Source organism: Tachyglossus aculeatus, chromosome Y4, assembly GCF_015852505.1.
Source record: "Tachyglossus aculeatus isolate mTacAcu1 chromosome Y4, mTacAcu1.pri, whole genome shotgun sequence".
Lineage (NCBI taxonomy): Eukaryota > Metazoa > Chordata > Mammalia > Monotremata > Tachyglossidae > Tachyglossus > Tachyglossus aculeatus.
Window position 1 is genome coordinate 13,771,204 of NC_052096.1, and position 53,485 is coordinate 13,824,688.

Genomic DNA, 53,485 nt, shown 5'->3' on the forward strand with positions numbered 1-53,485 from the left:
CAGTGGGCTCACAACTCATCCCCTCCTCCAGGCCGGGTCAGCCCCCGTGGAAGTCCTTCCTCCTTTCCACCCTCCGTGTCCCCCCCCCAAGCTCCAGCGGGGCGACCCCGGTCCCGCAGGTGCCTGGAGGCGGGGCGATCGGCCCCCCATCCCCCGACCCCCGGTGCAGTTGGGGACAATTAGGGTGGGGACAGATGGACGGAGCCGGGGCGGGAGGCCGCGACGGACTTGGGGGGTCTCCGATAGGGGAGGGGGCGGGAAGGGGGTCTCCAGGCGGCGGGCCACGCTCCTCTGTCCCCCGCAGGCCGCTAACGAGGAGCAAGGAGCGGCCCCGGGGGCTCGCACCTCCCTCCACCTCCCCCTGCAGCGTCCCGCGCCCGGGGATGCACGAAGCAGCAGGGATCGACGCCCCCCGGGCCGGGCCGGGCCCTCCCGGGGTCCCCCCTGTCCCACCCAGCGCCTTGAGAAGATCCTCGAAGTTTTCCGAACGGACAATTTTCCAGGAGCCGGAGAAATTGGGCATGGCGGGGGCGGGGGCGGGGGGCTCCTCGACGGGGACCGGCGGGAGAGAGAGACGGGCGGCGGGGCTGGCTCCGGTTCTCCCGGCTCCTCCGGCTCGGACTCCGTGCGGCTGTCCCGGCTCCTCCGGCTCCGCTGGCTGCGGCTCCCCCGGGCCCCGCGGCCTTTATTCCCCCCGGCCGGCTCGGGGGAGGGGCCGCCCCTCTCCGCCTCCCCCCACCTCCCGCCCTGGACCGCGGGGTCCCGGCCCCTCCCCCGCTCGGCTTTGGGTTTCAAGTCGGCTTAACCGGCGGAGGGGAAGGGGTCGGCGGGGGGAGGAGGAGGAGGAGGAGGAGGAGGGAGAGAAAAGGGGAGGGCCGGGGGTGGGGGGGCTCCTGGGGCCCGGCTGGAGGGGTCTTCTGGACTCCGGGACCGTCCTCGACGGTCAAACGGGGGGAGGGGGCGGAGGCGACGCCTTGGATTTCCCGATTAAAGAAGGGGCGGCGGATTTGAAGTCATTTTCGGGGCCCCCCTCCCCGATCCGGGCCCTTGGAGGGGCTGACCGACCCGTTGGGGGGCCGGTGACGGAGAGAGATGGAGAGGCGGCCCCCCCCCGCCCCGATCCAGGCCCTTTTAGAGGCGCCGACCGACCCGTTGGGGGGCCGGTGACCGAGTGGAGACAGAGAGACGGAGGCTGCGGACTAGCCGGGCCCCTCCATCGGCCCCCCTGGGGTCGGGGGGTGGGGGGCCGCCGGTTGGGCCCGCTGAGGGCGGAGCCGGTGACTCACGGTGACTGGGGCGACCGCACATCGGCGCGGGATTCCCGCCCCCCCCCTGCGCATCTGGACGGGACCCCCCCCCCCCCCCTTCCCCTCCCTCGGACCGTCCTGAGCAACCCTCTGCCTCCGGCCCCGGCCCGACCTCCCTCCACCTGTTCCCACTTAACCCGCCCCCCGGCCCCTGCCCCCTGGAGGGCGAAGGTCACGACCCCCTCCCCCCATTCCCTGTGCGCCGGGGCCTCTCGGGGGCGGGGACCACCTGGATTCAATAAAGGGAGGGGGCGGCGAGTGGGATTTGCTTTGCCCGCGGTAAAATGACCCCCAGATCCCCCCCTGCCCGGCCCCTCGGGAAGGAGTTCTGGGGGTGGGTCACTGGGTCACCGGCTGCCCAGCGCCCCGGACCGAGCCGTTCAAGGTGCCAGAATCAATCAATCAATCAATCGTATTTATTGAGCGCTTACTTTGTGCAGAGCACTGTACTAAGCGCTTAAGCCAGAACGGGGGGAGAGGCGTCCTCCGCCTGGGCCTGGGTCTCCGGGCCTTTCTCCTTCCTAACCCTCCCGCCCCCCACGCCGCAGAGCCGGGAAGTTGGGCGGCAGGGCCAGGGGCAGCGATGGGGTGAACTAAAGATGTGGGGAGGGGGCGGGCCCGGGGCAGGATCAATCAATCAATCAATCGTATTTATTGAGCGCTTACTGTACTGTACTAAGCGCTTGGGAAGTCCAAGTTGGCAACATATAGAGACAGTCCCTGCCCAACAGGATGGAAAGGTGGGAAGGTCTGAGGCCTGTGCCCACATCGCACTCTATTCCCTAGCCCAGACCTGGGCCTCGGGAGGCTCGGGAAAGGGGCTGAACAATCAATCAATCAGTAGTATTTATTGAGCGCTTACTGAGTGCAAAGCACTGTACTGAGCGCTTGGGAGCGGAGTTCAAATCCCTGCTCTGCCATCTGTCAGCTGTGTGACCTTGGGCAAGTCACTTAGCTTCTCTGTGCCTCAGTTACCTCATCTGTAAAATGAGAATTAAGACTGGGAGCCCCACACAGGACAATCTGATCACCTTGTATCCTCCCCAGCGTTTAGAACGGTGCTTTGCACGTAGTAAGTGCTTAACGAATCAATCAATCAATCTTATTTATTGAGCGCTTACTGTGTGCAAAGCACTGTACTAAGCACTTGGGAAGTACAAGTTGGCAACATATAGAGACAGTCTCTACCCAACAGTGGGCTCACAGTCTAAAAGGGGGAGACAGAGAACAATGCCATCATAATTATTATTATTATTATTGGGAGAGTCCAGGACAACAGTAGAGAGGCTCAGTGGAAAGAGCCCGGGCTTTGGAGTCAGAGGTCATGGGTTCTTATCCCGGCTCCACCAATTGTCAGCTGTGTGACTTTGGGCAAGTCACTTCACTTCTCTGTGCCTCAGTTACCTCATTGTCTCTGTATGTTGCAAACTTGTACTTCCCAAGCGCTTAGTACAGTGCTCTGCACACAGTAAGTGCTCAATAAATACGATTGATTGATTGATTAAAATGGGGATTAAGACTGTGAGCCCCCCCCCGCCTATGGGACAACCTGATCACCTTGTAACCTCCTCAGCGCTTTGCACGTAGTAAGCGCTTAACAAATGCCATCATTATTGTTATTATGATCCTTGGAGTCGGGTGGGGTAGTTCTCTCCTTGGCTGCCTCAGTCTCTCCTCTCTCCCCTGTCTGCCCTGCAGCGGGAGAGAACCCAGGAGTTCTGGAGAGAGGAGGGAAGGATGGATGCATGGATGGATGGATGGATCGCGGCCGGAGGGGGAGGAGGCAGGTCCGGGGCCCCTCCCCACCGCGGCCCACCGAGAATGGCGTGCGAGTTTTGGGCCCCCTGCCCCAAGTTGAACTCCGGCTTGGGTCAGGGGTCCTGGGGCCCTGCGGAGCCGAGCTGAGGATCGGGTTCCCCGTGGTCCATCCTCAGAGCCCCCCCCTCCTCAACTCTCGGCCTAACCCTGCTTACCCGGCCGGAGCCGGGCTTGGGGGGGGGGGGGGGGGGGTGTGTGTGTGTGTGTGTGTGTGTGTGTGTGTGTGTGTGTGTGTGTGTGTGTGTGTGTGTGTGTGTGTGTGTGTGTGTGTGAGTGAAGGGGGCAGGGACCACAGCCTCGAGAGGAGAGGGGGCGGGGGTCGGGACCCCAGGACCAGCTCTGTTGAGAGAGGCCGGCAGCCCCGAGGGGACAGAGGAGAGAGAGATCAAAGCGGCCGGGGAGTTTATTGATTTCGGGAAAGATGAATCGCAGCCCCCGCCCCCTCCTTGCCCCCCACCCCGTTTCCCCCGTGGGGGGGCTTTGGGGGGAGGGGGCGACGCCTCTCGTCCTTCGGGCGTCGCAACCTCTAAGGGAGGCCTCCTTCGGTGGGGGGGGGGGGGATTAGCCACCGCCCCGCCCCCTCCGCCCTGAACTGGGGGAAAAGGGGCAGGGGAGGGAGAGGAACCCGGGCTCGACCCCATCCGGGTGACCGTTCACTCATTCATTCGATCGTATTTATTGAGCGCTTACAGTGCCCAGAGCACTGCACTGAGCGCTTGGGAAGTACAAGCTGGCAACATCTAGAGACGGTCCCGACCCAACAGCGGGCAATGAATACGATTGAATGGCCCCTAGCAAGTTTGCGGGGAGGCCCGTGGGGGAAGGGGAGCGTTTCGGGGGCCCGCCCGCCTCCCCCCAGCCGAAACGGGCTGGGGAGTGGTCGCGGTCGGGACCCCGCGGGACCATTTCCCGGCCCACCTCCAAAGCAGCCCTTTTCCCGGGGTCATCATCATCATCAATCGTATTTATTGAGCACTTACTGTGTGCAGAGCACTGGACTAAGCGCTTGGGAAGTCCAAGTTGGCAACATATAGAGACAGTCCCTACCCAACAGTGGGGTCACAGTCTAAAAGAACCAACACCAGTGGACCCCCAGCGCTTAGAACAGTGCTTTGCACACAGTAAGCGCTCAATAAATACGATTGATTGATTGGGGGCTCATCATCATCATCATCAATCGTATTTATTGAGCACTTACTGTGTGCAGAGCACTGGACTAAGCGCTTGGGAAGTACAAGTTGGCAACATATAGAGACGGTCCCTACCCAATAGTGGGCTCACAGTCTAAAAGGGGGAGACAGAGAACAAAACCAAACATACTAACAAAATAAAATAAATAGAATAGATATGTACAAGTACATACAAGTACATGTACGCTGCCACTGGTCACTCCCCTGAGGACAGCGGCTGGTCGGGAAGAGCCACTGGGCCGGCGGTGTGGCCCTGTCGAATTGGCTCCAGGTTTGGGGGGTCGCCCCCTCCCTCCCCTCCCCGGCCCGAGACTGGCAGCCCCCCGCGGGCAAGGGGCACCCTGTGCGGTGCAGTCATCCGCAGACCCCGCCGCCCCCCGTCCCAGCCCCTTCTTCTCGAAGCAGCGTGGCTCGGTGGAAAGAGCCCGGGCTTTGGAGCCAGTGGTCGTGGGTTCGAATCCCGACTCCGCCAATTGTCAGCTGTGTGACCTTGGGCAAGTCACTTCATCATCACCGTCAATCGTATTTATTGAGCGCTTACTATGTGCAGAGCACTGTACTAAGCGCTTGGGAAGTACAAATTGGCAACGTATAGAGACAGTCCCTACCCAACAGTGGGCTCACAGTCCACTTCTCTGGGCCTCAGTTACCTCATCTGGAAAATGGGGGTTGACTGTGAGCCCCCCCGTGGGACAACCTGATCACCTTGTATCCCCCCAGCGCTTAGAACGGTGCTTTGCACATAGCAAGCGCTTCATAAATGCCATCATATTTCTTCTCAGGAGAGAGGTCTCCCGTCCCCTCCCCTTCTTCCTTCTCCCCTTCTTCCTTCTCCCCCTTCCTTCCTTCTCCCCTCCAGGGCCGGCCGGCCCGGGATCCCGGCCAAACGAGTCCCTTTGTTCCCGTTAATCCCACACCTGGCAGAGAGGAACTGCCCGGGGCCTCGGCTGGGCTCCAGCCCCGCCGGCTCCTCCCCTCCTCTCCTCCCCGCGCCCAGGCCCGCCTGGGCCCCGCCGACTAGCCGGGGCGGGGGTCAGGGGTTGGAGGGTTGGGGAGGGGGCCGGCGAGCGGGAGCCAAGGCCAGCGGTCCCTCCCCCATCACCCCCCAACCAAAAAAAGCTTGCCATTCACGTGCTCCCTCCCGCCCTCCCGTCTCCAACCGCTGTAACTCTCTGACTCCTCCCTGACTTCCAACACGGGCCAGGGACACCTCTCCTTCCGAGCGTTTTTGATTATTGTTTATTATTGCTCATTCATTCAATCGTATTTATTGAGCGTTTACTGTGTGCGGAGCACTGGATTAAGCGCTTGGGAAGTACAAATTGGTTGTTGTGATCCCTTTACCTTTCGCCCCGCCTCACTCCTTCCCTTCTTGTTCAAACTCCTCAAAGGGGTTGCATAAAGCCACTTCCCCCACCAACTCGTTCATTCATTCCTCCAGTCAATCGTATTTGTTGAGCGCTTACTGTGTGCGGAGCACTGGGCTAAGCGCTTGGGAAGTACAAGTTGGTTGTTGTGATCCCTTTACCTTTCGCCCCGCCTCACTCCTTTCCTTCTTGTTCAAACTCCTCATAGGGGTTGCATAAAGCCACTTCCCCCACCAACTCGTTCATTCATTCCTCCATTCAATCGTATTTGTTGTGCGCTTACTGTGTGCGGAGCACTGGACTAAGCGCTTGGGAAGTACAAGTTGGTTGTTGGGCAAGTCACTTAACTTCTCTGAGCCTCAGGTCCCTCATCTGTAAAATGGGGATTAAGACTGTGAGCCCCACGTGGGACAACTTGATCACCTTGTATCCCCCCCAGCGCTTAGAACAGTGCCCTGCACATAGTAAGCGCTTAACAAATGCCATTATTATTATTATTCTTATTATTATTGTTGTGATCCCTTTACCTTTCGCTCCGCCTCACTCCTTTCCTTCTTGTTCAAACTCCTCAAAAGGGTTGCATAAAGCCACTTCCCCCACCAACTCGTTCATTCATTCCTCCATTCAATCGTGTTTGTTGAGCGCTTACTGTGTGCGGAGCACTGGGCTAAGCGCTTGGGAAGTACAAGTTGGTTGTTGTGATCCCTTTACCTTTCGCTCCGCCTCACTCCTTTCCTTCTTGTTCAAACTCCTCAAAAGGGTTGCATAAAGCCACTTCCCCCGCCAACTCATTCATTCATTCATTCAATCGTATTTATTGAGCGCTTACTGTGTGCAGAGCACTGGACTAAGTGCTTGGGAAGTACAAGTTGGCAACATATAGAGACGGTCCCTACCCAACAATCAATCAATCAATCAATCAATCGTATTTATTGAGCGCTTACTGTGTGCAGAGCACTGTACTAAGCGCTTGGGAAGTCCAAGTCGGCAACATATAGAGACGGTCCCTACCCGACAGCGGGCTCACCGTCTAGAAGGGGGAGAGAACTCCCCTCTTGACCCACGAGGGTCAGGCTTTGGCCCCCCACGACCCTCCGCCAAGGTAGGTTCATTCATTCAATCGTATGTCTTGAGCGCTTACTGAGCGCTGCGTAGAGAAGCAGCGTGGCTCAGTGGAAAGAGCCCGGGCTTTGGACTCAGAGGTCACGGGTTCTAATCCCGGCTCCACCAATTGTCAGCTGTGTGACTTTGGGCAAGTCATTTGACTTCTCTGGACCTCAGTTTCCTCATCTGTAAAGTGGGGATTAAGACTGTGAGCCTCCCATGCGACAAACCGATCACCTGGTAACCTCCCCAGCGCTTAGAACGGCGCTTTGCACATAGTAAGCGCTTAATAAATGCTGCTATTATTATTATTATTATTACTGTGTGCAGAGTACTGTACCAATACTTGGGAAGTACAAGTCGGCAACGTATAGAGACGGTCCCTCCCCAAAAATGGGTTCACAGTCTAGAAGGGGGAGGCAGCCTAGAAGGGGGAGGTGCCCTCCGGGCCTCTTCCTGGCCAGCGCCATTCCCCCTTGACCTCTCAGCCGCCTTCAAGAGAAGCAGCGTGGCTCAGTGGAAAGAGCCCGGGCTTTGGAGTCAGAGGTCATGGGTTCCAATCCCGGCTCCGCCAATTGTCAGCTGTGTGACTTTGGGCGAGTCACTTCGCTTCTCTGGGCCTCAGTTACCTCATCTGTAAAATGGGGACTGAGACCGTGAGCCCCCCTGAGGGACAACCTGATGACCTTGTAACCTCCCCAGCGCTTAGAACAGTGCTTTGCACATAGTAAGCGCTTAATAAATGCCATTAAAAAACAACAACACCGTGGACCCCATCCCCACCCTCACTCCTTGGAACGCTTTCAGACTTGGCTTTCACGGACCCGGTTCCCCACCCTCACTCCTTGGAACGCTTTCAGACTCGGCTTTCACAGACCCAGTTCTAACGCGATTCTCCTCCGACCTCAGTTTCCTGGACTTGCACTCGCTTGCTCCCCTTCCGCCTCTCCCTCACTAACAAACAGCGGGCCTCCCGAAAGGCTCTGTGTTGGACCTCCTTCTCTCCTTGCTCTGCCCCATACATGTCTCTCTCCAGTACAGATTTATTACTCTATTTATTTATTTATTTATTTTACTTGTACATATCTATCCTATTTATTTTATTTTGTTGGTATGTTTGGTTTTGTTCTCCGTCTCCCCCTTTTAGACTGTGAGCCCACTGTTGGGTAGGGACTGTCTCTATGCATTGCCAATTTGTACTTCCCAAGCGCTTAGTACAGTGCTCTGCACATAGTAAGCGCTCAATAAATACGATTGATGATGATGATGATGATGATGCCCCGTCTAGGAGAAGCAGCGTGGCTCAGTGTAAAGAGCCCGGGCTTTGGAGTCAGAGGGCATGGGTTCAAATCCCGGCTCCGCCAACTGTCAGCTGTGTGACTTTGGGCAAGTCACTTCACTTCTCTGGGCCTCAGTTACCTCATCTGGAAAATGGGGATGAAGACTGTGAGCCCCCAGTGGGACAACCTGATCACTTTGTAACCTCCCCAGTGCTTAGAACAGTGCTTTGCACATAGTAAGCGCTTAACAAATACCATCATCATTATTATTATTATTAGACTGTGAGGTCTTTGTGGGTGGGGAATGAGTCTGTTATACTGTTGTATTGTCCTCTCCCGAGCGCTTAGTACAGTGCTCTGCACACAGTAATAATAATGATGGTATTTGTTAAGCGCTTACTACGTGCAAAAAGCTGTTCTAACAGCGCTCAATACATACAGTTGAATGACTCTTGGGAAGCCCAATCACTCATGTGGCCAACTTGTACTTCCCAAGCGCTTAGTGCAGTTCTCTGCACACAGTAAGCGCTCAGTAAATATGAATGAATGAATGTGGCTTCAGCTACCACCTCCAGGTGACTTCCAAAATCCAGCCGTCCACATTTCGTCTTGCTTCCAAGACATCTCCAATTAGTATCCCGCAGCACCTCAAACTGGATGTCTCTCCTTTAATCGTCACCGTCCGACTGTTGCCAAACCCCTTGGGCCTTTCCCGCCCGGGCTCGACCTCTCAAGTACCTTGGCTGGGGTACACCGTACCGGCTTTTACACCGGGTTCCCCAAGCCCTCGGCATCTAGTATTATCACGTTCCGTCGAGCCGTTTCCGATTCGTGGTGACGCTATGGATCTGTTTTCTCCAGAACATCCTGCTTTCTGCCATAGCGGCGTGGCCCAGTGGAAGGAAGAACGGGCTTGGGAGTCGGGGGTCATGGGTTTTAATCGCGGCCCTGCCACTTGTCATTCATTCGTTAATAATAATAATAATAATAATGGCATTTGTTAAGCGCTTACTATGTGCAAAACACTGTTCAAAGCGCTGGGGGGATACAAAGTGATCAGGTTGTCCCACGTGGGGCTCACAGTCTTAATCCCCATTTTACAGATGAGGTAACTGAGGCTCAGAGAAGTGACTTGCCCAAGGTCACACAGCAGACATATCGTGGTGCCAGGATTCGAACCCATGACCTCTGACTCCAAAGCCCGTGCTCTTTCCACTGAGCCACGCTGCTTCTCTTCATTCATTCATTCATTCATTCAATCGTTTTTATTAAGCGCTCACTGTGTGCAGAGCACTGTACTGAGCGTCAGCTGTGTGATTTTGGGCAAGTCACTTAACTTCTCTGTGCCTCAGTTCCCTCATCTGTAAAATGGGGATGAAGACTGTGAGCCCCACGTGGGACAACCCGATTACCTTGTATCCCCCCCAGCGCTTAGAACAGTGCTTGGCACGTAGTCAGCACTTAACGAACACCGTCATTATTATAATCCGTAACTTTACTAATGGTTCTTCCGTTATCGTTATGGTCTTTATCCGCCTAGCTGCTGGCCTGCCATCCAGGTATGGCCAAGAGTGGCGTTCATGTTTGTATGTGGCTTCCTTCACCCCTCTAATGTACATATTTATTACTCTATTTATTTATTTATTTATTTATTTTATTTGTACATGTCTATTCTATTTATTTTATTTTGTTAGTATGTTTGGTTTTGTTCTCTGTCTCCCCCTTTTAGACTGTGAGCCCACTGTTGGGTAGGGACTGTCTCTATATGTTGCCAACTTGTACTTCCCAAGCGCTTAGTACAGTGCTCTGCACACAGTAAGCGCTCAATAAATACGATTGATTGATTGATTAATGTATTCCCAGGAAGCAGCTTGGCCTAGTGGTAAGAGCCCAGGCCTGCGACTCAGGAGACATGGATTCTAAACCTGGCTCCACCACATGCCTGCTGTGGAACCTTGGGCAAGTCACTTAGATTCTCTGGGCCTCAGTTACTTCATCGGTAAAATGGGGATTGAGACTCTGAGCCCCACGTGGGCAGCGACTATGTCCCACCTGACTACCTCGTATCTACCCCAGCATTTAAAACAGTGCCTGGCGCCTAGTAAGCACTTAAAAAATGCCAGTTATTATTCCTTGATGAGTACGGGGCCTAAGGCTTTGTTCCGCTAAGGCTTTGAGAAGCAGCGTGGCTCAGTGGAAAGAGCACGGGCTTTGGAGTCAGAGGTCATGGGTTCGAATCCTGGCTCTACCACATGTCTGCTGTGTGACCTTGGGCAAGTCACTTAACTTCTCTGAGCCTCAGTTACCTCATCTGTAAAATGGGGATTAAGACTGTGAGCCCCACGTGGGACAACCTGATCACTTTGTATCCCCCCAAGCACTTAGAACAGTGCTTTGCACACAGTAAGCGCTTAACAAATTCCAACATTATTATCAGCGCTTAGAACAGTGCTTTGCACATAGTAAGCGCTTAATAAATGCCATTATTATTATTATTATTATTCCGCTCTGTTCTCCCAAGTGCCCAAGGTAGACTTCTCCCCGCTGAGAGAGAAGCGGTGTGGCCTAGTGGAAAGGGCACACACCCTGGAGTCGAGAGACCTGGATCCTACATCCTACATCCGTGTGCTTGGTACTTAGTACTCAATCTATAGCACAACGCATTACTTTATGGAGTGGAAGCTCCATGTGGGCCCGAAGGACGGTGTCTCTTTTTTTGCCATGAATATTCCTAAGTGCTTAGTACAGTGGAAGCCTCAGTACTTCCTCTTGCCTTCAGTCTCTGTGAGCCCACTGTTGGGTAGGGACTGTCTCTATATGTTGCCAACTTGTACTTTCCAAGCGCTTAGTACAGTGCTCTGCACACAGTAAGCGCTCAATAAATACGATTGATTGATTGATTAACTTCACAGACCATACCTCTCCCTCGCCACAACCTTTGGGGACAGTCAATCCACTAATCTGTAGTACTTATTGAGAGCTTACTGTGTGCAGAGCACGCCACTGAGCGCTTGGGAGAGTACCACTTTCCTCTGCATCCCCTAACAGTTGGCTTCAAGGCCCTCCCCATTTCACACCTGTCCCTCCCCAGCTCTTGACAGTGCTTGTGAGCACTGTGAGCACTTCTAGACTGTGAGCCCACTGTTGGGTAGGGACTGTCTCTATAAGTTGCCAACTTGTACTTCCCAAGCGCTTAGTGCAGTGCTCTGCACACAGTAAGCGCTCAATAAATACGATTGATGATGATGATGATGACAGTGCTTGTGAGCACTGCGAGCACTTCTAGACTGTGAGCCCACTGTTGGGTAGGGACTGTCTCTATATGTTGCCAACTTGTACTTCCCAAGCGCTTAGTACAGTGCTCTGCACACAGTAAGCGCTCAGTAAATATGATTGATTGATTGTGAGCCCCACGTTCATCCTCCTGCCTCCAACCTCTCGGTCACACCAGTGCCCTTGCTTGGAACTACCCTCCCCCTGACTCAGCCTCTTTCTTCTTTCTCTTAGTGGGTAGGGCTCCAGGCCTCGGAGTTGGATCATCGGTTCTAATCCTGACTCCGCCTCTTGTCTGCTGTGTGACCTAGGGCTGGTCACTTCACTTCTCTAAGCCTCAGTTCCCTCACCTGTAAAATGGGGATTAAGACTGTGAGCCCCAGGTGGGACAGGGACTGTGTCCAACCCGATAAACTTGTATCTCTACGCTTAGTACAGTGCCTGGCGCATAGACATCGCTTAATAAGTACCCCAAGTATTACTATTATTATTTGGTCTTCTCTTGGCTGGCACCTGAACCCCGCAAGTCATCAGGGCGGGGACGGCGGCTCCTCTACGCTCCACCCCGTCCCCACCCCCGGGTACACCAGCTGAGTTTTGCGGGCCCATGGCCGGGGAACAGAGCAGTGGGTGCACAGGGCTGAGCCTGACCAGGGGACATGATGTCGCGGGTCAAGATGAGGGCAGGCTCCTGGTCCATGGCGGGTGGCGGTCAGGTGGCTCTGAGTTGCCACAAAGTCAGTCAGGTCCACTGTACAGCCCAAAGTGTTAACAGCCCCCAGGGCTGGCCAGGCTCTGCTGCTGCACCAGCGGACAGGCTGGGGTGGACAGGGTGGCACGGCCCAGGCCCGGCACTTGAGGGGAGGCCGAGGTGGCCGTGGCCCATAACCTTGGTGTCGTGCTTGACTCGAACGCATATTCAATCCATCACTAAAATCCTCCCTCTCCATCCAAACTGCTACCATGTTAATGCAAGCACTTATTCTATCCCACCTTGATTACTGTTATCAGCCTCCTCCCTGACTTCCTGTCTCTCCCCACTCCAGTCCATGCTTCCCAGGTCATTTTTTCTACAAAAACCGTGTTTTCTACAGTCCGTGTTTCCCCACTCCATAACCTCTAGTGGTTGCCCATCCACCTCCCCATTCACCACTAGCTTTTAAGCACTCGATTACCTCGCCCCCTGCTACCTCACTCGCTACTGGACTACAACCCAGCTCGCACACTTCGCTTCTCTAACGCTAACATTCTCACTGTACCTGGATCTGGCCTATCTCATCGCCATCCTCTGGCCCACGTCCTACCTCTGGCCTGGAATGCCCTCCCTCATATCTGACAATGACTCTTCCCACCCTGCCAAAGCCTTAGTGAAGGCACATCTCCTCCAAGAGGCCTTCCATGACCAAGTCCTCCTTTCCTCTCCTCCCACTCCCTTCTGCGTCGCCCCGACCTGCTCCGTTCATTCATTCCCCCATCCCAGCCCCACGGGACTTATGTCTATAGCTGACATTTACTTACTTCAATTAATATCTGTCTCCCCCTCTAGACAGTAAGCTCGTTGTGGGCACGAAATGTGTCTGCTTACTGTTCTAGTGTACTCTCCCAAGCGCTTTGAACAGTGCTCTGCACACAGTAAGCACTCAATGTGATTGACTGACAGGGTGTCCTGGCCCGGCCCAGGTCCCCGGGGGAGGACACACAGTCTTTGGGTCACTCCAAGGGATCGGAGCGGTTTCTGCTGAGGGACAGAGACGGTGAAGGCCCTGCCATCTGGGAGCAGCAGGGTGGGGTTTCCAGAGTCAGGAACTGCTGCTCCCAAACCCCATGAGAGGGAAGACCCACCCACCCCACCCTCCCTCCTGCGCTGAGTGGAATGGGGGTGGTGGGAAGAGGGGGGCGGGGGGAGGGAATCCGTGGACGAGGCTCGGTGCCAGGTCTCGGGGAAGAGGATCCTGGGGGCTGAGTAGGCTGTGCTGGCTCATTTGGGGAGAGTCCAGGACCTCATGTTGAAGATTTGGGTCTTGGGCCTGGTTGGGGCCATTGTGGGGCTCACCTGGGGTTAAAGGGAGGAGCAGCAGGCTGGGAATGAAAGACTATGGGGTTTGGGTTGGGGGAGGCATTCCGTTACTTTGATTTCATTCACACAAATTATCATCCCTAGCTGTGAGCTCTAAGTGGGGGCAGGGACTGTGTCCAACCTAATGGCCTTGTCTCTACCCGAGGGCCTGGCAGGACGGTAAGCGCTTAACAAACACCGCTGTCGTTGTAGATATCCAAAGACACAGCCAGCTCCGGTGGGATCCGTCCTCGGGATCAGAGGGGCTGTCAGTCCCGGCCCAGCCCGTCCACCCCCTGCGGCCCCCCAAGACGCAGAAGAAGCGAAGGCCCAGACCGTGTCCCATTGAAGATTCTCTTCTGGTGGGGTGTGGGCCTTGTTCTGTCGGCTCCTCTCCCCGCTCCCGCCCCCACCCCACCACTCCCTGCGGGGGCGGCCCCCTCATCTCGTCTCCTCTCGTCTCCGCGGTTAGTTGGTCTGGGGCGTCCGGCGCAGCACCTCTTCCCACTCGTCTTCTACCACCTTGTACAGCTCCATGGTCGCTCGGGCGTCCTCGACTGACGAGTGCCCCTGGGACCCGGTCTGGGGGGGAGAATGCGCAGTTGCGGGTGAGGATGTGGTGGGGGGGTGAGGGACAGAGGGACGGGACCACGGGGTGGCCAAGGGAAGGACTTGGCGGGGGGTGGGATATGGGTACCTGGATGTCCTGATGCAGCAGCTTCTTGGTCAGGCGCTTGAGGGAGATGGCCTCGCACTCGGGGAAGCCGGCGCGGCGGTTGAGGAGGGGGATGCGGGAGGTGTCGCGCGTCAGGCTGCGCGGGTGGGAGTAATGCAGGGCCTTGAAGTCGTTGTGCACGGCGTGACCGATCACCACCTTGCCCGCCAGCAGCTTCAGGATCTGGAGGGGGGACGGATGGACAGGTGGTCAGGTCATCCCCCAGCCTTGGCGACGGGTGGGGAGCGGGGGACCAGGTCCCTTAACTGGACAGTGGCACGGACAGTACTCGTCCCCTGGCCTCCCAGCTCCGCAGCAATTAAGCACATGCCTGTAATTTTATTTATTTATTTTAACATTTGCCTCCCCTCTAGACTATAAACTCGTTGCGAGCAGGGAATGTGTCTGTTCTACCGTACTCTCCTGAGCACTTAGTAACAGTGCTCTGCACACGGTAAGTGCTCAAATACAACTGACTGTCTGACTCACAGTATCGACGTCTCCCCAGACACCGAGTGGAGAGGGGCCAGGCGGACCCTGCAGAGGCGATTCCTCCCCTCCCTCACCTCTGAGCACACGGACCGTCCCCCCTCCCCCCTGGGGGTCCCCCACCTCCTTGCGGGCAGCCTGGAAGGGGACGGCGATGGCCATGTGCCGTTTGCGGATCCCGCTCCAGCGGGTGCGGTAGTTGACGATGGGGCAGGGCGGCCGCACGTAGCGGTCGTAGAGCACGTCGCCGTGATAGCTGACGATGCTGCAGCGGGCCAGGGAGCTGCAGTGGCCGCGGGGCCCCGTCCCCACCATCTCGCAGTCCACGGCCACCACCTTGGTGGGGTCCCCGGCCGGCGAGGCCTCGTTGGCGGCGGCGAACTCGTTCAGCAGCTCTTCCGCGGACGGGAGGGGCCGGGCTGCCGCGCCCTTCCCCCGGGAAGCCGGGGTGACCCAGGCCACGGCGCCCGTCTGCGCCGGGGGGGCTGGGGGGGCACAGGGCTGCTCTTGAGACTCCCGTGGGGGGGGCGGGGGGCTTGTCCTTCCCGGGGGCGGCGCTACGGGGTGGCAGCTGCTTGTCTTTCAGGAGTCTCCGGCGCTCTAGCAAGCGCCGGCGCTTCAAGAAGCGCTGGTGCCGAGAGGCCGACGGGCACTGCGGAGGGGCGGCGGGGCCCGGCGGCGCATCCAAGGACATATTGAGAAGCAGAGTGGACATGGCTGGGGTCGCAGGGTGGGCACGGCGGGGTCACGCCCTGGTCATCCTGCTGCACACAGATCCCTGGAAGGACAATCGGCCGATTTATCGATCGACAGCGGCTACTGAGCACGGAATACGCGCAGGGTACCGTTCTGATCCTGTCAGGGAGAGTAATAATAACTGAATAATAACTGTGGTATTTGTTAAGGCCTTACTATGTGCCGGGCACTGTTCTAAGCGTTGGGGTAGGTTTCCTTGTATCCACCCTGGCGCTTAGTACAGTGCCTGACACATAGTATGTGCTTAACAAATACCATAATTATTATACAAATTAATCACATGGGACACAGTCCTTGTCCCACATGGGGCTCATAGTCTTATCCTCATTTTACATGTGATGCAACTGGGGCACAGAGGGGATAAGCGACTTGCCCAAGGTCCCACAGCAGACACATGGCGGAGCGGCACTAGAACCCAGGCCCATACTCTATCCACTAACCCACGCTGCTTATCCCAAATAGAAACAATGCTCATTCATTCATTCATTCATTCAATCGTATTTATTGAGCACTTACTGTGTGCAGAGTACTGTACTAAGCGCTTGGGAAGTACAAGTTGGTGACATATAGAGACAGTCCCTACCCAACAGCGGGCTCACAGTTTAGAAGGGGGAGACAGACAACAAAACATATAAACCAAATAAAATAAAGAGAATAAATATGTACAAATAAAATAAATAAATAGAGTAATAAAGAGGTACAAACATATATACATATATACAGGTGCTGTGGGGAGGGGAAGGAGGCAAGGCGGGGGGATGGGGAGGAGGAGAGGGAAAAGGGGGCTCGACTGGGAAGGCCTCCTGGAGGAGGTGAGCTCTTTGTAGGGTTGTGAAGGGAGGAAGAGTGCGGAGGGAGGCCCTACTGAGAGCTCACCTCCTCCAGGAGGCCTTCCCAGACTGAGCCCCTTCCTTCCTCTCCCCCTCGTCCCCCTCTCCATCCCCCCATCTCACCTCCTTCCCTTCCCCACAGCACCTGTATATATGTATACGTTTGTACAGATTTATTACTCTATTTATTTATTTATTTATTTTACTTGTACAAATCTATTCTATTTATTTTATTTTGTTAGTATGTTTGGTTTTGTTCTCTGTCTCCCCCTTTTAGACTGTGAGCCCACTGCTGGGTAGGGACTGTCTCGATATGTTACCAACTTGTACTTCCCAAGCGCTTAGTACAGTGCTCTGCACACAGTAAGCACTCAGTAAATACGATTGATGATGATGATGATGATTCCAGGCCCGGGGGAGGACGTGGGCCAGGGGTCGATGGTGGGACAGGCGAGAACGAGGCCTAACGGTGAGGAGATTAGCGGCAGAGGAGCGGAGGGTGCGGGCTGGGCTGGAGAAGGACAGAAGGGAGGGGAGGTAGGAGGGGGCCAGGGGATGGATGGACAGCCTGGAAGCCCAGGGTGAGGAGTTTCTGCCTGATGCGCAAATTGATTGGTAGCCACTGGAGAGTTTTGAGGAGGGGAGTAACATGCCCAGAGCGTTTCTGCACAAAGACGATCCGGGCAGCGGTGTGAAGTATGGATTGAGGTGGGGAGAGACACGAGGATGGGAGATCGGAGAGGAGGCTGATGTTCTCTGCACACAGTAAGCACTCAAACAGCATCATTGATTCATTGATTATTATTATTATTAATGGCATTTATTAAGCGCTTACTATGTGCAAAGCACTGTTCTAAGCCCTAGGGAGGTTACAAGGCGATCAGGTTGTCCCACAGGGGGCTCACAGTCTTCATCCCCATCGTACAGATGAGGGAACTGAGGCATGGAGAAGTCAAGTGACTTGCCCAAAGTCACACAGCAGAGCCAGGATTCGAACCCATGACCTGCTAGACTGTGAGCCCATTGTTGGGTAGGGACCGTCTCTATACGTTGCCAACTTGTACTTCCCAAGCGCTTAGTCCAGTGCTCTGCACACCGTAAGCGCTCAATAAATACAATCGAATGAATGAAGGACCTCTGACTCCAAAGCCCGTGCTCCTTCCACTGAGCCATGAACGAATATGGAACCCCGCATGGGCATGGACAAAGACGTTGCGGGTGGGTGGCTGGGAGGCCCTCGGGCCGAGCCGGGGATGGCGAGGCATTCCTCCCCCTGACCGGGGTGGACGCACGTGGCCCTTCCCAGGCTGATTCATTTATTCAATCGTATTTATTGAGCGGTTACTGTGTGCACAGCACTGGCCTAGGCGCTTGGGAAGTCCAAGTTGGCAACAGATAGAGACGGTCCCTACCCAACAACGGGCTCACGGTCTAGTCGGGGGAGACAGACAACAAAGCAAAACACGTGGACAGGTGTCAAAATCGTCAGAACAAATAGAACTATAGCTCTACGCACATCATTAACAAAATAAATAGTAAATATGTACAAGTAAAACAGAGTAATAGATCTGTACAAATATAGATCTGTACAAATCTCCCCCTTCTAGACTGTGAGCCCGCTATTGGGTAGAGACCATCGCTATATGTTACCAACTTGGACTTCCCAAGCGCTTAGTACAGTGCTCTGCACACAGTAAGCGCTCAATAAATACGATTGAATGAATGTACAAGTGCTGTGGGGAGGAGAGGAAAAAGGGGGCTGAGTCTGGGAAGGCCTCCTGGAGGAGATGAGCCGACCTTACCTCCTTCCCCTCCCCACAGCACCTGTATATGTGTTTGTATTTGTTACTCTATTTATTTATTTGACTTGGACATATTTATTCTATTTATTTTGTTTTGTTTCGTTGTCTATCACCCCCTTCTAACGCTCAATAAAAACGATTGAGTGAATGAATGAATGACTGAATGAATCCCTCCCCCAGCCGTCCACGCGGGATCGGGCACGGAGGCAGAGGGATGAACGAGATGACCCCGCCAAAGGCGGGGAGGGGGGAGGGAGGGGTATGTTTGTACATATTTATTACTCTATTTACTTAACTTACTGGTACATATCTATTCATTTTATTTTGTTAGTATGTTTGGTTTTATTCTCTGTCTCCCCCTTCTAGACTGTGAGCCCACTGTTGGGTAGGGACCGTCTCTATATGTTGCCAGCTTGGACTTCCCAAGCGCTTAGTCCAGTGATCAGCACGCAGTAAGCGCTCAATTAAATACGATTGAGTGAATGACTGAATGAATCCCTCCCCAGCCGTCCACGTGGGATCGGGCACGGAGGCAGGGGGATGGACGAGATGACCCCGCCAAAGGCGGGGAGGGGGGAAGGGAGGGATCAATCAATCAATCAATCGTATTCACTGATCGCTTATTGTGTGCAGAGCACTGTACTAAGCGCTTGGGAAGTCCAAGTTGGCAACATAGAGAGACGGTCCCGACCCAACAGTGGGCTCACAGTCTAGAAGGGAGGGATGGAGGGATGAAGGGAGGGAGGGATGGAGGGAGGGATGGAAGGAGGGATCATCATCATCAGTCGTATTTATTGAGTGCTTACTGTGTACAGAGCACTGCACTAAGCGCTTGATTAGTACAAGTTGGCAACATATAGGGTAGGGACAACAGTGGGCTCACAGTCTAGAAGGGAGGGATGGAGGGAGGAATGGAGGGATGATGGGAGGGAGGGATGGAAGGAGGGATCATCATCATCATCAATCGTATTTATTGAGCGCTTACTGTGTGCAGAGCACTGTACTAAGCGCTTGAGAAGCCCAAGTTGGCAACATCTAGAGACGGTCCCTACCCAACAGCGGGCTCACAGTCTAGAAGGGGGAGACAGAGAACAAAACCAAACATACTAACAAAGTAAAATAAATAGAATAGATAGGTACAAGTAAAATAAATAAATAAATAGAGTAATAAATATGTACAACCAATCTAGAGTCTAGAAGGGAGGGATGAAGGGAGGGAGGGATGGAGGGAGGGATGGATGGAAGGAGGGAGGGATGGATGGAAGGAGGGAGGGATGGATGGAAGGAGGGAGGGAAGGAGGGAGGGAAGGAGGGAGGAAGGGATGGAGGAAGGGAGGAAGGGATGGAGGGAGGGAGGAAGGGATGGAGGGAGGGAGGAAGGGATGGAGGGAGTCTGGTCCCCATGGTTTCCCACTTGGCAGCGTAACCCCCGCTGCCCGGGCAGCACCTGGGCACGCAAAGCCCGCGAACCAGAGAGCTCGCGCTCGCGCGCGCGCGCACTCACCTCCGCCCCGCGTTAAGACGGTCGAGACCGGAAGCGCCGGGGCACGAGCCGGAAGTCGGCCCGCCCGCCTCGCGCCTGCGCAGTCGCCGGGGCCGCGCGCCGGCCGCCTCGCGCCTGCGCAGTCGCAGGGGACGCGCGCGGCCTGCAGAGGGCCAGCGCCGGCGGGCGGCGGGCGAAGACCCGAGGACGGACAGGTGACGGACGGAAGGACGGACGGAATCTGGCCGCTTGGTGTCATATTGGACTCTTACAAGCGCTTAGTAGTAATAATAATAATAATAATAATAATAACGGCATGGATTAAGCGCTTACTACGTGCAAAGCACCGGTCTAAGAAGCAGCGTGGCTCAGTGGAAAGAGCCCGGGCTTTGGAGTCAGAGGTCATGGGTTCAATTGTCAGCTGGGTGACTGTGGGCCAGTCACTTAGCCAAGCGCTTAGTAATAATAATAATAATAATAATGGCGTTTATTAAGCGCTTACTATGTGCAAAGCACCGTTCTAAGAAGCAGCGTGGCCCAGTGGAAAGAGCCCGGGCTTTGGAGTCAGAGGTTAGGGGTTCAATTGTCAGCTGGGTGACTTTGGGCCAGTCACTTAGCCAAGCGCTTAGTAATAATAATAATAATAATAATAATAATAACGGCATTTATTAAGCGCTTACTATGTGCAAAGCGCCGTTCTAAGCAGCAGCGTGGCTCAGTGGAAAGAGCCCGGGCTCTGGAGTCAGAGGTCATGGGTTCAATTGTCAGCTGGGTGACTTTGGGCCAGTCACTTAGCCAAGCGCTTAGTAATAATAATAATAATAATAATAATAACGGCATTTATTAAGCGCTTACTATGTGCAAAGCGCCGTTCTAAGCAGCAGCGTGGCTCAGTGGAAAGAGCCCGGGCTCTGGAGTCAGAGGTCATGGGTTCAATTGTCAGCTGGGTGACTTTGGGCCAGTCACTTATCCAAGCGCTTAGTAATAATAATAATAATAATAATAATAATAATAATAATAATAATAATAATCATGGCATTTATTAAGCGCTTACTATGTGCAAAGCACCGTTCTAAGAAGCAGCGTGGCTCAGTGGAAAGAGCCCGGGCTTTGGAGTCAGAGGTTATGGGTTCAATTGTCAGCTGGGTGACTTCGGGCCAGTCACTTATCCAAGCGCTTAGTAATAATAATAATGGCATTTATTAAGCGCTTACTGTGTGCAAAGCACCATTCTAAGAAGCAGCATGGCTCAGTGGAAAGAGCCCGGGCTTTGGAGTCAGAGGTTAGGGGTTCGATTGTCAGCTGGGTGACTGTGGGCCAGTCACCTATCCAAGCGCTTAGTAATAATAATAATAATAATAATAATAATGGCGTTTATTAAGCGCTTACTATGTGCAAAGTGCTGTTCTAAGAAGCAGCGTGGCTCAGTGGAAGGAGCCCGGGCTTTGGAGTCAGAGGTTAGGGATTCAATTGTCAGCTGTGTGACTTTGGGCCAATCACTTATCCAAGCGCTTAGTAATAATAATAATAATAATAATGGCATTTATTTAGCGCTTACTATGTGCAAAGCACCGTTCTGAGAAGCAGCGTGGTTCAGTGGAAAGAACCCGGCCTTTGGAGTCAGAGGTTATGGGTTCAAATCGTGGCCCCGCCAATTGTCAGCTGGGTGACTTTGGGCCAGTCACTTATCCAAGCACTTAGTAATAATAATAATAATGATGGCATTTATTAAGCGCTTACTATGTGCAAAGCACTGTTCTAAGAAGCAGCGTGGCTCAGTGGAAAGAGCACGGGCTTTGGAATCAGAGGTTATGGGTTCAAATCCCAGCCCCGCCAATTGTCAGCTGTGTGACTTTGGGCCAGTCACTTATCCAAGCGCTTAGTAATAATAATGTCATTTATTAAGCGCTTACTATGTGCAAAGCACTGTTCTAAGAAGCAGCGTGGCTCAGTGGAAAGAGCCCGGGCTTTGGAGTCAGAGGTTATGGGTTCAAATCCTGGCCCCGCCAATTGTCAGCTGGGTGACTTTGGGCCAGTCACTTATCCAACCCCTTAGTAAAATAATAATAATGGCATTTATTAAGCGCTTACTATGTGCAAAGCACTGTTCTAAGAAGCAGCGTGGCTCAGTGGAAAGAGCCCGGGCTTTGGAGTCAGAGGTTAGGGGTTCAAATCCGGGCCCCGCCAATTGTCAGCTCTGTGACTGGGCCAGTCACTTCTCTGTGCCTCAGTTACCTCATTTGTAAAATGGGGATTAAGACTGTGAGCCCCAAGTGGGACAACCTGATCGCCTTGTAACCTCCCCAGCGCTTAGAACAGTGCTTTGCACGTAGTAAGTGCTTAATAAATGCCATCATCATCATCATCACTGGGGAGGTTACAAGGTTGATCAGGTTGTCCCACGGTGGGGGCTCACAGTCAATCCCCATTTTACAGAGGGGGGAACTGAGGCACAGAGAAGTCAAGTGACTTGCCCAAAGTCACACAGCTGACAGGTGGCGGAGCTGGGATTTGAACCCCTGACCTCGGACTCCAAAGCCCGGCCTCTTTCCACTGAGCCACGCTGCTTCCCTGTGTACAGTGCTCTGCACACAGTAAGCGCTCAATAAGTGCGATTGAATGAATGAATGAATGCGCAGAGCTCTGCCCCTTGGGAGAGCACAACAGAACTAATGAACCCCTTCCCTGCATATTGAGCTTACAGTCTAGAGACTTTGAAATATTTGATATTCACCCCAGCTCTAGCCTTACGGCCCTTACGTGCGTATCTTTAAATAATAGATTATTTATTTTGATTTGATATATGTTTCTCTAGCCTCACGGCCCTCCTCCAGGAGGCCTTCCCATACTGAGCCCCTTCCTCCCTCTCCCCCTCGCCCCCCTCTCCATCCCCATTTTACCTCCTTCCCTTCCCCACAGCACCTGTATATATGTATATGTGTTTGTGCCTATTTATTACTCTATTTATTTATTTATTTTACTTGTACATATCTATTCTATTTGTTTTATTTTGTTAGTATGTTTGGTTTTGTTCTCTGTCTCCCCCTTTTCAACTGTGAGCCCACTGTTGGGTAGGGACTGTCTCTATATGTTAAAAACTTGGACTTCCCAAGCGCTTAGTACAGTGCTCTGCACACAGTAAGCACTCAGTTAATACGATTGATTGATTATGTGCGTATCTTTAAATAATAGATTATTCATTTTGATTTGATGTCCGTCTCCCCCTCTAGATTGTGAATATTTATTTTTAAATATTTATTACTCTATTACTCTACTTACTCTATTGTGAGCGGGACTGTGAGCCCGCTGTTGGGTAGGGACCGTCTCTCTATGTGTTGCCGACTTGTACTTCCCAAGCACTTAGTACAGTGCTCTGCACACAGTGAGCGCTCAATAAATACGATTGATTGATTGATTGATTGAAGTCGTTATGGGTGGGGAAGGTGGCTGCTAATTCCGTTGTAGTGTGCCCTCCCAAGCGCTTAGTACAGAGCTCTGCGCCCTAGCGATACTGTCGGGTGGTTTATTGGGAATCCCAGGCCCGTGGCGGAGCCACTCAAACATGCTGCGTCTGTTGTTTTATAGATGGTGCGTCATGCCAGGCTGTGGGAGGCTCTTCCTCCCTTCAAAGCCCTACTGAGAGCTCACCTCCTCCAGGAGGCCTTCCCACACTGAGCCTCCTCCTTCCTCTCCCCCTCCTCCTCCTTCCCCGCCTTACCTCCTTCCCCTCCCCACAGCACCTGTATATATGTATATGTTTGTATGACTTTATTACTCTATTTTATTTGTGCATATTTATTCTACTTATTTTATTTTGTTAATGTGTTTTGTTTTGTTCTCTGTCTCCCCCTTCTAGACTGTGAGCCCACTGTTGGGTAGGGACCGTCTCTCGCTGTTGCCAACTTGGACTTCCCAAGCGCTTAGTCCAGTGCTCTGCACACAGTAAGCGCTCAATAAATACGATTGAATGAATGAATATATGCTTGTACTTGTACACATTTATTCTGTTTATTTTATTTTGTTAATATGTTTCTCTTTGTCGTCTATCGCCCCCTTCTAGACTGTGAGCCCGCTGTTGCGTGGGGATCGTCTCTGTATGTTGCCGACTTGGACTTCCGAAGCGCTTAGTACAGTGCTCTGCACACAGTAAGTGCTCAATAAATACGAATGAATGAATGACGGACGGGCGGTCGCGGGTCTATGATGTCACCATCCTCGTGTGTGTGTGTGTGTGTGTGTGGCGGGGGGGGGGGGGGGGGGGGGGGTCGGGTCTCCACACCTGGAGAAGCAGCGTGGCTCTCTTGGAAAGAACATGGGCTTGGGGGTCAGAGGTCATACTGTGAGCCCGCGGTTGGGTAGGGACCGTCTCTGTATGTTGCCAACTTGGACTTCCCAAGCGCTTATTACAGTGCTCTGCACACAGTAAGTGTTCAATAAATACGATTGAATGAACGGGGTCAAATCCCCACCCTGCCACTTGTCAGCCATGTGACCTCGGGCAAGTCACTTCTCTGGGCCTCAGTTACCTCATTCGTAAAATGGGGGTGAGGACTGCGAGCCCCACGTGGGACAACCTAATCATCTTGAGAAGCAGCCTGGCTTAGTGGCAAGAGCAAGTGGCACGTGAAGCAACGTGGCTCAGTGGAAAGAGCCCGGGCTTTGGAGTCACAGGTCATGGGTTCAAATCCCAGCTCTGCCACTTTTTCATTCATTCATTCATTCATTCAATCAATCGCATTTATTGAGCGCTTACTGTGTGCAGAGCACTGTACTAAGCACTTGGGAAGTACAAGTTGCCAACATAGAGAGATGGTCCCTACCCAACAGTGGGCTCACAGTCTTGTCAGCTGTGTGACTTTGGGCAAGTCACTTCACTTCTCTGGGCCTCAGTTACCTCACCTGTAAAATGGGGATGAAGACTGTGAGCCCCACGTGGGACAACCTGATCACCTTGTAACTTCCCCAGCGCTTAAGAACAGTGCTTTGCACATAGTAAGTGCTTAATAAATGCCATTATTATTATTATTATTAAGAGCCCGGGCTTGGGAGTCAGAGGTCATGGGTTCTAATCCCAGCCTCGCCATGTATCAGCTGTGTGACTTTGGGAAGTCACTTGACTTCTCTGGGCCTCGGTTGTCTCATCTGTAAAATGGGGATTAAGTCTGTGAGCCCCACGTGGGACAACCCGATTACCTTGTAATAATAATAATGATGGCATTTATTAAGCGCTTACAATGTGCAAAGCACTGTACTAAATGCTGGGGAGATTACAAGGTGATCAAGTTGTCCCATGGGGGGCAAGGGGGGGCTCACAGTCTTAATCCCCATTTTACAGATGCGGGAACTGAGGCCCAGAAAAGTGAAGTGACCTGCCCAAAGTCACACAGCTGACAATTGTATCTACCTGAGTGCTTAGAACAGTGCTTGGCACATAGTAAGCGCTTAACAAATACCAACATTATTATTAGCTTGTATCCTCCCCAGCACTTAGAGCAGTGCTTGGCACATAGTAAGCGCTTAACAAATGCCATCATCATTATTATTATTATTACCTCCCCTTTCTGGTGCACCGGCGGCACGTGATAATAAGCATGGCATTTGTTAAGCGCTTACTAGGTGCAAAGCACTGTTCTAAGCGCTGGCCTCGGGCCCGAACCTGTTTGATGGCCGAAATGGCCAGGATTCCGGCCTGCCCGGCTCGGTTCCTGGGCCTGGGAAATAATAACAGTAATAATGTTGGTAATTTATTAAGCGCTTACTCTGTGCCAAGCACTTTTCTAAGTGCTGGGGGAGATACAAGGTAATCAGGTTGTCCCACGTAGGGCTCACGGCCTTCATCCCCATTTAACAGATGAGGTAACTGAGGCCCAGAGAAGTGAAGTGACTTGCTGCTTTGGAACTCGGGAGTGACGGAAGGGGTGGGGGGACGGCTCCCGGGCACTTTGAAGGCCTTGGCTTTCAGTGTTTAGGACAGTGCTTGGCACATGGTAAGCGCTTAACAAATGCCATCCATCCTTATTATTGGTTTGGCCGGGGAAGGGCGTGGTGGGCGAGATGAAGGGGTAGCTCCCGGGGCAAGACCCCGGGTTTGGGGGTCAGCATGGCCCTTGCGGGGATCCGAGGGCATCATCATCATCATCATCATCAATCGTATTTATTGAGCGCTTACTATGTGCAGAGCACTGTACTAAGCGCTTGGGAAGTACAAATTGGCAACATATAGAGACAGTCCCTACCCAACAGTGGGCTCACAGTCTAAAAGGGGGAGACAGAGAACAAAACCAAACGTACTAGCAAAATAAAATAAATAGAATAGATATGTAGAAATAAAATAAATAGAGTAATAAATATGTACAAACATATACACATATATACAGGTGCTGTGGGGAAGGGAAGGAGGTAAGATGGGATGGAGAGGGGGACGAGGGGGAGAGGAAGGAAGGGGCTCAATCTGGGAAGGCCTCCTGGAGGAGGTGAGCTCTCAGCAGGGCCTTGAAGGGAGGAAGAGAGCGAGCTTGGCGGATGGGCAGAGGGATTGGGGGCATTCCAGGCCCCGGGGAGCACGTGGGCCGGGGGTCGATGGCGGGACAGGTGAGAGCGAGGTACGGGGAGGAGATTGGCGGCGGAGGAGCGGTGGGTGCGGGCTGGGCTGGAGAAGAAGAGAAGGGAGGTGAGGTAGGAGGGGGCCAGGGGATGGATGGACAGCCTTGAAGCCCAGGGTGAGGTGAGGGCATGGGCCGGGCCTGGCCTCCGTCCGAGTATCTGCCCTTCTGTCCCCCCCCAGGTCCCCCGTCGTGGGCGGCATGTCCGGCGACTCAGCCTCCGGGGCCCGGGAGCTGGCGGTGGCCCTGACCCGCGTCCTGGGGCTGTACGGGTCCCTGCTGGATTCCTGCATCATTGTGAGTCCTGCGGGCTGCGGCCAGCCGTGGTGGGGAGGGGTGGGGGGTGGGGGGCGGTTGGGGTTCTTGCTGCGGGGGGATGGGGGAGTGGGGCAGAGCTCCGCCCTGACCCCCGCCCCCCCACTGCCAGGAGTTTTTCACCGACAACCTGTGGGCGAAGCTCCCGGCCGCCTGGCAGGAGGCGTTGGACGGGCTGAGCCCCCCGGAGCTGGCCGCCGCCCTGTTAGAGCCCCCCGGGAGCGGGCCCGGGCCACGGTAAGGGCGGCCGGGGTTGGGGGGGGCCGGAGCTCCATATCATCATCATCATCAATCGTATTTATTGAGCACTTACTATGTGCAGAGCACTGTACTAAGTGCTTGGGAAGTACAAATTGGCAACATATAGAGACAGTCCCTACCCAACAGTGGGCTCACAGTCTAAAAGGGGGAGACAGAGAACAAAACCAAACATACTAACAAAATAAAATAAATAGAATAGATATGTACAAGTAAAATAAATAAATAAATAGAGTAATAAACATGTACAAGCATATATACATATATACAGGTGCTGTGGGGAAGGGAAGGAGGTAAGGGGGGGATGGAGAGGGGGACGAGGGGGAGAGGAAGGAAGGGGCTCAGTCTGGGAAGGCCTCCTGGAGGAGGTGAGCTCTCAGCAGGGCCTTGAAGGGAGGAAGAGAGCTAGCTTGGCGGATGGGCAGAGGGAGGGCATTCCAGGCCCGGGGGTGACGTGGGCTGGGGGTCGATGGTGGGACAGGCGAGAGCGAGGTACGGGGAGGAGATTAGCAGCGGAGGAGCGGAGGGTGCGGGCTGGGCTGGACAAGGACAGAAGGGAGGTGAGGGAGGAGGGGGCGAGGGGATGGATGGATGGATGGATGGACAGCCTTGAAGCCCAGGGTGAGGAGTTTCTGCCTGATGCGCAGATTGATTGGTAGCCACTGGAGATTTTTGAGGAGGGGAGTGATATGCCCAGAGCGTTTCTGGACAAAGATAATCCGGGCAGCAGCATGAAGTATGGTATCCCTTAGTACCCACCGGGACCCACCCTCCTCTATCTCCCTACCCTCGGCTCCCGGCCTCCACACCCCCTCCGGTGACAGTGGTGGTAATAATAGCGTGTATTGAGCATCTTCTGGGTAGAGTGGGCTTTACTAGATGCCCGGGAACGGGCAGAACCGACGAGTGGCCTGTCTCCCCCACCCCCGGCTACCAAGGAGCTTCCCCTCTTCCAGGGGAGGGAGGGCCGGGTCGGGGCCGCGCTGACCCCCCCGGCCGCTGGGCTCCTCTAGGTTCCGGGCCGTGTGGCCGCTGACCCTGCTGGCCCTGAGGGTGACCACCCACAGTTTATGCTTCTCCCGGGTGCCGGCGAGCCCCGGTTCCGAGTTCGAGGGCAACCCGGCTCAGAGCCCCCTGCTCCCCGCCCCCTTCCGCCGGCACGTTCGACCCAAGAAGCAGCACGAGATCCACCGGCTGGGACAGGCACGTGGGCAGGGCCCGGGGGGCGGGCAGGCGGCGGGGCCTGGGGAAAGCTAGCCCGAGGCCCGGGGCCGTGCCCTACCCTGACTCCCAGCTCCCCTCCCTATTTGCAGGTGGTGCAGCGGCTGAGCGAGCTGACCGGCTGTGACCAAGTGGTGGACGTGGGGTCCGGCCAGGTCGGTTCCCGCTGATTCTCCCAGAGCCCTCTGTGGGGATGGGGGTGGGGGAGATGGGGTCACCCCTCCTCCCAGGGGCCTCCCTCCAACCCTGACCCGCCCCCCCCCCCCCCAGGGTCACCTGAGCCGCTATCTGGCGTGCGGCCTGGGTCTGCGCGTGGTGGCCGTGGAGGCGGAGCCGCGGCTGGTGGACACGGCTCAGCGCTTCGATCGGGAGCTGCTGGACACGCTGGAGAAGGAGGAGCGCAGGAGAACCGGGGTGAGCCCCTCAGCCCTCCCTGGGCCGGGGTCGCGGGGCACCCCCCGGGACTCCCGCCGGATCCACCTCCCTCTCGTCCGCAGGCCCGGCCGGCCGGCCGGCCCCAGGCGCCCCGGCACGTGGTGGGGCGGGTGGACCCCGTGGCCCCGGGGCAGGACTTTCCGGTGGCCCTGGAGGGGCCGGAGCATCGCGTGCTGCTGGCCGGGCTGCACGCCTGCGGCGACCTGAGCCCTGCCATGCTGCGCCTGTTCACCGGAAGCCCCGGCGCGGTCGCGCTGGTCTCCGTGGGCTGCTGCTACATGCGCCTGAGCACGGAGGCCCCGGACGCCCCCTCCGCCGCGGGCTACCCGCTTAGCACCTGGGTGCGGAGCCTCCCGGGCCACAGGCTGCCCTACCGCAGCCGCGAAGCCGCCTGCCACGCGCAGGAGGGCCACGGCCGCCGGCTGCGGAGGGCCAGTCCCGGCCTGCGCATCCACTGCTACCGGGCGGCGCTGGAGCCCGAGATCCGCCGCGCCCGTCCCGGCCTGCTGCGCCCCGGCCTGCAGGGAATCCCCCACGCTCACCAGCTGCCGTTCGAGGAGTGAGGCCGGGCCGGGGACCGCTGGGGGGGACCGTGGGGAGCCCAGGGCTGGGGGCGGGAGGCTCGGTGGGGCCGATGCCGCCTCAGCCGGGAGGCGGGTGGGCAGGGGCCGCCGGGGAGCTGGCGGGCCCGGGGGGCAGGCCGGCCGGCGCTGAGACCACTTCCGCCGGCAGGTATGCCAGCAAGGGGCTGCGGCAAGCGGGCCTGGATCCGACCACGCCGCTGGACACGGCAGCCATCGGGGCCCGCCTGGCCCAGGAGCCCCGCGTCACGGCGTTCGTCTCCCTGCTGCAGCTGCTGGCCCCGCTGGCTGAGACCCTCATGCTGCTGGATCGGGTGCTCTTCCTGCAGGAGCGAGGTGGCCGCGGGGCCGGGTTGTGGGGTGGGGGGGGGGCGGCCCCGAGGTCGCGATGGACACCGCTGACCGCACCATCCTCCCCCAGGCTGCCAGGCGGAGGTGCTGCCCCTGTTCTGCCCGGAGCTCTCCCCCCGAAATCTGGTGCTGGTGGCCACCAAGTGGCCCGTGGTCCCCGGGAGCTTGCGCAGCCTGGTGCCCCAACCCTGAGCGGCCCGGCTCCCCAAGGACAGACACAGGATGGCACGGCGACCGGAGGCATCTCTTTATTGGACAGGGACTGTGGGCGGGCGAGCAGGCGGGGTCCCGTGGAGGGGCTCAGTACCAGTAAACTTTCTTGGGCCTCCTCGTCTCCACGATCCCCATCTTTTCCATCACCTCCTCCCCGAGCGTGCGCAGGCCGGGCACGTAGGTCCGCTCCAGCGCCGCCTCCACGCTCGTGTCCTTGGGACCGTCTGGGTGAAGGTTCGGAGGACACGTGCGCCCGTCAGTCCCCTCCCTGCCGCGACCCCACCCCCCCGCCCCGCCCTCCGACCACCACCGTGACACCCGCCCTCACCGATCCACTGCTCCGGGACGATGCCGTCGGGCCTGGGGAACTCTGGCTTGGGGATGATCCGACCCGTCCGCGTGGACACCCGCACCCGCTCTCCTTCCTCTGTGTATCTCCATTCGATCGTTGTCGGTTTCCTGACAGAGAGAGAGAGATGTGCTGAGGCTGAATCGGCTCCGTCCCCGGGTCCGACCTCCATCCTGCCCGCCGCAGGGCCGGAGGTCACCTCCCTCCCATCCTCCCTCCCGTGAGCGCCGCCGCCGCTCCCTTCCGGGTACCTGTCGGTGGGATCCACCAGCGTCACTTGGTCGTGCAGCAGCGGGGCCTCGCTCGGGATCATGGTCCCATAGTGGTCTTCTGTACGGCCAATGTAGCGGAAATGCTGCGCGTGGGTCGGGGGTCCGAGAGGGAGGGGGAGGTGAGCCGCAATCCTATCGCCGTCACCTGCCTCTCCCCCCCCCTTGCTATTTTATCCGGCTCCCCCTCCTCCCGTTCTCAGGGTGAGTTAGCCTGCCTCGCCCTCTCGGTCCCACGGTGGGGTAGTCTGTTCCCCGTCCTGATCCCACGGTGGTTTAATCTGTTCTCCCTCCCAGTCTCGCGGTGGTTTAGTCCAGCCCCACACCCTCACCCCCACTCCCTCATTCCGTGGTCATTTAGTCTGCTTTGAGTCTATCCCCCTCCCAGCCCCTCCCTCCCTCCCTCGGTGGTTCATTCCCTCCCAACCCCCCAACCAACTGACCGTGTTCAGACCCTCCACCACGACCCAGTTTCGCTCCCGGATGACCTGGTTCACTTTCCCCTGCCTTCCCTTGTGGTGGCCGATCAGGATCTCCACCTGCAGGGTGAAGAAGGAGGAGGGAGATGGGTCGGTACCTCGCTGACCCAGGGAGGTAACAACTCTGGTATCCGCTGAGTGCTTAACTAAGCGGCAAACCCTGTACTAAGCACTGGGGTAGATACGAGATGATGAGATCGGTCCCAGTCCCGGTCCTCCATGGGGCTCACAGTCTAAGAGGGAAGGAGAATCCCTGTTTTACAGATGAGGAAACCGAGGCACAGAAGTGAAGTTACTTGCCCAAGGTCACACAGCGGGCAAGTGGCAGGGCTGGAATTAGAACCTAGGGTCTTCTGACTCATAGGCCTGGGCTCTTTCCAGCAGGCCACTTGCTTTTCTGTGCCTCCCTCCGCTCCCCACAACTAATCGATAGTATTTGATTTGTTGTGGGTAGAATTAGTCGATTTCACCCGTCCTCGATGAGTTGACAATACAGCGAGGCAAACGGTAAAATGGTACTAAGACACTGTTAGGAGGATGACAGAAAAGGGGATGTTGTAGACGAGCCAGTGCTTCAGAAATCGAGTGTCTGAATTTTTTTCTTTAAATGATCTTTGTTCAGGGCTTACTGTGTACCAAGCATTTTACTAAGCGCTTGGATAGGTATGAAGTAATAATAATGATGGCATTTATTAAGCACTTACTATGTGCAAAGCCCTGTTCTAAGGGCTGGGGAGGTTACAAGGTGATCAGGTTGTCCCACGGGGGGCTCACAGTCTAATCTGGTTGGACACAGTCCATGTCCCCCATTGGGGTCACAATCTTAATCCCCATGTTACAGATGAGGTAACTGAAGCACAGAGAAGTAAAGTGACTTGCCCAAGGTCACACCGCAGACAAGTGGCAGAGCTGGGATTAGAACTCAGGTCCTTCTGACTTCCGGGCCCGGGCTTGGAGGGCAGTTAAGCGGCTGCTTGTGAAATGACAAGGGGACGGGACCAGAGGTGAAGAGGCAGTCGGGGATGGTCTCGCGGAGGAGGGGAGGCTACAGTCGGCTCTGCTCCGAGGACAGGAAGGGCATTAGTCTGCCCAACTGGAAGGGGGCCTTCCATTCATTCATTCATTCATTCGCATTTACTGAGTGCTTAACTGTGTGCAAAGCACTGTTACCAAGCACTTTGGAGAGTTGCTAGAACAATAATAATAATGTCACTTGTAAAGCGCTTACTATGTGCAAAGCATTGTTCTAAACGCTGGGGAGGATACAAGGTGATCAGGTTGTCCCATGTGGGGGGCTCATGGTCTTAATCCCCATTTTACAGATGAGGGAACTGGGGCCCAGAGAAGTGACTTGCCCAAAGTCAGCTGACAACTGGCGGAGCTGGGATTTGAACCCGTGACCTCTGACTCCCAAGCCCGGGCTCTTTCCACTGAACCACGCTGCTTCTCAATAAACAGATGCATTCCCATGTATATATGTTTGTACATATTTGTTACTCTATTTATTTATTTTACTTGTACATATCTATTCTATTTTATTTTGTTAGTATGTTTGGTTTTTTTCTCTGTCTCCCCCTTTTAGACTGTGAGCCCACTGTTAGGTAGGGACTGTCTCTATATGTTGCCAACTTGTACTTCCCAAGCGCTTAGTACAGTGCTCTGCACACAGTAAGTGCTCAATAAATACGATTGATGATGATGATGATTCCCTGCCTCCAAAGACTTTAGAGTCTAGAGGGGGAGACAGACATTGATTGATTTATTTATTTTACTTGTACATATCTATTCTATTTATTTTATTTTGTTAGTATGTTTGGTTTTGTTCTCTGTCTCCCCCTTTTAGACTGTGAGCCCACTGTTGGGTAGGGACTGTCTCTATATGTTGCCAACTTGTACTTCCCAAGCGCTTAGTACAGTGCTCTGCACACAGTAAGCGCTCAATAAATACGATCGATGATGATGATGATGATGATGGACTCTTTCCACTGAACCTCGCTGCTTCTCAATAAGCAGGTGCATTCCCTGCCTCCTAAGACTTTACAGTCTAGAGGGGGAAACAGACATTGCAATGATAATGAATCTAAGTGAAGTGTAAGTGTGCATAAGTTTCATCATCATCATCAATCGTATTTATTGAGCGCTTACTCTGTGCGGAGCACTGTACTAAGCGCTTGGGAAGTACAAGTTGGCAACATATTTCCCATCCTCCTCCCTCCCTGTCCCCCGTGACTGACCGTGTCCCCGCAGAACAGGTGCCAGTCCTCGTCCGCGATGGGCTCCAGGAGGATGGGGCGGCGCCTGATGCCCGGGGGGTTCCTGCGTTTATCGGCCAGCGAGCCGGGCCGGTTCATGCTGCGCCGGTAGCCGCGGGGCATCACCGGCTGCGCCACCCGGGCCAGCAGGGCGGAGAGACGCATGGCTCCGGGACCGGGGCCGAGCCGGCGGGGCTGTGGGCGAGAGCCGATTCATTCATTCAGTCATTCATTCGATCGTATTTATTGAGCACTTACTGTGTGCAGGGCACTGTACTAAGCGCTTAAAAAAAGAAAGAAAAATAGCAGGGGAGAGCGCCAACGCAGTCCCCCACTACCATAAATTCTGCAGTTGAGTTTCCTGCATTTGGGGACATCGCAGGGGTCAACAGAGCCCAAGTGCAATGGCTGAGTCTCACCCTGGGAAAACCACCTACGTGATCATGGTGTCTCCCTGCATTCGTTCAATTGTATTTACTGAGCATTTACTGTGTGCAGAGCACTGTACTAAGCACTTGGGAAGTACAAGTCGGCAACATATAGAGATGGTCCCTACCCCAAAACGGGCTCACAGTCTAGAAGGGGGAGACAGACAATAAAACAAAACACGTGGACGGATGTCAAAATCGTGAGCAGCGGGGCTCAGTGGAAAGAGTTTTTGGAGGCTTTGGAGTCAGAGGTCATGGGTTCAAATCCCTGCTCCGCCAGTTGTCAGCTGTGTGCCTTTGGGCAAGTCACTTCACTTCTCTGGGCCTCAGTTCCCTCATCTGTAAAATGGGGGTGAAGACTGAGCCCACGTGGGACAACCTGATCACCTTGTAACCTCCCCAGTGCTTAGAACAGTGCTTTGCACATAGTAAGCGCTTAATAAATGCCGTTAAAAAAAAAGAATAGAATTAAAGCTAGATGCACATTAACTAAATAGTAAATATGTGCAAGTAAAATAGAGTAATAAATCTGTACAAATATATACAAGTGCTGTGGGGAGGGGAAGGAGGTAGGGTCGGGGGGTGGGGAGGAGAAGAGGTAAAAGGGGGCTCAGTCTGGGAAGGCCTCCTGGAGGAGGTGAGCTCTTAGTAGGGTTGTGAGGGGAGGAAGAGTGCGGAGGCCAGGGGAAGGGCGTGGGCCGACCTTGAGGCCTGTGGTGGCTCAGAGGGAAAGTAACAGCCTTGAAAGGCTGGAGGCCTGGGTTCTAATCCCCTCTCTGGTATGAGAGTTTAAAAAAAAGATTGTAAATACCTAGGAGGGTCTAGAATAGATCACCTAAGAGTGCTGAGATCAAATTTTAAGCGCTTAGTACAGTGCTCTGCACATAGTAAGCGCTCAATAAATACGATTGATGATGATGACAGCGGGACAGGCGAGAACGAGGCCCAGTGAGGAGGTTAGCGGCGGCAGAGAAGCGGAGGGTGCGGGCTGGGCTGGACAAGGAGAGAAGGGACAGGAGGTAGGAGGGGGCGAGGGGATGGATGGACAGCCTGGAAGCCCAGGGTGAGGAGTTTTTGCTTGATTCGTAGGTTGACAGGCAGCCACTGGAGATTTTTGAAGAGGGGAGTGCCATGCCCACAGCGTTTCTGCACACAGATAATCCGGGCAGCGGACTGAAGTATAGACTGAAGTGGGGAGAGCCAGGAGGCTAGGAGATCAGAGAGGAGGCTGATGCGGTAGTCCAGTCGGGAGAGGATGGGAGATCGAACCGGCAATAGACAGCTGCCGTCCCCGACCAAACCCCTCCCTGGGGCCTGGGGGAGAAGCGGCGGCCGGACGGTTCTCGGGCCCCGAGGACCGCCACTCGAGCACAGTCCCCGCTCGCGGGAGGAACATGGGGACTAGGCCTTTCACTCCACCTCCCCGGTCCCGTGTGCCCAATAATAATAATAATAGTACTTGTTAAGCTCCCTTCCCCACAGCACCTGTATATATGTTTGTACATATTTATTACTCTATTTTACTTGCACATATCTATTCTATTCATTTTATTTTGTTAGTATGTTTGGTTTTGTTCTCCGTCTCCCCCTTTTAGACTGTGAGCCCACTGTTGGGTAGGGACCGTCTCTATATGTTGCCAACTTGTACTTCCCAAGTGCATAGTACAGTGCTCTGCACACAGGTTGCCCCACATGGGGCTCACAGTCTTAATCCCCATTTTACAGATGAGGGAACTGAGGCCCAGAGAATAATAATAATAATGATGGCATTTATTAAGCACTATGTGCAAAGCACTGTTCTAAGCGCTGGGGAGGTTATAAGGTGATCAGGTTGCCCCACATGGGGCTCACAGTCTTAATCCCCATTTTACAGATGAGGGAACTGAGGCCCAGAGAATAATAATAATTATTATGGCATTTATTAAGCACTTATTATGTGCAAAGCACTGTTCTAAGCGCTGGGGGGATACAAGGTGATCAGGTTGCCCCACATGCGGCTCACAGTCTTAATCCCCATTTTACAGATGAGGGAACTGAGGCCCAGAGAATAATAATAATAATAATGATGGAATTTATTAAGCGCTATGTGCAAAGCACTGTTCTAAGCGCTGGGGAGGTTACAAGGAAATCAGGTTGTCCCACAGGGGGCTCACAGTCTTAATCCCCATTTTACAGATGAGGGAACTGAGGCCCAGAGAATAATAATAATAATGATGGCATTTATTAAGCACTTACTATGTGCAAAGCAGTGTTCTAATCAATCAATCAATCGTATTTATTGAGCGCTTACTGTGTGCAGAGCACTGTACTAAGCGCTGGAAGTACAAGTTGGCAACATATAGAGACAGTCCCTACCCAACAGTGGGCTCACAGTTCTAAGCGCTGGGGAGGTTATAAGGGGATCAGGTAGTCCCACGTTGGGCTCACAGTCTTCATCCCCATTTTACAGATGAGGGAACTGAGGCCCAGAGAAGTGAAGCGACTTGCCCAAAGTCACCCAGTTGACAATTGGCGGAGCCGGAATTCAAACCCATGACCTCTAACTCCAAAGCCCGGGCCCTTTCCACTGAGCCACACTGGGCTCATTAGGAAAAGTCTTTGGGACAGAAGCAAGAGAGAAACAGTGTGGCCTGGTGGACAGGAGCCGGGCTAAAGTGAAGCGACTTGCCCAAAGTCACCCAGCTGACAATTGGCGGAGCCGGGATTCGAACCCATGACCTCTGACCTTTTAGACTGTGAGCCCACTGTTGGGTAGGGACCGTCTCTCTATGTTGCCAACTTGGACTTCCCAAGCGCTGAGTCCAGTGCTCTGCACACAGTAAGGGCTCAATAAATACGATTGATGATGATGATGATGCTGACTCCAAAGCTCGTGCTCTTTCCACCGAGCCATGCCCGATCTTCCTCCCCCCCAGCCCACTCCTCCTCCTCCTCCTCCTCCTCCCCTGTAGGGCCCCGATCCCCCTGTCCCCATCGTCCTCCCTCCTCCTCCTCCTCCTCCTCTGCGGGACCCGCCCGGTCCTGCCACCTTTGGGGGCTGGGGGCGGCGGCTCGTCCCGTCCGGTCGGGCAGATGATGATGATGATGATGATGATGATGATGATGGGCAGATGCTGATAATATGGGCAGATGCTGATGATGGGCAGATGATGGGCAGGAGGGCCTAGCGCCGCGGAGCACGCTGGGACACGGCCACCGGCGAAGGGCACGACGGGAAGGGCCGCGGTGGCGCATGCGCCGGGCGCTCTGCCCGCTGGGAAATGTAGTCTTCGGGCGGCCCCGAGAGGGCCCTGAGCCGCCCTCTGGGCAGTCTCCATTTTCTGGTCCCGTCAGTCAGTGTCAGTCAATCAATCGTATTTATTGAGCGCTTACTGATGATGATGATGGCATTTGTTAAGCGCTTACTACGTGCAGAGCACTGTTCTAAGCGCTGGGGAGGATACAAGGTGATCAGGTTGTCCCAAGTGGGGCGCACAGTCGTAATTACCCCATTTTACAGATGAGGGAACTGAGGCCCAGAGAAGTGAAGTGACTTGCCCAAAGTCACACAGCTGACAAGTGGCGGAGCCGGGATTTGAACCCGTGACCTCTGACTCCAAAGCCCGGGCTCTTTCCACTGAGCCACGCTGCTTCTCTGCTGTGTGCACAGCACTGGACTAAGTGTTTGGGAAGCCCAAGTTGGCAACATAGAGAGACGGTCCCTACCCAACAGTGGGCTCGCAGTCTAGAAGGGGGAGACAGAGAACAAATCAATCAATCAATCGTATTTACTGAGCGCTTACTGTGTGCAGAGCACTGGACTAAGCACTTGGGAAGCCCAAGTTGGCAACATAGAGAGACGGTCCCTACCCAACAGCGGGCTCACAGTCTAGAAGGGGGAGACAGAGAACAAAACCAAACGTATTAACAAAATAAAATAGAATAGATATGTACAAGTAAAATAGAGTAATAAATATGTACAAACATATATACATATATACAGGTGCTGTGGGTCAGGGGGTGGTCGTCGGTGCCGTGGACGGCCGGGACGGGACGGGCCTCCTTCCGCCTCACCCAGGCCAACGCAGAGGTGGGAAGGGGACGCAATGGTGACACTCGACGGCTGCCCGGGGCTCGTTGGTGGGGAATTGTCACTTGCACCACGCAATAATAATAATAATGTTGGTATTTGTTAATAATAATAATAATGATGGCATTTGTTAAGCACTTACTATGTGCAAAGCACTGTTCTAAGCGTTGGGGGGGATACAAGGTGATCAGGTTGTCCCACGTGGGGCTCACAGTCTTCATCCCCATTTTACAGATGAGGTAACTGAAGCTCCGAGAAGTGAAGTGACTTGCCCAAGGTCACACAGCAGACATGTGGTGGAGCTGGGATTTGAACCCATGACCTCTGACTCCAAAGCCCAGTCTCTATACACTGAGCCACGCTGTTAAGGTATCTTCGTCCCTTCAAAGCCCTACTGAAGCAGTGTGGCTCAGTGGAAAGAGCCCGGGTTTGGGAGTCAGAGGTCATGGGTTCAAATCCCAGCTCTGCCAATTGTCAGCTGGGTGACTTTGGGCAAGTCACTTCACTTCTCCGGGCCTCAGTTCTCTCGTCTGTAAAATGGGGATTAAGGCTGTGAGCCCCACATGGGACAACCTGATCACCTTGTAACCTCCCCAGCGCTTAGAACAGTGCTTTGCACATAGTAAGCGCTTAATAAATGCCATTATTTTTTTCTGAGCTCACCTCCTCCAGGCCTTCCCAGACTGAGCCATCTCCTTCCCCCCTACCCGCCTTACCTCCTTCCCCTCCCCACAGCACCTGTATATGTCTGTACGTATTTATTACTCTATTTTATTTGTAGATACTTATTCTATTTATTTTACTTTGTTAATATGTTTTGTTTTGTTGTCCGTCTCCCCCTTCTAGACCTTGAGCCCACTGTTGGGTAGGGACCATCTCTACATGTTGCCAACTTGCACTTCCCAAGCGCTTAGTACAGTGCTCTGCACACAGTAAGCACTCAATAAATACGATTGAATGAATGAATGTTGAGCGCTTACTATGTGCCAATTACTGTTCTAAGCGCTGGGGTAGATACAGGGTAACCAGGTTGTCCCAATTAATAATAATTATTAAGCGCTTACTATGTGCAAAGCACTGTTCCAAGCGCTGGGGAGGTTACAAGGTGATCAGGTTGTCCCATGGGGGGCTCACAGTCTTCATCCCCATTTTACAGATGAGGTAACTGAGGCACAGAGAAGCAAAGTGACTTGACCAAGGTCACACAGCTGACAAGTGAGGGAGGCGGGATTAGAACCCACGACCTCTGACTCCCAAGCCCCGGGTCTTCTTTCCACTAAGCCACGCTGCTTCCCGTCAAGACTAGTCGGCACTAGTCCCGTCCCCTCTTCCCTCCACCCTGCACAGAGGCTCAGTTCCAGCCGATGGATCCAGTTTATTCATTTTCCCACACAGACAAGGACCCGCGAGGAGGGGGAGGAAGGCATCTGGAGGGGGAAGCGGAAGGGGCGGCTGGTCTTTTAGGTTTTTTTTTTTTTTGGTAAATTTCATTTTATTAAAAATGTCCCTAAAAACAATTCCTGGTCTGGGGTGGCAGGGGGAGGGCGGGGAAGGGGGTGGGGGCGGCTCCCAGTTTTCGGCCAGAAACCTCGTCCATCCTGGGCAGGGGGCGGCTTGGCTCCGAAGTGGCTACAGGCTGCTGGGAGAGAGGGACAAAGAGTCAACCGGGGGTCAACGGCAGCACCGCCGACCCCCTCGCTCGGTGCCAGTCCGCCCCACCCTCATCTGCCCTGGGGGTGGACGGGTGGGTGCGCGCCTGCGGGTGTGGCGGTCAGGAGCGCGGACGGGGCTGCAAGCCCACCGAGAACCGGGCGTCAACTGCGGTGTAGCGACAGCACTTCGGTGAGGTGCGCCTCTTATTGTTATTAATAATAATAATGATAATGGCATTTATGAAGCACCTACTATGTGCCAGCCGCTGTTCTAAACACCGGGGGGAGATAAAGGTAATCAGGTTGGACACAGTCCACATGGGCACAGACTCTTAACCCCCAAGTGACTTGCCCAAGGTCACACAGACTGAGCATAGCCTTAGCAAGGGCTGTGAGATAAGGAAGCCACGGGGAAGATGACGTCAGGTGCTGCAAACAGCAAAAGTGACCACGGTACGAGGGGCCATCCGTCCATCCGTCCTTGTGTGTGTGTGTGTGTGTGTGTGTGTGTGTGCAGTGGGGCTAGGACTGCAGATCCAGCCACTCGGGTGATAATAGTGATTATAGTATTTGTTAAGGCACCGTCCTAAGCGCTGCGGTGGACACAAGCAAAGTGGGGTAGACACGGTCCCTGTCCCGTTGGGCTGACAGTCTCAATCCCCAATTTTACAGATGAGGTAACCGGCCCAGAAGCCAAGCGACTTGTCCAAGGTCACACAGCGGACAAGTGGGGAAGCCAGGATTAGAGCCCACGACCTTCGACACCCAGGCCCGAACCCCGCTCTATCCACCACGCCGTGCCGTTTCCATGGATAAACTATACCAACGGGTAAATTGCACCATCAGCAGTGCCATTTCTGAGCACCTGCGACAACTGTCCACGAAAGCCTACAACCGCGTGTCTCCGTGAGTACGTACCCCTTGAAGCTCCCTGCAGCTAACCCCTAACCCTCCCACTGCAGGCCCTACCCAGCCTGTCCCTGCTTCCCACCTGTCTTTGCCGTCTCTGTTGCCCTCGGGCACGGGCTCCTCTGCCTCTTCCTCCTTCCTGACTTCCTCCCGACTGGACAGAGGAAGGTCCTTCTCTTCATCTTCCTCCTCCTGCTCTCCCCAGTCGGGGCGCTGGGCCTCCTTAGGGCGTTTGGAATTGTCCTGGGGGCAGATGAGCCAAAGGAAGTGAGGGCGACTGGCGGCCTTGCTCCTTTCCCGCCTCGCTCAGTCTTTCCCCCCGGCAGTGGGCATCCCCGCCCCCGATCCCACCCTCCATCACGGGGCCGGCTCTGCCGGGGGAGGCCAAGGGTACCCGCGTGCCAGTACCTGAGGGGCGTCCCCCGCCCGCCTCTTGCCGGAGCCCCTCTCGCTCCGCTCCTTGGCCGGCTCATCGATCACCAGCTTCCCCTCCTCGTCGCTGCTGCCCCCGTCCGTGCTGCCCTTCCGGCCCCCGATCCCGGCCTCCTCCGCTGCCCCATCCCCGACCGCTGGCTCCAGCTCCGTGGCTTCTGGGCAGCCCTTCTCCTGGGGTGGCTGGGAAGGAAGGGCCGGGGGTGGAGGGGTGAGGGGAGATGGCATTCGGCCCTCTGACACCACCAGCCCCTCCCCGCGACCAGGGAACCCCTACCCTGCCCCGCGCAAACCCGCTGGCGCTGCCCCTTTAAAGCGGAGAGGCGCGCTTTAAAGGAGGTCCTCGGGCCCAGGACCGGGTCGACGTTACGGGACCGAGGGGGTTACCTGGTAGCCTGAGGCCTTGACTGTAGGGTTGTTCTCGATCTCCCACAGCCCCTCGCTGAATCCTTTCCGCTTGTTGGCTTTACCGAATTTCCCCTTTGTCTCCTCATAGGGGAACAGGTCCTTGGCCCCCAAGAAAGCCCTGGGGTGGGAAGGGAGCGACTCCCCTCAGCCTCCCACCCGCCCCAGGGTCCCCCATTCAACCCTCGCCGCCCCGACTGCCCTCGGCCTTCCCTCCGGCCCCAACGCCCCCAGCTCACGTCTCGTGGGTGCCGAAGAAGAAGACCTGGTATTTATTTGCTGCCGACTTGACCGCGGCCTCGGGCATCTCGTCAATCTGCAGAGGGCAGAGATCGGAGAACGTGAGCTTTGGGGCTAACCAGTCAGGGACCTGCGTGCGGAGCATTCATTCATTCAACTGTATTTACTGAGCGCTTACTGTGTGCAGAGCACTGTACTCAGCGCTTGGGAAGTACAAGTTGGCAACATATAGAGACGGTCCCTACCCAACAGCGGGCTCACAGTCTAGAAGGGGGAGACAGACAACAAAACAAAACATATTAACAGAATAAAAAGAATAGTAAATATGTACAAGTAAAACAGAGTAAGTAAAACTAATAGAGTAGCACTGTACTAAGCGCTTGGGAAAGTATGCTATAATCAGAGTTGGTGGACATGATCCCTGCCCACAGGCAGCTTAATAATAATAATAATAATAATAATAATAATAACAACAATGGCATTTATTAAGCGCTTACTATGTGCAAAGCACTGTTCTAAGAGCTGGGGAGGTTACAAGGTGATCAGGTTGCCCCACCGGGGGCTTACAGTTTTCATCCCCATTTTACAGATGAGGGAACTGAGGCCCAGAGAAGTTCATTCATACAATCGTATTTATTGAGCGCTTACTGTGTGCAGAGCACTGGACTAGGCGCTTGGGAAGTTCAAGTTGGCAACATGTAGAGACAGTCCCGACCCAACAGCAGGCTCACAGTCTAGAAGTTACTTGCCCAAAGTCACACGGCTGACAATTGGCAGAGACAGGATTTGAACCCATGACCTCTGACTCCAAAGCCCGGGCTCTTTCTACTGAGCCATGCTGCTTGGGACCAATCCCCCTCCTCCCCCAAACATTTATTCATTCAATCGTATTTATTGAGTGCTTACTGTGTGCAAAGCACTGTACTAAGCGCTTGGGAAGTCCAAGTTGGCAACATATAGAGACGGTCCCTACCCAACAATCAATCAATCGTATTTATTGAGCGCTTACTGTGTGCAGAGCACTGTACTAAGCGCTTGGGAAGTCCAAGTTGGCAACATATAGAGACCGTCCCTACCCAACAGTGGGCTCACAGTCTAGAAGGGGGAGACAGAGAACAAAACAAAACACATTAACAGAAAAAAATAAATAGAATAGATATGTACAAGTAAAACAAATAGAGTAATAAACATGTACAAACATATATACACATATACAGGTGCTGTGGGGAAGGGAAGGAGGTAAGGTGGGGGGGGTGGAGGGGGGATGAAGGGGGAGAGGAAGGAGGGGGCTCAGTGTGGGAAGGCCTCCTGGAGGAGGCGAGCTCTCAGTAGGGCCTTGAACAGCCCAAGGAGGGGCCGGCCCTCCTTGAGCAGTGCTTTGCACGTAGTAAGCACTTAACAAATACCAAAATTTATTTATTTATTTATTTGAGGGATCCACCCCCCCCCCCCCACTTTGTTCCCCCAATTGCGGGGCTAGGGGCCGCGGCCTACAATTCCCAGCAGCCCTCGCGGCAGGCAGGCCTGGTTTCCGGTCTCTCCCCCCGCCCGCCCCCTTACGTAGTGAGCGCTTAATCAATCAATCAATCAATCGTATTTATTGAGCACTTACTGTGTGCAGAGCACTCTACTAAGCGCTTGGGAAGTACAAGTTGGCAACATGTAGAGACAGTCCCTACCCAACAGTGGGCTCACAGTCTAGAAATAAATGCCATTATTATTATTATTATTAAGCTGCCCGTGGGCAGGGATCGTGTCCACCAACTCTGATTATAGCATACTTTCCCATATTTATTACTCTATTAATTTATTATTTTACTTGTACCTATCTATTCCATTTATTTTATTTTGTTAGTATGTTTGGTTTTGTTCTCTGTCTCCCCCTTCTAGACTGTGAGCCCACTGTTGGGTAGGGACTGTCAATCAATCAATCAATCGTATTAATTGAGTGCTTACTGTGTGCACAGCACTGTACTAAGCGCTTGGGAAGTCCAAGTTGGCAACATATAGAGACAGTCCCTACCCAACAGTGGGCTCACAGTCTCTATATGTTGCCAGCTTGTACTTCCCAAGCGCTTGGTCCAGTGCTCTGCACACAGTAAGCGCTCAATAAATACGACTGATTGATTTCCCGAGCGCTTAGTACAGTGCTGCTCTATTTTACTTGTACATAGTTACTTTGTACTCTATTGTAGGCGGCGGGCCTTAGCAGGAGTCCGCCCGCAGCCCCGGACTTTGCCCCCGGGCCGGTGAAGGTCCATGGCCCGGGCGGGGGTGCCCCCCCCGGCAATCAATCCATCCATCGTATTTATTGAGCGCTTACTGTGTGCAGAGCACTGTACTAAGCGGCCGCCCCGGTGTCTGGGGGCCAGCGTGGGGGCATCGGCGGCCTCCTGCCCCCACCCCCACCCCCAGGGCCAGGGCTGGGGGCCAGGGGAGCCGCTGAGTCACCAGGGAGGCGCGCCTCAAAGCCCAGGAGGCTCGGGGCCCTCCCTCCCTCCCACTCACTCACTCGCCCGCCCGCCCTCCCGCTCGCCCCGGGCTTTTTGTGTGTCCGGCCCCCGCCCCCAACGCGGCTGGAGTTACACAGTTACCTCCATGCACACACTTTCCCTCCCGCGGTCACACAAACACACACAGACACGGACAGACGGAGCGTCTCCCGGGCGCACGACCCGGTGCACCAAGGCCCTGCTGAGAGCTCACCTCCTCCAGGAGGCCTTCCCACACTGAGCCCCTTCCGTCCTCACAGTCCTTTTTAGACTGTGAGCCCACTGTTGGGTAGGGACTGTCTCTATATGTTGCCAACTTGTACTTCCCAAGCGCTTAGTCCAGTGCTCTGCACACAGTAAGCACTCAATAAATACGATTGATTCCTCTCCCCCTCGTCCCCCTCTCCATCCTACTTCCCCCTCTCCATCCTACTTCCTTCCCTTCCCCACAGCACCTGTATATATGTTTGTACATATTCATTACTCTATTTATTTATTTTACCTGTACATATCTATTCTATTTATTTTATTTTGTTAGTATGTTTGGTTTTGTTCTCTGTCTCCCCCTTTTAGACTTTGAGCCCGCTGTTGGGTAGGGACCGTCTCTCTATGTTGCCAACTTGTACTTCCCAAGCGCTTAGTCCAGTGCTCTGAACACCGTAAACTCTCAATAAATACGAATGATTGATTGATTCCTCTCCCCCTCGTCCCCCTCTCCATCCTACCTCCTTCCCTTCCCCACAGCAGCTGAATATATGTTTGTACGTATTTATTACTCTATTTATTCATTTATTTTACTTGTACATATCTATTCTATTTATTTTATTTTGTTAGTATGTTTGGTTTTGTTCTCTGTCTCCCCCTTTTAGACTGTGAGCTTGCTGTTGGGTAGGGACCGTCTCTCTATGTTGCCAACTTGGACTTCCCAAGTGCTTAGTCCAGTGCTCTGCACACAGTAAGCACTCAATAAATACGATTGATTGATTGAGCCCCCTCCTCCCCCCCTGCCTTACTCTCATTCATTCATTCAATCGTATTTATTGAGCGCTTACTGTGTGCAGAGCACTGTACTAAGCGCTTGGGAAGTACAAGTTAGCAACATCTAGAGACGGTCCCTACCCAACAGCGGGCTCACAGTCTAGAAGGGGGTCCCCACAGCACCTGTATATATGTTTGTACGTATTTATTACTCTATTCATTTTACTTGTATATATCTATTCTATTTATTTTGTTTTGTTAATAGGTTTTGTTTTCTTGTCTGTCTCCCCCTTCTAGGCTGTGAGCCCGCTGTTGGGTAGGGACCGTCTCTCTATGTTGCCAACTTGTATGTTGCCCCCTCGTCCCCCTCTCCATCCCCCACATCTTTCCTCCTTCCCTTCCCCACAGCACCTGAATATATGTATATATGTTTGTACATATTTATTACTCTATTTATTTATTTATTTTACTTGTACATATCTACTCTATTTATTTTGTTTTGTTAATATGTTCTGTTTTCTTGTCTGTCTCCCCCTTCTAGACTGTGAGCCCGCTGTCGGGTAGGGACCGTCTATGTTGCCAACTTGGACTTCCCAAGCGCTTAGTACAGTGCTCTGCACACAGTAAGCGCTCAATAAATACGATTGAGTGACCCAGCCGAAGCGTGTAGTCGAAGGGACGCGCACCCAGACACACACACCGTCCCAAAGTGTTCGGCAACCATTGTCACCGGCCCGGCCCCCCGCTGTCATCCAGAATCCCTAATAATCCATAATCCGGCCCCGTCTGCCGCCGTCCCACGGGGGCCTCGAGCTCCGCGGGCGGGCCGGGACCACGTGCCCCCCTCCCCCGCGCCCATCCCGCAGCGGAGAGGGATCAATCAATCAATCAGTCGTATTTATTGAGCGCTTACTGTGTGCAGAGCACTGGACTATGCGCTTGGGAAGTACAAGCTGGCAACATATAGAGACAGTCCCTACCCAACAGTGGGCTCACAGTCTAAAAGGGGGAGACGGAGAACAAAACCAAACATACTGACAAAATAAAATAAATAGAATAGATATGTACAAGTAAAATAGAGTAATAAATATCAATCAATCGTATTTATTGAGCGCTTACTGCGTGCAGAGCACTGGACTAGGCGCTTGGGAAGTACAAGTTGGCAACATATAGAGACAGTCCCTACCCAACAGTAGGCTCACAGTCTAGAAGGGGGAGACAGAGAACAAAAACGAACATACTAACAAAATAAAATAAATAGAATAGATACGTACAAGTAAAATAAATAAACAGAGTAATAAATATGTACAAACATGTATACATATATACAGGTGCTGTGGGGAAGGGAAGGAGGTAAGATGGGGGGATGGAGAGGGGGACGAGGGGGAGAGGAAGGAAGGGGCTCAGTCTGGGAAGGCCTCCTGGAAATCGCTTCTGTCCAATCAATCAATCAATCAATCGTATTTATTGAGCGCTTACTGTGTGCAGAGCACCGTACTAAGCGCTTGGGAAGTCCAAGTTGGCAACATATAGAGGCAGTCCCTACTCACAGGGGGCTCACAGTCTAGAAGGGGGAGACAGAGAACAAAACCAAACACACTAACAAAATAAAATAAATAGAATAGATATGTACAAGTAAAATAAATAAATAAACAGAGTAATAAATATGTACAAACATATATACAGGTGCTGTGGGGAAGGGAAGGAGGTAAGATGGGGGGGATGGAGAGAAAGGAAGGGGCTCAGTCTGGGAAGGCCTCCTGGAAATCGCTTCTGTCCAATCAATGAATCAATCAATCGTATTTATCGAGCGCTTGCTGAGTGCAGAGCACCGTACTAAGCGCTTGGGAAGTCCAAGTTGGGAACATGTAGAGACGGTCCCTGCCCAACAGCGCTTCAAACCATGCGACCCGAGTGTCGAGACAATGTGGGTCCCCCGTCCCGCCCGCCCCCCTTCACCTCCCCCGCCCCCGAGGTGGCTCCGTACCCGGGCCGGCCAGTGCGGGTAGCCCTTCATCTTGGCGAAGACCAGGTCCCCGGGTTTGTATTCCTTCTGCCGGTTGGAGCGGGACATGGTGGGGGGCCAAGAAGGGCCAAGAGATGGGGGGAGGGGGGGGGGATCCGGCCTCCTGCTCCTCCTGCTCCTGCTGCTCCTGCTCCCCTGCCCCCTCCCGGCTCGGCCCGCGCTTTGGGACGGGGCGGGGGGCAGCGGCGAGGCCCAGGGCCGCTCCTGCACTTGTTTGCCTTTAAAATTCAATTGCTGCTGCTGCTGCTGCTGCTGCTGCTGCTGCTGCTGCTGCCACCGCCTCCTCCACCTCCCTCCTCCCTCCGCTCTCGGTTCGGGTCGGGGGGGATCGATGCAATCGGCCTCTCGATCAATCGGCCTCGGCCTCCCCCCCCCACCCCAAGCGCGCTCCCGCCGCCGCGCGCGCCCCCCCTCCCCGCGCCGCCGCCAGTTGTTCGGGAGCGCGCGCGGGGCGGCGCAGGCAGAAGGAGGCGAGCGCCGAGCGCGCCGATGGGCTTTGTGCCAGGAGACGAAGGCGCGGGCCCCGGGGGGAGGGGAAGGAGGGAGAATCCACCAATCAATCAATCGTATTTATTATCATTATCATTAACAATGATAATAATAATAATAGCATTTATTAAGCGCTTACTATGTTCCCAAGCGCTTAGTACAGTGCTCTGCACACAGTAAGCGCTCAATCGTATTTATTGAGCGCTTACCGTGTGCAGAACACTGTACTAAGCGCTTGGGAAGTACAAGTTGGCAATCAATCAATTAATCGTATTTATTGAGCGCTTACCGTGTGCAGAGCACTGGACTAAGCACTTGGGAAGTACAAGGTGGCAATCAATCAATCAATCGTATTTATTGAGCGCTTACTGTGTGCAGAGCACTGGACTAAGCACTTGGGAAGTACAAGTTGGCAATCAGTCAATCAATCAATCGTATTTATTGAGCGCTTACCGTGTGCAGAGCACTGGACTAAGCACTTGGGAAGTACAAGTTGGCAATCAATCAATCATATTGAGCGCTTACTGTGTGCAGAGCACTGTACTAAGCGCTTGGGAAGTACAAGTTGGCAATCAATCGTATTTATTGAGCGCTTACTGTGTGCAGAGCACTGGACTAAGCGCTTGGGAAGTACAAGTTGGCAATCATCAATCAATCGTATTTATTGAGCGCTTACTGTGTGCAGAGCACTGGACTAAGCGCTTGGGAAGTACAAGTTGGCAATCAGTCGTATTTATTGAGCAGTTACTGTGTGCAGGGCACTGGACTAAGCGCTTGGGAAGTACAAGTTGGCAACATATAGAGACAGTCCCTACCCACCAGTGGGCTCACAGTCTAAAAGAACAAAGCACTGTTCTAAGCGCGGGGGAGATTACAAGGTGATCAGTTTGGCCCACGCTGGGGGCTCACAGTCTTAATCCCCATTTTTACAGACGAGGTGACTGAGGCCCGGAGAAGTGAAGTGACTCGCCCAAAGTCACACAGCTGACAACTGGCGGAGCCGGGATTTGAACCCGCGACCTCTGACTCCAAAGCCCGGGCTCTTTCCACTGAGCCGCGCTGCTTCTCTTTACTGAGCGCTTACTGTGTGCAGAGCACTGGACTAAGCGCTTGGGAAGTCCAAGCTGGCAACACAGAGAGACGGTCCCTACCCGACAGCGGGCTCACAGTCTAGAAGGGGGAGACAGAGAACAAAACCAAACATATTAACAAAATGAAATAAATAGAATAGAAGGCCCGGGAGGGCCCGGGGAGGGGGTGGGAGGGGCGGCCCCGCCGTGTCTCTGTGTCTGTCTGTCTCTGTCTCTGTCTCTGTCTCTCTCTCTGTCTCTCTCTCTCTGTGTGTGTGTGTCTCTGTGTGTCTGTGTGTCTGAGACCCGGATGCAGAAATTCAAAGTGCATCCGGGTCTTTTGACCCCCCTTCCCCCCCTCCCAAGCCATAAGGGGGAACAAAGAATCCCGGTTCCGGTTACGACAAAATGGGGCTTTGTGCCAGCGGGAGCCTGGAAATCCACACCTCCCGCCATTCTCCCAAACTACAGCCTCTCCATCTTCGACTCTCTCTCTTTTTTTTAATGGCATTTATTAAGCGCTTACTATGTGCAAAGCACTGTACTAAGTGCTGGGGAGGTTGCAAGGTGATCAGGTTGTCCCACGGGGGGTCACAGTCTTCATCCCCATTTTGATGATGATGGTATTTGTTAAGCGCTTACTATGTGCAAAGCACCGTTCTAAGCGCTGGGGAGGTGACAAGGTGATCGGGTTGTCCCACGGGGGGCTCACAGTCTTAAACCCCATTTTGAGGATGATGGTATTTGTTAAGCGCTTTCTATGTGCAAGTACAGTGCTAAGCGCTTAGTACAGTGCTCTGCACGTAGTAAGCGCTCAATAAATACGATTGATGATGATGATGTGCAAAGCACCGTTCTAAGCGCTGGGGAGGTTTCGAGGTGATCAGGTTGTCCCACGGGGGGCTCACAGTCTTAAACCCCATTTTGATGATGATGGTATTTGTTAAGCGCTTACTATGTGCAAAACACCGTTCTAAGCGCAGGGGAGGTTACAAGGTGATGAGGTTGTCCCACGGGGGCTCACAGTCTTAAACCCCATTTTGATGATGATGGTATTAAGCGCTTACTATGTGCAAAGCACCGTTCTAAGCACCGGGGAGGTTTCAAGGTGATCAGGTTGTCCCACGGGGGGCTCACAGTCTTAAACCCCATTTTAATGATGATGGTATTTGTTAAGCGCTTACTACGTGCAAAGCACCGTTCTAAGCGCCGGGGAGGTTTCAAGGTGATCAGGTTGTCCCATGGCGGGGCTCACGGTCTTCATCCCCGTTTTACAGATGAGGGAACTGAGGCACAGAGAAGTCAAGTGACTTGCCCAAAGTCACACAGCTGACAACTGGCGGAGTCGGAATTTGAACCCATGACCTCTGACTCCAGAGCCCGGGCTCTTCCCACTGAGCCATGCTGCTTCTCCTCCTCCTCACCTTCCCATGTCCTCAACTCCCCTCTCTTCATCCAGCAACAGTACTCCTCCACCCTTATTGAATCCACTGTCGGTTGCCTCCTTCAGCAGTTTTAACTCCTTGTCCTCCCCCCACCCAATGCCTTGCCATTTATTTCATCTATAAAATGGAAGGCATAAGCTCCCCAAAATCTCCCCAGCACCTCTCCAGTCCCACCCTCCTATCATTCATTCATTCATTCAATCGTATTTATTGAGCGCTTACTGTGTGCAGAGCACTGTACTAAGCGCTTGGGAAGTACAAGTTGGCAACATATAATAGTAATGACGGTGTTTGTTAAGCGCTTACTATGTGCAAAGCACTGTTCTAAGCGCTGGGGAGGTTACAAGGTGATCAGGTTGTCCCTTGTGGGGCTCACAGTCTTCATCCCCATTTTACAGATGAGGTAACTGAGGCACAGAGAAGTTAAGTGATGCCCAAAGTCACATAGCTGACAGTTGGCGGAGCCGGGATTTGAACCCATGACCTCTGACTCCAAAGCCCGTGCTCTTTCCACTGAGCCATGCTGCTTCTCTACATAGAGACGGTCCCTACTCAACAGCGGGCTCACAGTTTAGTTAAAATAAATAGAATAGATATGTACAAGTAAAATAAATAAATAAATAATGAATAATAAATAGTCAAAGAGGGGATAAACTAACTAAATTTTGTTAGTATGTTTGGTTTTGTTCTCTGTCTCCCCCTTTTAGACTGTGAGCCCGCTGTTGGGTAGGGACTGTCTCTATATGTTGCCAACTTGTACTTCCCAAGCACTTAGTCCAGTGCTCTGCACACAGTAAGCGCTCAATAAATACGATTGATGATGATGATGATGGTTTGACTCGACAGACTTACCAGCAGTATCTCCAAAGGAGATCTCCCACCTCCTCTTAAACTCTACCGCCTCCACCTGCACCTCTGACCCTATCCCTTTAAACCCTAATTTTTTTTTATGGTAGTTAAGTGTTTACTGTGTGTCAGGCTCTGTTCCAAGTGCCAGGTAATCGAGTTGGACACAGTCCGTGTCCCACGTGGGGTCACGATCTCAACCCCCATTTTGTGGCTGAGGCACAGAGGAGTGAAGTGACTTCCCCAAGGGATGCAGCCGAAAAGTGGCGGAGCTGGGATTAAGAACTCCCAGGCCCGGGCTCTGTCCACTAGACCACACTGCTTCTCAGCCCTTATTAAAACACTCGCCCCCTCCCTTATAACCCGCCCTAACTGCCGTCTGCAATGGCTCGCTCGCCAACAGCTCCCTCCTTCTGCTTTCAAACGTGCTCATGTCTCTCCATCCTAAAAAATCCCTTCCTTGACATCACGGCTCACTGGAGTTATTGCCTATCTTCTTCTTTCCAAACTTTCCAATCCCTTCCAAACTGCTTGAGTATATATGTATATCTATATCTATATATATATGTATATATATGTATTATGTATATATGTTTGTACATATTTGTTACTCTATTTATTTATTTATTTATTTTACTTGTACATATCTATTCTATTTATTTTATTTTGTTAGTATGTTTGGTTTTGTTCTCTGTCTCCCCCTTTTAGACTGTGAGCCCACTGTTGGGTAGGGACTGTCTCTATATGTTGCCAACTTGGACTTCCCAAGCGCTTAGTACAGTGCTCTGCACACAGTAAGCGCTCAATAAATATGATTGATGATGAGGATGATGATGATGCTAGAGTGAGTTGTTTACCTCAACTGCCTCTCCTCCAGTTCTCTCCCCGATCCCCTCCAATCTGGCTTCCACCCCCTTCACTCCATGAAAACCGCCCTTTCTAAATTCACCAATGATTTCCTTCTTCCCAAATTCAACGGACCCTACTCCTTCCTAATCCTCCCAGACCTCTCCGCCGTCTTCAGCACTGTGGCCCACCCCTCTTCTCCCTGAAATGCTCTCCAACCTTGGCTTCACTGACACTGTCCTCTCCTGCTTCTCCTCTTAGCCCTCTGGCCGTCCTTGCTCAGGGTCTTTGGCCTCCCACTCCCCAACCGTGGGAGTCCCTCAAGGCTCAGTTTCGGGTCCGCTTCTCGTCTGCATCTACACCTACTCGCTTGCAGAACTCCTTTACTCCCACCGCTTCAATTATCATCTAGTAGGCAGGATGATTCCCACATCTTCCTCTCCATCCCTGACCTTCCTCCTTTCTTGTCTCACATGTTCTCCTGCCTTCAGAACGTCTGTTTTGGGTGTCTCGCCATCACCTTAAACTTAACATGTCCAAAACAGATCTGATCTTCCCACCTGGTCCCTATTCGCCCAACTTTCCCATCACTGTAGAAATCACCATCCTTCCTGCCTCATGAGCCCATAACCTTAACGCTATCCTCAATTCACCTCTCTCGTTCAACCCACGTATGCAGTCTGTCACCGAATCCTACCGGTTCTGCCTTCACAACATCTCTAGGAACTGCCCTTTCTTCTCCATCCAAACTGCTGCCACGCTGATCCAAGCATTTATCATATCCCATCTTGACTACTGCATCAGTCTCCTCGCTGATCTCCCTGCCTCCTGTTTCTCCCCTCTCCAGCCCATACTTCACTCACTTTTCAAAGAAAGTTTAGTCCATTTCTCCCCAATCCTCAAAAACCTCCAGTGATTGTCCATTCACCTCTGCATCAAACAGAAATTCCTTATCATTGATGAAAAGGCACTTAGCTCTCCCCCGCCCCACCTAGCCCCACTGAACCTCTCCTACTCTAACCCACCCCACACAGTTCACTCCCCTAAAACCAACCTATTCTCTGAACCTGCATCGCATCTATTTCGCCCTTGACCCCGTAATAATAATAATGATGATGATAATATTGATGGTATTTGTTAAGCACTATGTGTCAAGCAATGTTCTAAATGCTGGGATAATTACAAGCTAATCAGTTTGGACACAATACCTGTCCCCCATGGGGCTCACAGTCTTGCCCCTCGGCTACATCCTCCCTCTGGCCTGGAATTTCCTCCCTCTTCCCATTGGACAAATCACCACTCCCACCACCTTTAAAACCCTCCTAAAACCGCACCTCCAAGATGCCTTCTTTTCCTAAACCTCGTTTCCCCTCCTTGCCCTCCCCTCTGTGCACTCGGATCTGTACCCCTAAGTACTGGACATGCACCCCACCCAAAGCCCCCCCCTTTTCCTCAGCTCCCCCTCCCCTCCATATCATCCCGACTCGCTCCCTTTGCTCTGCCCCCTCCCTGCCCCACAGCACTCGTGTATACGTGTATAATAATAATAATAATAACAATTTTGGTATTTGTTAAGCGCTTGCTATGTGCAAAGCACTGTTCTAAGCGCTGGGGAGGATATGAGGTGATCAGGTTGTCCCATGTGGGGCTCACAATCTTAATTCCCATTTTACAGATGAGGGAACTGAGGCACAGAGAAGTGAAGTGACTTGCCCAAAGTCACGCAGCTGGAAAGCGGCGGAGCCGGAATTTGAACCCACGACCTCTGACTTCGAAGCCCATGCTTTCTCCACTGAGCCACGCTGCTTCTCATGGATGTATATATCTACAATTCTATTTGTTTATATTAATGCCTGTTTCCTTGTTTTGATGTCTACCTCCCCCCTTCTAGACTGTAAGCCCGGTGTGGGCAGGGATTGTCTCTCTCTGTTGCTGAATTGTACTTTCCAAGTGCTTAGAACAGTGCTTGGCACATAATAAGTGCTTAACAAATACCATTATTATTATTATCCTTGTGGGCAGGGATCGGGCCTACCAACTCTCTTGTACTTTCCCGAGTGCTTAACACAGTGCTCTGCACAGTAAGCACTCTCAGTAAATGCCACTGATTGATTGATTGATTGTAACATCAAGCTTGGAGGTTCTGGGACAGAGAGGATGAATTTGGAGGGAAGATGGGTTTTAGACATGTTATCTGACAAACGATGACTCTCCCCCTCTTCAAAGCCTTGTTGAAGGCCCATCTCCTCCAAGAGGCCTTCCCAGACTGAGCCCTCTTTTCCTTTTCTTCTACTCCCTTCTGTGTCGCCCTGACTTCCTCCCTTTATTCATCCCCCACAGCACTTAAGTACATATCTGTCATT

At 53.6% G+C, this 53,485-nt stretch overlaps 5 protein-coding genes and 1 pseudogene across 7 annotated transcripts in view; 1 reads left to right on the forward strand and 5 right to left on the reverse strand.

Moving 5' to 3' along the window:
- The window catches only part of CRABP2 (cellular retinoic acid binding protein 2), a 3,592-nt gene extending 3,069 nt beyond the window's left edge, over positions 1-523 (reverse strand). The window contains exon 1 of the mRNA XM_038768960.1: positions 454-523. Coding sequence (XP_038624888.1) covers positions 454-523 — 70 coding nt within the window. The remainder of the gene's footprint in view (positions 1-453) is intronic.
- A 13,199-nt stretch (positions 524-13,722) lies between these two features.
- Positions 13,723-19,529, reverse strand: ISG20L2 (interferon stimulated exonuclease gene 20 like 2). The gene is given in 5 exon segments (XM_038768861.1): positions 13,723-13,977; positions 14,093-14,293; positions 14,723-15,121; positions 15,123-15,377; positions 19,492-19,529. Coding segments are annotated over 4 exon segments (906 nt in total). The 5' UTR covers positions 15,315-15,377; positions 19,492-19,529; the 3' UTR covers positions 13,723-13,863.
- A 3,060-nt stretch (positions 19,530-22,589) lies between these two features.
- Positions 22,590-29,580, forward strand: RRNAD1 (ribosomal RNA adenine dimethylase domain containing 1). Of its 2 annotated transcripts, none has more exons than XM_038768951.1 (9): positions 22,590-22,608; positions 26,255-26,369; positions 26,500-26,624; positions 27,659-27,848; positions 27,959-28,021; positions 28,137-28,280; positions 28,364-28,860; positions 29,034-29,218; positions 29,304-29,580. In XM_038768951.1, the coding sequence occupies exons 2-9, from the start codon at positions 26,274-26,276 to the stop codon at positions 29,423-29,425; spliced, it is 1,422 nt and encodes a 473-aa protein (XP_038624879.1). In that variant the 5' UTR covers positions 22,590-22,608; positions 26,255-26,273; the 3' UTR covers positions 29,426-29,580. The 2 variants fall into 2 exon arrangements, with proteins under 2 accessions (XP_038624879.1, XP_038624878.1); XM_038768950.1 differs by lacking the exon at positions 22,590-22,608 and adding an exon at positions 23,584-23,616.
- On the reverse strand, positions 29,466-36,382 carry MRPL24 (mitochondrial ribosomal protein L24). The gene is made up of 6 exons (XM_038768952.1): positions 36,252-36,382; positions 32,778-32,990; positions 30,508-30,603; positions 30,047-30,150; positions 29,775-29,905; positions 29,466-29,670 (listed from the first exon to the last, which is right to left on the reverse strand). The coding sequence occupies exons 2-6, from the start codon at positions 32,958-32,960 to the stop codon at positions 29,534-29,536; spliced, it is 651 nt and encodes a 216-aa protein (XP_038624880.1). The 5' UTR covers positions 32,961-32,990; positions 36,252-36,382; the 3' UTR covers positions 29,466-29,533.
- Positions 33,102-33,255, reverse strand: LOC119947411 (annotated as a pseudogene).
- Positions 36,383-38,652: 2,270 nt separating the features above from the next.
- Positions 38,653-46,676, reverse strand: HDGF (heparin binding growth factor). 2 transcript variants are annotated; one of them, XM_038768753.1, is made up of 6 exons: positions 46,388-46,676; positions 40,930-41,006; positions 40,673-40,811; positions 40,262-40,468; positions 39,936-40,096; positions 38,653-38,928 (listed from the first exon to the last, which is right to left on the reverse strand). In XM_038768753.1, the coding sequence occupies exons 1-6, from the start codon at positions 46,472-46,474 to the stop codon at positions 38,922-38,924; spliced, it is 678 nt and encodes a 225-aa protein (XP_038624681.1). In that variant the 5' UTR covers positions 46,475-46,676; the 3' UTR covers positions 38,653-38,921. The 2 variants fall into 2 exon arrangements, with proteins under 2 accessions (XP_038624681.1, XP_038624680.1); XM_038768752.1 differs by having other exon boundaries at positions 38,653-38,931.
- Between the last annotated feature and the right edge of the window lie 6,809 nt (positions 46,677-53,485).

Bases quoted from the DNA above. Each gene is read 5' to 3' on its own strand.
- MRPL24 (XM_038768952.1), bottom strand. From the start codon at position 32,960: ATGCGTCTCTCCGCCCTGCTGGCCCGGGTGGCGCAGCCGGTGATGCCC. The intron at 30,151-30,507 runs GTCAGTTGGTTG...ACCCACGCGCAG, and splicing joins TGGTGGAGGGTCTGAACACG to CATTTCCGCTACATTGGCCG. The intron at 29,906-30,046 runs GTACCCGGAAGG...TCTCTCTGTCAG, and splicing joins CTGGTGGATCCCACCGACAG to GAAACCGACAACGATCGAAT.
- HDGF (XM_038768752.1), bottom strand. From the start codon at position 46,474: ATGTCCCGCTCCAACCGGCAGAAGGAATACAAACCCGGGGACCTGGTC. The intron at 41,007-46,387 runs GTACGGAGCCAC...TGCCCTCTGCAG, and splicing joins ACCCGCACTGGCCGGCCCGG to ATTGACGAGATGCCCGAGGC. The intron at 40,812-40,929 runs GTGAGCTGGGGG...TTCCCACCCCAG, and splicing joins TTCTTCGGCACCCACGAGAC to GGCTTTCTTGGGGGCCAAGG.
- RRNAD1 (XM_038768951.1), top strand. From the start codon at position 26,274: ATGTCCGGCGACTCAGCCTCCGGGGCCCGGGAGCTGGCGGTGGCCCTG. The intron at 26,625-27,658 runs GTAAGGGCGGCC...GGGCTCCTCTAG, and splicing joins GGGAGCGGGCCCGGGCCACG to GTTCCGGGCCGTGTGGCCGC. The intron at 28,861-29,033 runs GTGAGGCCGGGC...TTCCGCCGGCAG, and splicing joins CACCAGCTGCCGTTCGAGGA to GTATGCCAGCAAGGGGCTGC.